Below are 70,152 nucleotides of genomic sequence, written 5' to 3' on the forward strand. Positions count from 1 at the left end.
AACCTTTCATCTCTTCTAGGATTGCTGCTGAGGGCTCAGGGGATTGAATGCAATGGGAACGGGATTTAAGCACTTAGCACTGAGGAGGTGCCCAACTGGCACCTAATTCAATCAAATGCACTTGGGAGAGCCTGCAGTGAGCGCTAGGCATTGTCCCAAAAGCGGGGTGCAACAGCGAACAAAGCAAAGCCTGGCCCTTGTGGAGTCAGTACTCCTAGTCAGGCAGTGAAGCAAACCTGATTTCCAGATGATGCAGGGGAGGCCCAAGAACGTGGAGTGGCTTTGTCCAAGGGCTCTCTGCTAGCCTGAAGGGAAACTGGGATTTGAACGCAGGACTAGTCTAATTTCCGAGGCTTGCGTCATTGTAAGGGGGGGTCCCTCCTTGCCATGGATCACTGAGGACATTCCGCGTTCTCTGATCTATGAATTTTCTTCTCCCCGCGTATTCTTGGTCTCCAAGGATTCTTTCCTCCCGAGGTCAGCCAGAGGCAAGATTAGGCTCAGAGGGGGCTGCAGGAGGGTAACTGTGGCAGCTGGGGGCCCCTCCCTCTGCCCCATCCCACTCCCTGCCCCTCCCTTGCCATGCTGAGCTCCCAGGTCCCCAGGATGGGGGTGGGGTTAGCAGATGGCCTGGGGTGGGTGGGTGGCTGCCCATCTGTCCCCTCCCCCCCATTGTCCCTGGAGCCAAGGGGGATGGGAGGGGGCCGTGGTCCACTGAAGCCTGGATCCTCCCCCTCCCTCTTCCTGGAGGGAGCCTTGGAGCTGGTTGCCATGGAGACAGAGAAGAGGCGAGAGGGATGCAGGGAGACACGGGGGTCAGGCCTTATCCACACCTTAGACTCTCTGAGTCACATGCACTCGAACCACACAGGTCCAGACCTCAGCATCCGTGGAGCTGGGTGTGCAGTCCTTCCTGGCCCCAAACCCAGAGTCACAGGGGTGACTCCTGCAGACACTGTGCCGGGACACACCAGTGCACGGACTCACACAGTTTCCCACTTGCACACTCGGATGTCCAAAGGCTCACAGGGGCCAGGCACACACACACACACACACACCAGTAATGCGTCTTCAGTCCTGCAGGCGCGAAGCTACAACCCAGGCTTGCAAAAAAGTAGACGAAGAGCCAGGTAGGCACGGCTGATATCTGACATGGACATAGTTCTACGAACCCAGGCGAACATATTCGGAGCCACAACAACTCCACACTTTGCCGCACACAGTCTGAGGTGTTCCAAACACTGGATCACGGCCACAAGACACGCATGGCCTATGTCACGTGGGACATATATGTCAGGGATGCCTGATGTGTAGGCTGCCACACAGACTCCTCGTGCCTTGCACACGCATGGGATAAACACACACATTTAGAGTCATGGCCACATGTAGTCCGTCACACACTGCACTGAGACCTCACAGGCTACTCACAGTGGCACACACAACACGCGTGGGGTGCCCTGGGCTGCTCAGCGCCCCCCATCATGCCTGCCTGCGGCACAGCTCCACCCCACCCAAGCCCTCCCCTTTGGACACACACAACAGCACGATCGGTCATGCACTCACACTCACACACAAACACAAACCTCCTCCTAGATATTTTTAAACCCAGGCTAGTTCTGCTGCCATGGCAACCGCCCCAAACCCATCGCCATAGCAACCCAACGTCAGCTTTCCAAGCACCAGATCCTGGGGGATTGCAAGGCCCCAATCAGAGGCCGGTGGAGGGGGCTGCTGCACCCGCTGCCATCATCTGTGCCACCCCAGTAACCCCATCTCCGAGCTTCCAGGGAGAGGTCGCCCTGGGCTGGGCAGGGGCCCGAGCCAGGGACGGCAGAGACCCAGACCAAGCTGGCGCAAGGGCAGCCCCGATCCTGCTCTTTCCTCCCGCCTCCGGCGCAGCTATTAGTTTACCGGAGAGGTTCATGGGCACAAAGGTCAGCCTGGACACTCATGGGCCCGGGTTTGAATCCTGCTCTGCTAGCTACATGCTGTGTGACTTGGGCTGGTCCTTACCTCCCTGAGTCTCGCTTTCCTCATTTGGAAAATACTGCTGGCTGTTGCTGTTGACACTAAACTAGCACTCCAAGCGGCTGCGGTGACTTGGTGGTTAAGAGCCCAAGCTGATGTGCATCCAAATTCTGGCACTCCCGCTTTCCCGCTGTGTGAGCTCAGTCAAGGGCCTGGCCCTCTCTGTGCCAAGTTGGGGGGTGGGGAAATAATAGTCCAATTTCATAGATTCTCCATCTAAGGGGTGGGGCTGCTCGCTAAGCACTTTGCATATATTCTAAATTTAAGTCTGAAAATGACCTGATGGGTAGGTAGCACCGTTATCCCCATTTTGTAGGAAAGGAAACTGTGCTGAGGCCGGAGAGGTTGAGCTCACACAGCCACGAGGTTCTGAAGCATGGGATTTGAACCCAGGCGCCAAAGACACGCTGTGAGCGGAGGTTGGAGAAGGGTGATAGAACCATGGATTCTTGGGAAGGCTTTCCAGTGCTTGTTGTCTAGGATGAAAAGCCTCGGTTTTCTAGACTGCGAAATGGGTGGGTGGGGTGAAACAGTACTGCGACGGGGGTGCTGGGAGGCTCCGCGAGGCCGCTCGCTCCTGCGGGGCTCTGAGGACCGGCTGGCCCACCTGAGCGCATGCGGACAGCAGGTCGGGAGGGGCAGGGCAGGTGGGCAGGCGCTCTGTGCGCGGCCCCGGAGGCAGGCTGGCTGGGGTGTGAGGCCGCCTCCCCGCCGCAGCCTCATGACCTCGGGCCTGGGCTCTCTCCAGGCTGAGCCTCAGTCTCTCCACCCATCAAATGGGGATCACAGCGGGGCTGAGGGTGTGGTGGTGGGGGGGGCCACGAGCCAAAGCAGGCAAAGACACTAGGTATGGGTCCCAGCACAGGCAGAAAGCTGGGCTGATAGCGGTGTCATCTGCGCAGTCTGCCCTTGGGACCAGCAGAGACAGGACTGTGCAGTACAGGGGTTTGCAAACTTCTCTTGATGCACAATAAGAAGTACACTTTTATCATGATTCAGTGACATATAAAACTGAAACAAAAGTTTCATGAAACAATACTTAACATATATCTTGGCCTATATTATGTGCATAGATTCTGATCTCTCCTCCCCTCTCCTGTGGGAAAATGCTGGTTGAGAGCCTCAAACTGGATTGCACAGCCCACTAATAGGCTGGGATCCACAGCTTGAAACACTCTAGGGAAGTAGACTTGGCTCAACTGATAGGGCGTCCGCCTACCACATGGGAGGTCCAGGGTTCAAACCCCGGGCCTCCTGACCCATGTGGAGCTGGCCCACGTGCAGTGCGGATGTGTGCAAGGAGTGCCCTGCCTCACAGGGGTGTCTCACACATAGGGGAGCCCCACGCACAAGGAGTGTGCCCTGTAAGGAGAGTTGCCCTACATGAAAAAAGCGCAGCCTGGCCAGGGGTGGCACTGCACACACGGAGGGCTGACGCAGCAAGATGACACAACAAAAAGATTCCCAGTTAAAAAAAAGATTCCCAGTGCAGCTAACAAGAATGCAAGCGAACACAGAAGAAGACACAATGAATGGACACAGAGCAGACAACTGGGGTGGGGGGAGAAGGGGAGAGAAATGAATAAAAAATAAATCTTTGACAAAAAAAAGAAACACTCTAGTATGGAGATTATGAGCTGGAGTCTGGGAGTGACTGGAGGATTTTAAGCAGGGAGTGACACGGGCATTGGAGGGGTGGTGATGGAAGGGGCCACCTTTCATCCACCTGGGATGGAGGGCGGAGCAGACGCCAGGGAGACGGAGGAGCAGGGGAGACGGAGAGAAGTGGCCAGATGCCCAGGCACAAAGCACTCAGCGCCGTGGATCGCACGCAGAGTGCTCAAGAGCGCCATCCCCAAGGGCAGATACTCTTTCATCCATTCAACAAACGTTTATTGAGCACTTACTATGTGCTGGGCACTGTTCTAGGCTCTGGAGATAAAGCAGTGAACAAAGTCAACTACAGTCCCTGACCTCGTGAGCCCATCTTTTAGGGAGACAGACAATAAACAAGAAAAAAACGACGACACAGAGAATGTTACAGGTTGCGAAGTGCCATGGAGAAAAATGCATCAGGGAGGGGGATGAGGGACCAGGCTGTGGTCAGGAAAGGGCTCACTGAACAGGTGACATTTGAGCAGAGATCTGGAGGAGGTGAGGAAGCCAGCTGCGTGGGTATCTGGGGGAAGGGTAGTCCAGGCAGCAGGAGCAGCAGGTGCAAAGGTCCTGAGGCGGGATGCACCTGGTGTGTTGGAGGAACAACGGAGGAGCCCAGGAAAGCCTGTGAAGAGTGGGGGAGGGATGAAGCCAGGGAGCAGATTGTGCAGGGACTTGAGGGCCACAATTACAGTGGCTTGACTCTGAGAGACACGGGAGCCATGAGAGGTCTTTGAGCAGAGGAGAGACGTGATCTGACTTGGGTTTCATCACAAGCTCCTTCTGGCTGTGCATGAAGCACACACCATCAGGGGCAGGGATATAGAAGTAGGGAGACCAACGAGGAGGTGAGTACAGCCATCCGGGGTGAGAGGTGCTGGTGGCTGGGCCAGGGGGGATAGCAGTGGAGGCAGGGAGAAGCCAGTGGATCCTGGTTCTCCCAAGGATTAGCTGTGACTTTAGACAAGTCACTTCACCTCGTTGGAGCCCCATTTATAAACGGGGATGGTAACAAAGCACCCACCCCTCGGGGCTGCAGTGTGGACGGTCCAATCACACGGGAATAGTCCTTGTCACAGAATGTGCTCTTAAGGAATATTACCTGCCACTACCATTGCCACTAATATTATCCTCCAGGCTCCTAGACCAGGGCCAATTCTGCTTCCTGTCCAGTGGCCCAAGGATGGGCTTTGGGGAAGACGACGCAGACAGGAGGACAGGATCCTGCGTGCAAAATGTTTGTGTGTTTATATGATTTTGGGAATATGTGAGTCAAAATTTGAGGAGCTCGAGGTCCAGAGAGGGACTTTATCAAGCCAGGGGGTCCACTGGGAGCTGGAGGTGGAGCCAGGGCTAGAGCCAGGGCTCCGTTCCCTGTCTGCCTGGTCTGTGTTCCTGGTCCTGGCTGCCTGTGTGGCAGTTACTGCACCTGACCCTGTCCCCTCTTCACCTGCACAGTCTCCAAATCCTCCTATGACTCCCTCCTGCCAAATTGTCCCTGTAGCTCGGGCCACAAGCCTTGCTGTCAGCATTACAACCTCTCTTTTCTCCACGCCCATATCCAATTCAAATGCTTTCTGCTGCACCTTTAAGCCAGATTCCAAGTCTGACCCCATCTCACCACCTGCACCACCACCAGGGTTCCCCCACTCCCAGCTCCTTCTGCCTGCGCTCTTACGGAAGCCTCCTCCCCAAGCCTCCTGCTCCCACCCCTGCCTGCCCTTTCCATCCAGCAGCGAAATAAAAATGCATTTCTCAAAGAACACTGAGGTGCAATATTGACTCCTTGGGAGGAGGCTTTCTGGAGGAGAAGGGAGCTCTCCGTGCAGCTCTCCACAGGGTGTGACTTTACAAATATTGTGGACAGGGAAACCGGGCACAGAGAATGTCCCTTGTCAACCAGTGGTTCGCCGTCAGAGCTGGGATTCGAAACCAGGTGCCCTGGCTGCGGGAGCTACCCTCTTAACCCACCTCATCCCGCTGCCTCTGTTTCGCATTCGCCCCTCTCCTCCCTGTGAAGTTTCTCCAAGCCCCTACCCCCCAGGGCTCCCTGCTCCCCAGGGATCTCAATGCTTCCCTGCCTTAGAACCACAAGTGTGTAACTTGAATCAATTCTCTGCAATCATCTTTGCTTGAATTTAATTTTAGTCATTTCCTGCCTTTGTCCACCCCGGTTAGGCAACAAGTCGAGTGTGCTTAATTTTTGTCTTTCCTATGTTTCTTCTACCCTTTTATTAAGATACATGAGTAGGGAAGTGGATGTGGCTCAAGTGATAGAGCTTCTGCCTACCATATGGGAGGACCTGGGTTCGATCCCTGGGGCCTCCTGGTGAAAAAGGAGAGAAAGCATACCCGCGCAGCAAGTGAGGGCCTGCGTGGCGAGCCAGTGTCCGCGTAGCAAGCCAGTGCCTGTGTGAGGGCCCGTGCAAGTGCCCACGTGGTGAGCCAGTGCCCCATGCAAGTGAATCACACAGCAAGATGATGACGCATCAAAAGAGAGACAAAGGGAGAGTCAAGGTGAAGCGCAGCAGAAACCAGGAACTGAGGTGGCGCAGGGGACAGGGAACCTCTTTCCGCATCAGAGGTCCCCAGGATCGAATCCTGGTGAATCTTAGAGGAGAAGGATGAGAAGAAAAGACAACACAGACAACAAAAACAGCAGGGCGGGAGGAGGAGAAGGAGAGAAAATAAAGGGGAGGAAGGAAGGAAGGAAGGAAGGAAGGAAGGAAGGAAGGAAGGAGAAAGAAAGAAAAGGAAAGAAAGAAAAGAAAGAAAGAAAGAAAGATGTGTATCGTTAAAGGGAGTTTTGTCATAATGGGTGTTTTAAATTTGCAAAACTGTCATTGAGCTAAGAACCTCGACCTATCTTTTTCTTTCTTTCTTTTTTTTTAAGATTTAAAAAAATTTATTCCACCCCCCCCCCCCCGCCCCCCAGTTGTCTGCTCTCTGTGTCCGTTCACTGTGTGTTCTTCTGTGTCTGCTTATATTCTTGTCAGCAGCCCTGGGAATCTGTGTCTCGTTTTGTGGCGTCATCTTGCTGCGTCAGCTGTCTATGTGTGCAGCACCATTCCTAGGTAGGCTACACTTTTTTCACGCTGGGCGGCTCTCCTTACGGGCGCACTCCTTGTGCGTGGGGCTCCCCTATGCGGGGGACACCCCCACGTGGCACAGCACCCCTTGCGCGCATCAGCACTGCGCGTGGGCCAGCTCATCACACGGGTCAGGAGGTCCTGGGTTTGAATCTTGGACCTCCCATGTAGTAGGCAGATGCCCTATCCATTGCGTCAAATCCACTTCCCCTATCTCTTTCTTTGTGCTTTTTTTTTTTAAGATTTATCTTATTTATTTATCCTCCTCCCCCTCATTGTTTGAGGTCAATGTCTGCTCTCTGTGTCCATTTGCTGTGTGTTTTGTGTCTGCTCATCTTCTCTTTGGAGACACCAGGGACTGAACCTGGGACCTCCCATGTGGAAGAGAGGCGCTCAATCACATGAGCCACCTCGGCTCCCTGGTTTGTTGTGTCTCTCATTGTCTTTCCTCTTTGTGTCTCCTGTTGCATCATCTTGTTGCATTGGTTTGCTACATCTGCCCACCGCGCCAGCTCGCCTTCTCCAGGAGGCACTGGGAACTGAATCCGGGACCTCCCATGTTGTAGGCAGAAGCCCAATCGCTTGAGCCACATCTGCTTCCCTTTCTTTGTGCTTTTTGAGAGCTCTCTGTGTTTCTGTATTTATTTCTAGATCACGGTAAGTGAGTCTAAACAGATTCTGGAGCAGGCTGCCTGGGTTCAAGTCCCAACCCTGCTGCTTCTAGTTGAATGAACTTGGGGAAGGTACTTGACCTTTCTGGACCTCAGTTTCTCCATTTGTGAAATGACAGCTGTTAAAAAGTGGCACCAGGTACACTTTTAACTGATGTTAAAACTGCACTTCAGTGTGTATCCTCATACATAGCTCATTTACAGGCCTGGATGGATCGTCAGGAATCAAAGTACTACCAAGTAGCTCTCCAGAAACGATGCAACTATTAACACTCCCACCGTCAGTGCCAAGAGACTCCTTCTGTCACATACTTCTCCAGAACTGCGTGTGATCAGTCTTTTAACTCTCGCCCATCTGTGGAATGTGAATGTATTGCTTTATGTACCTTCTTCTGTCAATCAGTTTAGTGCCTCTGGGCTTCGTTAGTCTTCTCTCCACCCAGAATTACCACAACCTAATAGATGTTTGTGGGTAAGGCTGTGACTACTAGCACTTTAATGTTTTAGCCCCTGTCCCAGTAAAAAAAGGGACTATAACCAATACACTAGACTCCTAGGCTGCAATGAGGATTTATCAGGGTCCCCACAGCCGCTGTTTATTAAGTGTTTACTACATGGAAAGCACTGCGCTAAGCACTTTACATGTGTAACTCATTTCTTCCGCACAAAAACACTATAAGGCATATGCTATTATTGTCTCCATTTTACAGAGAAGAAAACGGAGGCACAGAGAAACTGACTCTAAGAGGCAGGGCTGGGATTCAAGCCCAGACTGAGCGCAGCCACCTCGCTGCCTCTCAGTGAGACGATGCAGGGAAAGCGGCTGGAGCTCCATGAGTGCCACAGATGACCAGAGCTTTCTAGTCAGGACAGAGGGCTCAGGGAAGGTTTGCTGGTGGCCTCAGTGAACTCAGTAATGGTTTAACTACTGGGACATTTTATGCATATAATAAAAAAACTCCTCAATTTCTTTTTTCTAAGGAAAAGCTTATAAAATATTCAGCTCAAAATTTCCCAAGTTAATTACTTTTGACGGTACAAATTCAATGGTATTATTCACATCCACAATGTTGTGCTACCATCACCATCATTCATTACTGAAACTTTTTCATGACCCCTGATGAAAACTCTGCATCCATTAAGCAATAACTTCCCCATCCCGCCTAACATCAGTTTTAAAAAATGTTCTGTTTGATCATGTAAGAGTGTGTGAGATCTGGACGGGTCCTCACCTGGACCTCTGATTCTCCATCTGCAAAGGGACAGGGTTGGACAAAATTCCTGGGCCCTATCCTTCCCATGGCCCCGGCGTTTTCCAAATCAAAGCACTTATAACCACCAAAGCCACCCTCCTGACCTGTGCTGGCCAGGGGCCAGACCCTGTTCCCAGCGAGCACAGTGGCTCCCACCAGCAGCGCTTCTGAGGGCCAACAATTCTACCCGGATTCTCCACCTGCTCTGCACCTGCACAGCCAAACCTGGCTGAGAAAAACACACATCACAGCGAGACTGAGCGCCCCCTAAAACCTCTCCTGATCACTCCTCCTGGGGGCCTGCCTCGCAAATCTACTCAAGTCCATTCACTTTCCCACACTCCTGGAAGATCACTGCATACCTTCTCATCCAACCTCTACCACCTCCTCCACCTGGTTAACTGGGTGAAGAGTCCCCATCGGAAGAGAACTTCGGCCGTTCTCTACCGACACAGCTTCCTGTAACTTTACCCATATTCTCTGCCCTCCTGTTGACTCCGGAACATTCTAGGCCAACTTCTACACTTGTGCACTAGATCCCCCATCCTCTCTTGCCTACTCAGAGACATCAGTCAAGCAACTCTCCCCTTTCTCTCCTGTATCAAGTTTCCCTTCTCTCCTTGATCATTCTCATTGAAGTAAAAACAACACCATAATACAAATGTGCTTTTTTGACCCTCCCCATCTACAGCGCCAAAGAGCACTTGCTCTTTACAATGAAACTCTCAGAAAAGGCTATTGGTATTCATGTCTCCAAATCCTTTCCTCCAGGCCTTCTTGAAGTACTGCAGTCAGGTTTTGGAACCACTGCTCGGCCTCATCAGCTCTTGACGAGGTTCTCAATGACATTGTGTTGCCCCATTCAGTGGTCCAATGAGCCACCCTAAAGGTACTCCAATACTCTTCCAATCCCTCCTTCTTCATGTACTTTCTTGCCTTTTCCTCCAAGACATCCTGCTCTCATGATTTTTCTCCTTTTTCAGGGGCCACCCCTTCCTAGTCTCCTCTGCTATTTCCTCCCCATCCATGCGTCTTCATATGACCAGAGCTTCCTGTACTCAGCTCTTGATCCTCTTCTCTTTCCTCCCTTCGCTCCTGCCTTTGGTGAGGGGCTCCCACGCTTATGTCTTCTGGCTGAACCTCAGCCTTGAATCCTCACTTGTATATTCAACTGTCTACTCAACATTTCCTCTTGGATGTTTATTAGGTACCTCAACCCCAAATGCCCAAAACCAAACTCCCCCACCCACCCCATACACATCTGCTGTTCCTCTAATCTCAGTAAAGGAAAGCTCCATCTTGGCAGCTTCTCAAATCAGAAACTTTGGAGTCATTTTTGACTCTTCTCTTCCTTTCTCTCCCAACACCCAATCCATCAGCAAATTCCATCAGTCCTACCTTCAGAATATATGCAGATTATAACCACTTCTCACCACCTCCACTGCTACCACCCTCGTAAAAGCCACCGTCATCTCTACCTGAATTGTTTTTCTAATCTTTGCTTTTTAAAATATAATGAACTTTATTTTTAAAGAAGTTTTAGATTACAGAAAAGTTACATTGAAAGTATAAGGGGGGAAGCAGACTTGGCCCAGTGGTTAGGGCGTCTGTCTACCACACGGAAGGTCCGTAGTTCAAACTCCAGGCCTCCTCGACATCCGTGTGGAGTTGGCCCACACGCAGTGCTGATGCGTGCAGAGTGCCCTGCCACGCAGGGGTGTCCCCGCGTAGGGGAGCCCCACGCACAAGGAGTGCGCACGGTAAGGAGAGCCACCCAGCACGAAAGAAAGTTCAGCCTGCCCAGGAATGGCGCCACATACGTGGAGAGCTGACACAACAAGATGACACAACATAAAGAAACACAGATTCCCGTGCCGCTGACAACAATAGAAGCAGACAAAGAGCACTCAGCAGATAGACACAGAGAACAGACAACTGGGGCGGGGGGGGTGGGGGGAAGGGGAGACAAATAAATAAATAAATAAATCTTAAAAAAAAAAATAGGAAACGGACTTTGGCCCAGTGGTTAGGGCGTCCATCTACCATATGGGAGGTCCGCGGTTCAAACCCCGGGCCTCCTTGACCGGTGTGGAGCTGGCCATGCGCAGTGCTGATGCGCGCAAGGAGTGCCGTGCCACGCAAGGGTGTCCCCCGCGTGGGGGAGCCCCACGCGCAAGGAGTGCGCCCGTGAGGAAAAGCCGCCCAGCGTGAAAAGAAAGAGCAGCCTGCCCAGGAATGGCGCCGCCCACACTTCCTGTGCCGCTGACGACAACAGAAGCGGACAAAGAAACAAAAAGCAAAGAAACAAGACGCAACAAATAGACACCAAGAACAGACAACCAGGGGAGGGGGGGAAATTAAATAAATAAATAAATCTTTAAAAAAAAATAAATAAATAAAGTATAAGGGATTCCCATATACCCCACCTCCTTCCCTTCTCACACCTTTCCCTATTAATAACATCTTACAATTGTGTGGTACATTTGTTACAATTGATGAATAAATTTTGAAGCATTGCTACTAACCAAGGTTCCTAGTTTACATTGTGGTTTACACTTAATTCCAATGCCCTAAAAATGCCATGTGTTCTTCCAATATTCCCTCCCCCTCCCCTCAGAACTTCTGGCAACAACTATCTTTATATCAGTGATGTATTTTTTTCTGTTACTACAATATTAATAACTTTACTTTGTCCATGGTTGCATTCCCTCCTTATTTTTGTTCATTTCTCAACCTTGAGGATTTTGGGATGGCGATGCCTGTTCTGTCTCAGATTGAGAGGGTGCTTAGATCTTATGGGGCAGATGGAAGAAACTGTTTTGCTTACAGTTGTAGATACTCTTTGCTTTTTGGGAAAGGCATTGTCTATCATCATAATTTTGTTGTCTTGGGTAAGTCCAATGAACTGAAGAGTAGATGTTGGCTACAACTCTGCTGAGATTCAGGGCTCAATCAGTATATGAACAGATGGAAGATTTAAGTCTCTGAGACACATATTTAACAAGGATAGTGCTAACTATAGGTTCAAACAAAAGGGTAGAAGAATCATGTGTAGGGAAATTATAAAAATGTCTGTTATATTGTGGAAATAGGTTGTTATATGTTCCAAGGTAAGGCCCATTGACAGGGTGCTGATTTCAAGGGGTTGTCTGCCTTGCCTATAGTGTTACAGTGTGCAGACGGCTCTAGAGCCCTCAGAAGTGCCCCTAATTGAGGCTTTGTTCACAGAGGCAGTTAGTGAGATCTACTTGACACATGCATAAGTATAACCTCTGGAATGACCTCCTGACTCATTTTGAAATCTCTTAGCTGTGAAAACTCTTTTGTATTTGATTTTTCTTCATTTGGTCAAAGTCTTTTTCCTAAAGCATCAATGGTTGGTTCTTGGTATTAATCCCTCTGTGCCAGGGAGGCTCATTCCCGAGAGTCATGTCCCATGCCAGGGAGAAGGCAGTATGTTTCTTTACTGAGTTTGGCTTGGAGAAAGACCATATTTAAGTAACAAGGAGGTTTTTTCAGGAGGTAACAATTAGGCAATAGTTATTATTAGGCTAAGTTTCAATTTTACAAGAATAAGGTTCATAGTTACATGCATTAATATTGAGTTCTTGACGTATTGGTCTTCTTTGCTTTTTTAATTTATTTTTTTATTCAGGCTCACATAGTATGAAATTAACCATTTTAAAGTGTACAATGCAGTGGTATTTAGCACATCACAATGTTGGTCAACCATCATCTTTATTTAATTCCAAAGCACTTTCATCACCCTGAAAGGAGACTCATATGCATTAAGCAGTCACTCTCTGTAGCAGTTTGGTATTATTAATGAATTCCAAAAATAGATATTTGATTGTATTTGTAAACTGATCTATTCATCTGGGCATATTAGATTGTATTAAATTCAGAGGTTTCACTTTTACTTGAGTAAATTATGATTAGGCATTGATGTGGAGGCAGTGGCCACCAGAGGTTCTGAGGGGAGGGAGAGGGAAAAAATAGGTATAATATGGGGGCATTTTTGGGACATTGGAATTGCACTGAATGACATTGAAATGACAGATATTAGCCATTATATATCTTGTCATAACTTACAAAACTGTGCAGGAGAGAGTTTAAAGTATAAAGTAAACTATAATCCACACTTAGTGGCAATGCTCCTAAATGTCTTCATCAATTGTAACAAATGTATCACTCTAATGAAGGATGTTGTTAATGTGGAAAAGTGTGGGAGGGGTAGGGAGTGGGGCATATGGGACTCCCCTACATATTTTGGTAAAATTTATCTCATCTAGGTATCTTTAAAAAAAAAACAAAAAAAAAATTATGACTAGGGTTTTGATTCATGCACATCAGAAGAGAAAATGACATGGCAGAGAAGAGAGTTGGAGTTTTGATGCTGGAGCTCCAGGAAGTAAACACACAGTTAAAGAACTCGGAGCAACAGCGAGGACTCCATAGACATGGCAGAGGCCCTGGGAAGAGAGAGAGCCTGAGAGTTTACAGCTGACCTTGTGGAGTGACCAGAGCAGCTGAGCCTGGAAAAAAACGAGCCCTGGGGCGAGAGACGTTTAAGGAGGAAGAGGAAGGCTGAACCCTCGAAGAGACCAGAAGGTATCTTGCTCCAATATGTGGCAACAGACTTTGGTGAAGGAAATAACTTACACTTTATGGCCTTGTGACTGTAAGTTTTTATGCTTTATAAATGCCAACAGATTTCTGGTACTTTGCATCAGCACCGCTTTGGCTGACTAATACACTGTCCATTCCCCACTCCCCCCAAAACCCAGGTAACATTTTTTTTTTTTTTAAGATTTATTTTCATTTATTTCTCTCCTCTTCCCCCGCTCCCCCCAAGTTGTCTGCTCTCTGTCCATTTGCTGCGTGTTCTTTTTTTTTTATGTCTGCTTCTGTTGTTGTCAGCGGCACAGGAATCTGTGTTTCTTTCTTTCTTTTTATTTTTTTTTTAAGATTTATTTATTTATCCATTTCTCTCCCCTTCCCCCCACCCTGGTTGTCTGTTCTCTGTGTCTATTCGCTGCGTCATCTTCTTTGTCTGCTTCTGTTGTTGTCAGCGGCATGGGAATCTGTGTTTCTTTTTGTTGCATCATCTTGTTGTGTCAGTTCTCTGTGTGTGCGGGGCCATTCTTGGGCAGGCTGCACTTTCTTTCGGGCTGGGCGGCTCTCCTTACGGGGCGCAATCCTTGCGTGTGGGGCCCCCCTACGCGGGGGACTCCCCTGCATGGTACGGCACTCCTTGCGCGCATCAGCACTGTGCATGGGCCAGCTCCATACGGGTCAAGGAGGCCCGGGGTTTGAACCACGGACCTCCCATGTGGTAGATGGACACTCTAACCACTGGGCCAAGTCTGCCGCCCTGTGTTTCTTTTTGTTGCATCATCTTGCTGCGTCAACTCTCTGTGTATGTGATGCCATTCCTGGGCAGGCTGCACTTTCTTTTGCACTGGGCGGCTCTCCTTACGGGGCGCACTCCTTGCGTGTGGGGCCCCCTATGCGGGGGACGCCCCTGTGTGGCAGGGCACTCCTTGAGCGCATCAGCACTGCGCATGGGCCAGCTCCACAGGGGTCAAGGAGGCCCGGGGCTTGAACCTTGGACCTCCCATGTGGTAGACGGTGCCCTATCCACTGGGCCAAGTCCGCTTCCCCCTGGTAAATTTTATTTTACTTTCTGCCTCTATGAATTTGCCTATTCTAGATACCTCATATAAGAAGAATCATAGAGTATTTGTCCTTTAGTATTTCTGATTTCTTTCACTCAATATATTGTTTTCAAGTTTCTCCTGGGTTGTAGCATGTCAAGGAACTTCAGTCCTTTTTATGGCCAAATAACATTCTGTTGTATGGGTGTGCCACATTTTGTTCATCTGTTCATCCATGATGGACACTTGGGTTGTTTCTATCTTGGCTATTGTGAATGGTGCTGCTATGAACGTTTGTGTATCAGCATTTATTTAAACTGTTTTTAACTCTTCGGGGTATATACCTATGTATTAGTCTGCCAAGAGTTCAGGTTTCCTGGGTTCCTCTCTTCCCGTGGCTCTGTTTCTCTCTTGGCTCAGCTGCTGTGTTCTCGCCACAAGGCCAACTGTAGACTATCAGGTGAATGACTCTGTCTCTCTCCCTGGGCTCAGCTGCTCTGTTCTTCTGTGTGCTTACTTCCTGAGCTCCAGCTCAAAACTCATACTCTTCTCTGCCCTATAGTTTTCTCTGCAAGTCCCCACCCACCAAAGGGACAGGGACTCAATGTCCTATTGACATGGTCCAATCAAAGCCCTAATCATAATTTAATCATGCTCAGGTACAGACCAGTTTACAAACATAATCCAATATCTATTTTTGGAATTCATAAATAATGCCAAACTGTCACAACCTAGGAGTAGAATTGCTGGGTCATGTGGTAATTCCAGCCCAACTGTTTTCTATAGCAATGTCACCATTTTATCTCACTTGAATTATTTTAGCAGACTATTCTTAATTCAGCCATCAGTGTGATCATTTAAGACATGAATAAAACTATGTCCCTGATGCCTACAATCTTCAGTAGCTCCCACCTCACTCAGAGAAACCCAAAGACCTCACAATGGCCTACAAGGCTCTACATGATCTGGCCTCTGGCTATCTCCCAGCCTTCAACTTCTACCACTCTCCCATTCACTCAACAGTGACCTCCTTGCTGTTGTATGGATGCATCAGGCACATGGCCAGCGCAGGGCCTTTGCACTCACCATTTCCTCTCTCTGGAATGCTCTCCTCCTGTGCCCAAAAGCCTGGCTCTCTCTCTTCCTCTGGTCTCTGCTCTCAGTCAGCTTCTCTGTGACACCTTCCCTGACTTTCCTGTCCCCTTCACTCTGCTTCATTTTCTCCACAGCACTTGCCATCGTATGACATTTATTTATTATCTCCCTCGTCTCCCCTTCATGGGCTTTTTTGGTTGTTCATTGATATATCTACCTCCAGCATCCAGAACAGTGCCTGGAATGCAGCAGATGCTTAATAAATACTTGACAAATGAATGACTAGAATTCCATTTAAAGATGTCAAGAAAGTGGAGGTCACAGAAGAGGCCTGACTAGTGGGAGTTTCCACAGCTAGCAAGAGACAGCCTCGGGCTTTTAATCTATGGCTCTCTGACAGCAAAACCCAAGTTCTTAACTAGCCTGCAAACTTCTAATTGGGCCTCCGAACAACCCCCAATGTCATATTTTTAGTTATACCCAATTTACAAGTGGGGAAACTCATACCTGGAGAGGGAAGGGGGCCCCACAGTTAGTTGATGCCAACATCAGGACTGCATGTTTTACTTCAGGGCTTGAGTTTTGTCCCTGGTTCCTTGTATATAGTGGGTGCTCAATAAATTCATTATTGACTGATACCGAGGTGTGGGTTTATCATAAAGCTCATGTAGGGAAACGGACTTTGGCCCAGTGGTTAGGGCGGCCGTCTACCACTTGGGAGGCCCGCGGTTCAAGCCCCGGGCCTCCTTGACCCGTGTGGAGCTGGCCCATGCGCAGTGCTGACGCGCGCAAGGAGTGCTGTGCCACACAGGGGTGTCCCCTGTGTAGGGGAGCCCCACGCAAGGAGTGCACCCATAAGGAGAGCCGCCCAGCGCGAAGGAGGGAGCAGCCTGCCCAGGAATGGCGCCGCCCACACTTCCCGTGCCGCTGATGACAACAGACAAAGGACAAAGAAACAAGACACAGCAAAAAGACACAGAAGACAGACAGACAACCGGGGTAGGGGAGGGGAATTAAATAAATAAAAATAAATCTTTAAAAAAAAAAAAAGCTCATGTAAGCTTCAGGGCCCCTCATTTACACAGGCCTTTAAAAGGACTTTTGATCAACCACATCAACACTCAGCGTTGAGTCCCCACCCCCTTGGTGAGCTGACACACAGAAAAAGACACAGCAGAGGAAGAGAGGCAGCTCATTACGCCTGGCAGAGGCCTGGGAAGAGAGATGAGCTTGATTGTCTATAGCTGACCTTGTGAAGAGACCAGAGCACCTGAGCCTGGAAAGAAACAAGCCCTGGGAAGAGAGATGAGCCTTAGGCCAGCCTACAGTTGAGATCAGAAGAAGCTGGGCCCACGGAGCCTTAAGAAGAGGTAGTCTGAACCCTTGCAGATATTGCCCACCATCTTTCTTACAACGTGGCAACAGACTTGGGGTGAGGAAATACCTCTTATGGTACCTTGAGTTGGACTCTTTAGGCCTTATGGCTGTAAACTTCTACCCCAAATAAATACCCTTTATTAAAAAAAAAAAAAAAAAAAAAAAAAAGGACTTTTGAGAGGCTTCAGCTATACATTCCCATGGGCCGATGTTTTCATAAAACTTGCAAAAGGAAGACATTCGAAATGCAATTGGTTGAGACCACAGTCTTTTTCCAGTCCTACTTCCTCTATCATCACACTTCCCTTTTCCTTGGGTGGCCTTGGAGTGGCCTCAGGCATTTGTGGGATCTAGCCAAAGAGAAGGTGAGTTGGGTGTAGTAGAAGTCATAGACACTTCTACGTATTCTTTTTTTTTTTTTTTAAAGATTTATTTTTATTTATTTAATTCCCCTCCCCTCCCCCGGTTGTCTGTTTTCTGTGTCTTTTTGCTGCGTCTTGTTTCTTTGTCCGCTTCTGTTGTCATCAGCGGCACGGGAAGTGTGGGCGGCGCCATTCCTGGGCAGGCTGCTCCCTCCTTCGCGCTGGGCGGCTCTCCTTATGGGTGCACTCCTTGCGCGTAGGGCTCGCGGGGGACACCCCTGTGTAGCACGGCACTCCTTGCGCGCATCAGCGCTGCGCATGGGCCAGCTCCACACTGGTCAAGGAGGCCCGGGGCTTGAACCGTGGACCTCCCATGTGGTAGACGGACGCCCTAACCACTGGGCCAAAGTCCGTTTCCCTCTACGTCTTCTTAAGTGACCTAACTAGTTGTCCTGGTATAGGAACGGCTTTCAGGAATACTCCTACGACGCCAGGCCAGGGTCATATGGCAGTACTAACTGGTCTCTAGTGGTCAGGTGCCAGAAGCACATGCGTAATGGGGTGGGCAAGAAATGAAAGGTTCAGAGCCTGAAGCTAGTCTGTGGAAACATCTTCCAAAACGTACAGCTAACATATGAGTGAAATTTCATGAAGGCTTCTCAAACTTCCTAAAAATTTAGGTGATATCACTAATACTGATTTATGAAGGTAAAGTAAAAAAAAAAGTCTCATAAATCATACTAGAGGAAAGATAATTTACTTTTGTATTTGCTCTGTAAATATGGATATTGTAAAATAAGTGCATGCAGCCAAAAAAGTAGGTAACATATCCCAAAGGTGTGTCAAGCAGTAAATTAATAAAAACAGTACGCTATCTTTCGGGATTTTGCAGCGTTTGTCAGGTCTTTTAAATATGTAGTTTATTTCATCTTCCAAGCAAATTTTCATGTTTATACCCAACTTGGTGTTTGTTAGTTTGTATTAATTCCATATGTTTCCGGACCACAAAACCTGTACGCTCTTGACGACTCTGCTCAAAATAGGGGTCATCTGAAGCTGTGTGATCCCAGCCTAAGGCTGTACCTCTCAGAGCCTGTTTCCTTAGCTGCAAAATGAGGATCATAATAGTGCCTGTTTTGCCGGGTTGTTGTTTACTTTAAATAACCCAAGGTCTGCAAATTGCTAAGCGCAGGCCTGTCAAGGAGCGATGACAAATCTCAACCCCGTCATAACGCTGAGAACATTTCCTGCAACTTCCGGACCGGCGACCAAGACCTTCCTGTGCACATGCGCGCCTGACCGGCTTCAAGCCTCACCTCCACGTGGGTGCGGACCACCAAGCCGCAAGGAGGTTGGGCTGGTTAAGGGGCTACTTCCGCGGTTCTCCGCCCGCCCCCTCGCTGGGAAATAGTGTGACTGGCAGCATTATTAGCCAGTAGTGCCTGCAGAGGAGACAGCTGATGGAGGGGTTCCCCCTCAAGCCATTTTGGAACGCCTCTTCCGAGTTGGCCAATTGCAAACTTCCGAGGGCGGGTTCGCCGCTGGGCGGGACAGAGTGACCGGCGTCTGCTTTAACCAATGGGACTTGACTGCCAGGAAGCTACGGCCAATCAGAAGCGAGAAGGCCCGATCCTGGGGCGGGGCTGGGGCTTCGGCAGTTGAACCGCTCGCGAGGAGGGGTGTCTGAGGAGAAGGTGAGAGGCGGTGAGGGTGGCGGGTGCGCAGGCTGGGGCGGCAGTCCCGAGGGCAGGGGGTGCTCTGTGGAGGGCGGGCAGCTGACTGGGCAGGCTTTAATGTAATGAGGGCTTGGGAGGTGGGGGGCTGTGTGGGAGGCTGGGGTGGTCTGTCTTTCGTAGGAGGGGGAACCTGTGAAGCAGGAAGGAGACCGCAGATGGTGGAATTCAGAGATGTCCTTGTCTCTAGGGTTGCGATTTAATGGGAGGTTCCAAGGGGGGGGGGATTAGAGTGCAATATGGAGGGGCGGGGCTCCCTGAGGAGTCATGCTTTGATTTGGGGGCGGCTGTTGGGTGGAGGGCGTGCGAGAGGCCTCTGCGCTCTGCGCTCGGGGGGAGGGCTGACGTGAGGCCGCCCGGGAGCAGGAGGTGACGGCCTGTGACACATGTCGCGTTTCCTGGGGGCTTACCGTGTCCCGGGCTCCTCACCCTGCGGAGGCTGAGTGTGGGCCCTGGCGCGGGCTGGCTTGCGTTGGAGTCGTGGTTCTCTTTCCGGCCCTGCCACGGGACAGCACAGTGGCTTTAGGCGAGTTTAACCCTTCTGTGCCTCAGTGTCATCCTCCGTACGATGACCTCAACTCTTCCTGTCTTTGCCACTCACCTGGTGGCACCAGCCAGTTTCTTGGCTTCAAATGCTCTTTACATGATGACAACACTCAAGCATGTGTCTCAAGCTCTGATCTTGCCCCTGAACTCCAGATTTGTGTAACCAACTTTTCTCTGCTTGGAAGTCCAGAGGTGTCCAGACTTAACCATGACCCAAATCAAACTTGTGATTTACTCCCCTTCCCCCCATCAACCTCCAAATCCAAGTCTTCCTCATCACAGTTGCTTGGCATTTCCATCCTTACAGTCCTCCAGGACCATAGCCTTGGGGTTGTCCGTCACTCTGACCCTTGACCCCCCTCACATCCAGTCCAGTCCAGCAGCACATCCTAGCAGGTTTACCTTCAGAACGCCTCCCCACGCCCTTGCTACGAATCCATTCATCCCAAGCCATCACCTCCTCCCTCTTGGACTTGGCAGTGGCTGCTTCATGTTGCTCCCTACCTCTGCTGACCTTGCCTCCCAGGGTCAGGAGGATCCTGTTAAAACAAAAGTCAGGCCGTGCTGCTCCTCTGCTCAGACCCTCTAAGGACCCCCACTCACCCAGCCCACCAGGCCCCCCACGGTTCAGATGGCCCCTCCCCCTGATCTCAGCTCCTGCCATGCCCCCTGGCCTGCCCCTTAAACAAAGCCGATTCATTCCCATCTCAGGACCTTTTTACCTGCTGTTTGCTCTGCTTGGATTACATTCCCCCCACCTCCTTCAGGGCTCTCTTCAGACTTCAACTCAACCGAGAACCTTGCTGAGCACCCAAGCCCTAGCTCCTCTCCCGGTCACTCTTACCCAGCTTTGTTTTTCTTTGTAACACTGCCACCTGACATAAATATTGTTGGTGTATTTCTACTGGACTTCTCAGCCCTTCCCTAGAGTGTTGGCTCCATGTGAACAGAGAACTCAGCACCCAGAGGAGTGCCTGGCACACAGGTGCCCCAAAGTGTCACTTCCAGTACTGCCACCATTGCCTCCATTTCTCAGGGGTTTCCCTGTGGGATGGGACAGGGTTGTTGAGTTGGGAGGGACTTGTGTCAGGTGATGGGGTCAGGATGGGGTCATCATAAACGGAGCAGATTGTGGTGTCCAGAAGGTCTTAGCTCTAGTCAATATGTGTGGGGGCTTCTATAAAATGCAAGATTCCTGGGTCCACACCTGGAGATTCTGATTCAGTAGGTTTGGAACCCTACCCAGGAGACTGCATTTCCTCAAGTGCCTCTGGTGATGCTGGTGAGCTGTGGCCCTCATTGTGAAAAACACTGTGAGACCAGTTCAGAGCTTGGACTGGAGGGAAACAGCTCTCGTCACCAAGCTCCTGTGTGCCTGGCCCTCTGCTGGGCAGGGCTGGAGACACTCGTGGTGACTGCAACAGTTCCTCACTCAGTTTGGGGTTCAAGGAGGGCTTCCTGCAGGAGGGGACTTAAGAGCTGAGCTAGCCCCAGTGTCTAGAATTCCCTTTCCCGCCATCCTCCATTGATTCACAAGCAGCCCTGATCTCTGCCAGGTCCAAGGTATTGACAGTACAAGAATGATTGAAATGGCTCGGTCTTCATAGACTCCTGGTCTGGGGGGTGGCTGACAATCATTAATTGCATGGATGGAAACAGCCGACTCAGTGCCAGGGAATGTACTAATTTAATTTCCACAACAATCCTGGGAGGGGCCAGAGAGACAAATGGTAGGTGGGAGAGCCAGGATCTGAACCCAGGAGTTCCCACCCTGCAGCGTGTGCCATGCTGAAGGCATGAAGCCAGGTTTGGGTTGGTACTGGGAATTCTGAGAGAGAGCAGGGGCAGGGGGTAGTCAAAGAAGGGCATATGGGTAATGAGTAGGGGACAAGCGTTGCAGGCCCTTGGTGCAGGATCCTAGACGTACCCCCTTTTCAGCTTCCAAAATGGGGATAGTTATGCCTACCGGAGAGCAGAATTAGGGTGGAGGGTCACTGGGATAAGAGGCATGCATGGGGGTGTCTAAGGGCAAAAGTGGGGGACAGTGAGGGATGGGGGACTGGGTTCTCCAGGGGACAATAAGGCTGTGCTGGGGACTATGGAGGTCTGGATTTTGGGGCATCCTAAAGGGCTTTTTTATGTCTGTACATTCCAAGGGGATATTGTATGTGTTGGGGGGGGAGGGGTTCTTTAAAATATTGTGGGCTGAAAGGGGAGGGGATTCTATCAAGCTCAAATTCATGCACATAGTGGGGAGGTAAGCTCGGCGTGGGGCTGAGAGGGGTCACCCGGGCCAGGTTGTGGGTGTGTGCGCACACGCACGTGCGCGCGGCAGGCACGCTGCGCTGGGGAGTCCAGCCAGGGCAAGGCCAGGCTGGAATAGGTGGTGAGGGGTGGGCTGCAGAGGGGTGGGGGCTGCCAGAGACGGTGATTGACCTGTGTCCGGTGGTGATGCGGATTTGTTTTTGGGGATCTGCGTGGAGGGTTCTCACTTCCCGCCCTGGGGTGAGGACTGGGAACGCAATTTGGTGGGAGGAGCCGGTGGCGGTGATGTAGCACTGAAAATGGGGACGGGGTCCCCGCAGTGAAAGGCCGAGAGGGCTGGCGGCTGGAAAATTGAGTGTGTGTGCGCGCGCGCGTGCTCGGTTCATGATATAATGAGATCTGAGAACTGGGCTCAGGCATGTGGGCCAAAATGGGGCGCCTGGACGTCCTCGCAGCAGGCCCGGGGTTGAGGTGGTGACGTCAGGGGTGGGCGGGGGCGGGGCCTCGGAGGCAGCCCTGGGATGGGGGCGGGGGTCGGGAGGCTGAGGCTGAGATAAGGAGCTGGGAGACACTTGGGACTGCAGGGAAGCCAGAGACCAAGATGAGCCCTTGGTCACAAAGCGTGGACAGAGGATGCAGGTAGAGGGACGCGGGCGGCCGAGGGGGGCGGTGTGCAGGGCCTGGGAAGTCCCAGATTGGCGGGAGGGGAGGTTGTGCACCGAGGAGTCTCCGCAGGGAAGAGGGGTGGAAATGTGTGTGCCGGGTTTACGGAGAATTGGGGCGGGAGCAGATTCCAGGTGAAAAATGGGGGTGGTGGAGTACAGACTGAAAGTGGGTTGTGTGTGGAGAAGAACCCTGAACAGCAAAGGGAAGAAAATAATGCGGGGAGACAGAATCCAGGTAGAATATGGGGGAGCCCGGGAGAAATGGGGGACTGGTGCAGGGAGAAGGGGAAGGCGGCCGCACCCTTCAATATGGAAATAAGGGACCTTGGGCGGGGGAGGGGAGCTGGTCTGAGCTGGTCTCGGGGAACGTAGCACAAGGGGACCAGACTGGACTATGAAGGGAAGGAGGTTCTGCACGAGGGAGGGGCGGGGCGGGGCCATCCCGAATGCCGGGGCAGCTGCGGAGCGAGTGCGGGGGAGCTGCGGCCCGGGCGCGCGGGCTGAGCGCAGGGCTGCGCGGTGTATGCCGTCAGCCATTGCCCGGCGCTCACGACTTGCCGGGAGAGGGGAGGTGGGGGGGGGGGGGGGGAGGCGGGCGAAATTTGTGGAGGGAAAGGAGCTGTGTGTGTAAGCAGCGGGCTGGCTTCGGTAGCCTACCGAGGGCCTTAAATCTGGGGGCTGAGAGGGCGGGGTGGGGCTAATGACGGCAGGCGGTGGTCTCTACTTGCGGGGTGAGAGGCGCCTGTGGGGGCGTGGCTAAGGGGAAGGGCAGGGCCCGGTGGGGGTGGGGCGGGGCGCGCCTCTTACCCCTTCGGTCTCTCACCCAGAGTTGGGTACCAGGAGTGGGGGCGGTGATGCTGCTCGGCTCTTAGGTGTTCCGCGGGGCGCGCCTGTCGCTTTGGTAACCGGGACTGCGCGATCGCCGATTGGCTGGCTCTCGGGGCCTGATTGGCGGGGCCTGCGCTGCCAGGCACGGCGTTGGGGGCGGAAGGATGAGGGATGTGAGGAAATGTGGGACGATTCATTGGTTTCTAGATCAGAAATTATTAATCCGGATCCCTGAAGGCCCTGAGAATGAAAGCACAATTGCATGAGTTTGTATTTTTGAGGAAAGGGTTCCCCAGTTTTCATCAGATCTTTTATTTTTATTTTTATTTTTTAGGAGGTACCAGGGATCGAACCTGGGACCTCGGAAATGGGAAGCAGGCACTCAAGCAGTGGGCACATCTGCTCCCTCATCAGATCTTTTAACCACTAGAGATCCCTCTCTAGTGCTTTAAAAGCTCGGGGCTAGAGATGGAAAGGTGCCTGTCAGGATGCCTTGGGAGCTCAGATGGTTGTCCCTGGCCTCTGAGAAAGTTCATCCCTGGATGGGTCCGGGGGCTATTCTGAGAGCCCCTGAAATTACTTGCAAATGTTGCAGGCCTATTCATATATTTGGGGAGGGTTCAAAGATTTCATTAAATTCTCAAAGCCTCAAGACTCCAAAAAGGTTAAAAATCACTGATCTAGTGTCAGGGCTTGTTTCCTTCCTCACAGTATTATGTTTTCCAAAATTAGACTTTAGGAAGGACTTCCAGGTGCACGTTGTTAGAACTTGGAGTTGAGGCCACTGGCTGGCTGATGAACTCTCAGGTGTAGGTAGTGTGCTACATGTGGGCAACTTTTTCCTTAACACCACAAGGGTCTCTGACCCAGTGAGTGGAATTTGATAGTGATCCTTGCTGCAAGTAAAATTTTAATGTAACAACATAATGATAATGATGAATACTTACCGTGCATCAGGCCTTGCTCAGTTCCTCCAAGATTTGTAACAGTATTAACTTGTTTAATTTTCACAACAGGCCAGGGAGGTGGGTGCTGTTACAGAGGCCTCCATTCACATCTCTGATCTCATTGCTAACCCCTCTCCCTTGCTCATTCTCTTCCCGCTGAATTCTTTGCTATTATTAACATGAACCAGGAATATGGCGGCTTTGAGCCTTTTCCTGACTGTCCCCTCTGCCTGGCCACTCTTCTCCCAGCTCTTCACATGTCACCCTCCCTCCATTCCTCCAGGCCTCTGCTCAGGGAGGCCTTCCCTGGCCACCCTAGCTAAAAGAACAAACCTCCCCCACCCTCTCAACACCCCTCTTCCCAAACACTTGACATTGTTATACACCTGTCTGTCTGCCCCAGCCGCAGGGCAGGGCCATAATCTGGCTTCTAATTGTATCTCCAGCACCCAGGACAGCATGTACTTTGCAGATGATGAATCTGGAACACAGAGAGGCTAAGGTACTTGCCCATGTGCACACAGCAGAACCTTGGATGTGAGCATTAGCAGCCTGGGGCTCCCGCTCTGAACCATCCCAGAATCCTGGGATGAGGCCTGAGGCCTGACTCTCTCTTTCAGTTCCTTGTAGAACTCACAGTGTGTACTAGCTCTGTTGGCTGAGGGAATGCACTTATCCTCAACAGTGGCCTAATTACTAAAATCATGCATTAATTCAGTGTAAAGGATTTCAGCATATCCTAGATAATATATGATGTAGCCCTGGCTGTTTCCTTGACTTGGAGCTCTTTCCCCAGATAGCCATGTGGTTCACTCCCTCACTTCCTTCAGGGAGGTCTCTGCCCAAATGTCCCCTCCTCAGAGAGGCTGCGCTGACCTACTTATTTAAAATTTCTGCCTTGTGCCACCCCAACACTCCCTGCCCCTCTTTTCAGCTTTACTTTTCTCCCTAAATGTTTGCTGAGTGAATAATAGTGAATATAAAATGGGTATAAAGATTAATAAAAGCTAATCATCAGTAGTATTCATTATTATTCCCTTGTTGATAATCAGTTATTCTATCAGCCAGCATGTATTATGCATAGGAGTGTGCTAGACAGAATTCTAAGTGTCTTTACGTGTATTATCCACCTTAATCCTCATGACAATTCTGAGGTGGTTACCTTGATTATACCCATTTTTTAGATGAGGAAACTGAGACACAGAGAGGCAAAGTCACTTCCCAAGGTGCACAGCTGATAAATGGTGACACCAGGAGATGAGACCTGGCCTCCCAGCTTCGGAGCTGGGCTCTCAGCCCTCCTGGTTCTTGGTCTCCTCCCCTTCTCAGCAACCCTGACCATGGACCAGCCGGCTGGCCTGCAGGTGGACTACGTCTTCCGGGGTGTGGAGCACGCCGTCCGGGTGGTGGTTTCTGGGCAAGTGCTAGAGCTGGAGGTGGAGGACCGGATGACGGCCGACCAGTGGCGGGGCGAGTTCGATGCCAGCTGTGAGTGTGCCTGCCTGGGGTGGGCTCCCCACTCTGCTCCCAGGGTTTGTTTCTCCCAGATGCCCTCCAAGGTGGGAAGGGGGTGCAGGGCTCCTCCCTCAGGCCCGAGGCCCCGGGGTCCGGGAGCATTGGTAAGCTTGGATCATTGCCCTTGGGGCTGGGCAAGTGATCAGCCCTCAGGAGGGACTTTTCTCCCCATCCAGTCATCGAAGATTTGACTCACAAGACAGGGAACTTCAAACAGTTCAGCATCTTCTGTAACATGCTGGAATCGGCCCTCACCCAGGTAGGGGCCAGGGCTGGGACCTGGGGGGTTCTGCCCCTGGATTCCTGGGGGGTAGATCCCCATCTGATGAATGCAAGGCCCTCTGCCCTCTCTTTCATTGAAAGGACAGGGCTATCTTTTTCATTTCTTCTTTCAGCATCTTATTTTAATTCTAATGATAGTTACTTTTATATAGAAAATCCAGCTCACAGAGAAGTTTAAAGAAGAAAGTTGAAACCACTCTGCTCCCTTTACTCACTCCTGTTAGCACTTTGGTGAAAATCACTTTAGACATTTTTCTATATATTTTCCTATTCATATACACACAATCATGGGTGTGTGTATTTGCAGATCTGCATTATATATGGTTGATAGCATATTTTCCAAGATATGCAACACATTTTTAAAAAATTAAGCAATATTTCATAAACATTTACTTACATCAGTGATTGTAGTTCTTCATTCTTTTCCCTTATTTATTTGATATTTGAGAAATATTTACTGAACACACAATGTACCACGTACTTTTGTAGGCACTGGGGATACAACAGTGAATAAAGAGACAAATCTCTGTCCTTGTGGAGCTGATGTACTAGTGGGGAGACAGGCAATTTAAAAAATGTAGGATTGACTGTCAGGTAGTTAAAAATATAAACAGGAAAAAAAGGAGTTCAAACAGGGTGGTGACAGGGATGCTATTTAGATAGCTGTGTATCATCTTTTAACTTTTTAAAAAATTTTAAATTTTGAAATGCTTTCAAACTTACAGGACAGTAACAAAAATAATATAAACCCCATCCAGAGAATTCCAGCATACCCCTAATCCCAGATTCACCAATTTTACCATTTTGCCACATTTGCTGTTTCTCTCTCCGTCCATCCATCCATCTAGCTGCCTATTTATTGGTCCATTTTCTGAACATTTGAGTGAGAAGGTGGTATACATCATGCTCCTTGAACACTTAATATTGCCATGTGCATTTCCTAAGAACAAGGATATCCACTTATGTAACCACTTTAAGCACAGTTATCAAGTTCAAGGCATTTAACAGACATAAAGCTTTTAGTCTATGTTCCAATTTTTCCATATCTTTCAATAATGTCCTTTTGAGCCTTTTCTCCTCCTTTATTAGATCTTATCCAAGATCATGTACTGCTTTTAATTATCATTGTCTCTTTTATTGCTCTGTTTTGTTTTTTTTTTTAATTTTGGGAAAATTTTTACAATATGAACTTTCCTACCTCAGCTTCTCCCAGGCATACCATTCAGTGGGATTAATCATATTCATAATGTTGGGGTGCCCTCACTAGCCTCCATTACCAAAACTTTCCCATCTCCCTCACAGAAACCCTATCCCCATTATGCATTAACTCCCCATTGCCCCTGTTCTCTGCCCCTGGCAACCTGTTCTCTGCCCCTGGCAACTTGTCTCCATGAGCTTGCACATCCTCTGATATTTTCTTTGTAGTTACCATGGGGCTTATATTTAACATCCTAAATTTATAACAATCTTGTTTGTTTTGATACCAACTCAACTTCAATAATATACACAAACTTTGTTCCTGCGGCCCTCTGTCCTCCCACCTTTATGTAGTTCTTGGCACAGATTACATGTTTATATGTTACGAGACCCAAACCACTGATTTGTCGTTTCATTTTATGCATTCGCCTTTTAGATCCTGTAGGAAGAAAAAAGTAGTTACAAACCAAAAATAAAATAGTACTTGTATTTATATTTACTAATGTCGTTACCCTCATTGGAGATCTTTATTTCTTGGTGTGGCTTTGGTCAGTTGTCTAGTGTCCTTTCTTTCCAACCTGCAGAACTCCCTTTAGCATCTTGTAGGACTGGTCTAGTCGTGATGAACTCCCATAGCTTTTGTTTATTTGAGGATCCCTTAATCCCTCCCTCATTTTTGAAAGACAGTTTTGTCAGATACTGAATTGGTTGGCAATTTTTTTCCTGTCAGCACTGTAACCATGTCATCCCTTTTTCTTCTTGCCCCCATGGTTTCCAATGAGAAATGGGCATTTAATCTTATTGAGGCTTCCTTGTACCTGACACATTGGTTCTCTCTTGTGGCTTTCAGAATTCCCTACTTTGGCATTTGACAGTTTGATTATAATATGCTGTGTTGTGGGTCTAGTTGGGTTTATCCTGTTTTGAGTTTGTTGAGCATCTTGGATGTGTGTATTCCTGTCTTTCAGGGACCAGGGGTCTGCAGATAACATCTGGAGAACTGCAGTCCTAAGCTGTCCCTCATGGTTGCTCATTTCGGTTCTTTCCAGTCTCACCCTCTGATGATGTTCTTGTGCCAGCCCCTAAGTCAGGGCCATCCTGATCCTCTCCCAGCATCAGTGTAGGCGAGAAGGCAGCTGGGGGCCTGGGCTGTGTGCCCTGGGTGCTCCGTTTCAGGGCCTGTGGCAGCCCCTCCCCTCCTCTCCTGACAGAGCAGCGAGTCAGTCACCCTGGACCTGCTGACCTACACGGACCTGGAGTCCCTGCGGAACCGCAAGATGGGGGGCCGCCCGGGCCCCTTGGCCCCCAGATCAGCCCAGCTCAACTCGAAGCGCTACCTCATCCTCATCTACTCTGTGGAGTTTGACAGGTGAGGCAAGGGGCTGGCTGTGGGCCCAGACTAGGGGGCAGGGTGGAAGGGTGGAGAGGATGAGCTTAGACCTCGGAACGCCGGTACCCCAGACCAGGTGGGGATGTTGGTGAAGCCTTTGGCACCAGGGTTTCAGAGTTTGTAGCATTTAATATTGTGTTTGGCTCCAAGTAGCAGAATAGCCTGTTATTAGTGCCCTAAACAACAGTTTCTCTGTCTCACATAACCAGACGTCTAGCTCAGCAATTCCGTCGGGCACTCAGGCCCTCTCTGTTTTCCCTGCCTCTTCTGCCACCCTTAGTGTGTTGGCTTTTGGGCCTCTTCTCCTCATGGTCACAAAATGGCTGCATCTGTATCAAGGCAGGAGGAAGGGGAACAGGGTGGCGCTTGCCAATTGCATCTGCCCTTTTTATCAGGAAAACAAAAGCTTTCCCAAAAGCTCCTCAGTCCATTTCCCATAGCACTGATTGGTCAAAGTGGTCACATGGCCTTTCCTGGCTGTGAGGAAAGCTGGGAAAATGAATATCTGGCTTTACAGGCAGCGAAGGAGGAAGAGGTTGGGCATGGCTGTTGGGTAGGAGGGGGACAGTGCCTGCCACGTCTGTTACTAGCTCCTGGATTTTCTGGTGGGAAACTGCCAGTCCTCTATGAACATGACCTGCTGGGACATTAACCAAGCTGCCCTACCTTTCCCAGCCAAAGGGTGATCCCAGTTAGGCTGACCGGGGTCTCCCACAGCAGAACCTGAATTAGGATTGGGCTGCAAGTGACACGACACCACTGTTAAGTCCCACCAGCATGTGGGAAAGGGAGGCTAGTCCAGACTACATCAGAGCCTTCAGTCTTGGGGGTCAGAATTGTTGTATAAGAGGGTCTTGGGGGTGACCGGCCGGTGACAGCGTACGGGGGCAGGGAGGGGGTTGAAGCTGCTTTTAGAATTGAAGCACCTGGGTGTGCGAGGTCCTGGGGATTGTGTATTTTCACACACCAAGGCTCTCAGGGTCTGGTGGTTGCCGTCGGGTGGATTCTTGGCCTCTGAGATGCCGTGGTTCTAATCCCCCTCCTCAGGATTCACTACCCGCTGCCCCTCCCGTACCAGGGCAAGCCGGACCCCGTGGTCCTCCAGGGCATCATCCGCTCGCTGAAGGAGGAGCTGGGCCGCCTCCGAGGGCCGGACGGCCCCGACGCTCGGGACAGCAGCAGTGAGATCTGGCATCTGCGGGAGCAGTGAGTCCAGAAGGGGCAGGCGGCCAGGGGCGGGGGCCTGTGCGCAGCGCTGCCGGGAGGACGGCTGCCCCTCACCCACCACGCATCTATTCTGAGCCCTTGCTCTGTGCCTGGCCTGGTGCTAGGTCGTGCTGGGGATGCAGCGGTCACCGAGGCAGCCCTGGCTCTGTCTTCCTGGGACTCCCAGTTCAGAGGAGGAGACAGATGTGTCAGAGTGGCTCCGAGTGACGCCTCAGTGGACAGGGTTGGGGAGCCCAGAGCGGGGCGCCTGACCTGCCTGGTAAGGGAGGGGTGCTCTAGCATGAGCAAAGACAGCGTGGGAGGTTGAGCTCTGTCCCGCTACCCCTCCTTCCCGCGGGCCCCTTGTGAGCTGGCCGCCTCCCTGCCCGCCCAGCCCAGGGGGCAGATGGAGGGGAGTCGCCTGACCTCCCGAGCACCTCAGTGCCCACGGAGACAGGGTGAGGCAGGAAAGGGAGCCTGTGCTGCAGGGGCCGTAGCAGGAGCTCCAGGGGGGTGTCTTGGGGTGGGTCAGACGAAGGGGGTGGGGAAGAGTATCCTAGGCAGTGGGTACAGCATGTGCAGAGGCAGGAGTGGTGAGGACAAGGGAGCTGAAAGTGAAGTGAAGAAAGTGAAGGTGGCCGACTCTTGTTCTTTTTTTTTTTTTTTTTTTTTTTAAAGATTTATTTATTTATTTAATTCCCCCCCCCTCCCCTGGTTGTCTGTTCTTGGTGTCTATTTACTGCGTCTTGTTTCTTTGTCCGCTTCTGTTGTCGTCAGCGGCACGGGAAGTGTGGGCGGCGCCATTCCTGGGCAGGCTGCTCTTTCTTTTCACGCTGGGCGGCTTTCCTCACGGGCGCACTCCTTGCGCGTGGGGCTCCCCCACGCGGGGGACACCCTTGCGTGGCGTGGCACTCCTTGCGCGCATCAGCGCTGCGCATGGCCAGCTCCACACGGGTCAAGGAGGCCCGGGGTTTGAACCGCGGACCTCCCATATGGTAGACGGACGCCCTAACCACTGGGCCAAAGTCCGTTTCCCGACTCTTGTTCTTTTAGCACATTTATTGAGTGCCTGATGTATGCTTCAGGCTGTGGGGGAGCAGAATAAGGACTCATTCTTTACCTGGAAGAGTCTCGGCTCATCGAGGAGGACTAAAGATATTTTTAGAAATAATAATAATGCCATGTTATCCAACTTTTCCTGAGCTTTTAACTGTGCTAGGGACTCTGCTCGGTGCTTTATGATATAATTCATTTAATCCTCACGACCACCCATTTTATAGAGGAGGGAACTGAGGCCCAGAGAGGTTAAGGGACTTGCCCCAGGTCACACAGGCATCTTGAATCCAGACAGGCATCTTGCCCTGAGCCCCTGTTGTTTCCCTGCTGCCTACCCAGGGCTGAGCATGCAGTGCCGACACGGAGGACCAACCCTCTCCCCTCGGGAGTGGGAGCGTGTGGGGCTGGGGAGGCCTGCAGGTCTTCCGGGAGGACCTTGGCTGGGCCCTGCTGGCCAGGGGCCGGAAGGCAGGGGTGGGAAGGCCGCGATTGGGAAATCAGGGTTGGGTGGCCGGCATTGGGAGGCAGGACCAGCTTCACCTGCAGGGGTGTGGTTCCGAGGCTGGCCACAAGGGGACGCCCTCTGCCCTTCGGAAACAACTGCAGACTCCAGAGGGTGACTTGAGATGTCACAGCTGGTGGCGGCTCCTCACCCTCCTCCTTCCAACCCGGAGTTAGGGGGTTTGGGAAGACTCCAGCATCTTCATTCATTCATCCAGCATTTATCAAATTCATACTGTGTGACAGGCATACCACCTAGCACTAGTTTATGTTTACTGAATGCCTACTGTGTGCTACACATGGCCTAAGCCCTCTTTGTAGATTCCTACAACCTTCTCAGGCAGGTATTTTCATTTTTATCATCCCTATTCAAAAATAAGGTATCAGAGATGTTAAGTGAAAGCACCCAAGGTCACCCAGCTTGTAATAAGTGGAATAAAGAGTTGAATGCAGGCAGCCTGGCTGCAGAGACAGATGGAGACTCCGTCCTCAGGGGTAGGGGTCCAGACGGAAAACCCATCAGCACACCAATAAATGCCAGTTCCAGGTGGCTGGTGCCTGGAAGGAAAATGTAGGGAGCTAAGAGAGCAGAGAACATAGGGACATGACCTAGCCTGGCTTGGGGACAGGAAGACTTCCCCAAGAGGTGACATTTGAAGGATGAGTGCATCATTCCTGCCAGGAGGGAGGAGGGAGAGAGTGTGTTCCAGAAGGAGGGGGTTGCATTGGCAAAGGGTCCATTGCCAGGGCAGCCTGGCTGGGGCAACATGGGAAAGGGAGATGGGAGGGAGGAGGGGAGGAGTTGGCTAGGGGCTCAATGGGAAGCACCCTGGGGAGTGTGGGGAAACCATGGATTTTCTTTAATTAAAAAAACATATATATTATTTTTACAAACAAAATGCTTTATTAGGAAAAATTCCACATAAAAGTAGACTTTAGTATAATGCACAAGTTCTGGCTCCCAACACTCAGCTTCAATGGCTAGTCACTTTGCCCAACTGGTTTTATCTGCCCTCCTCTCATCCTCTGAGAAATAAATCCCAGACATTATATCTCACCTGTAAACACTTCAGTATGTATCTTTCACATATAATGAGATTTCAAAAACATAAGCACGATACTGTTATCATACCCAATAAAATTAACAAAAACTTAATGTCACAGTGCTTACATCCTTTTTTTTTTTAAGATTTATTTATTTCTCCCCACGCCCTTGTTGTTTCCACTTGCTGTATCTGTCTGTCTTCCTTGTTTCTTTAGGAGGCACCAGGAACTGAACCCAGGGCCTCCGATATGGGAGGGAGGCACCTAATCACTTGAGCCACCTCCATCCCCTGCTTTGTTGTGTCTCTCATTGTGTTTTTCTTTTTGCATCTCTTGTTGCGTCAGCTTGTTGCATCTGCTTGCTGTGCCTGTCCGTCGTGTCAGCTAGCTGTCTTGTTCATCCTTTTTTAGGAGGCACTGGGAACTTCTGCTTCCTACTTTGTTGTGTCTCTCATTATATTTTTCCTCTTGTTTCTCTTGTTGCATCAGCTTTCGTGCCTGCCTGTTGTGCCAGCTCGTTGTCTTCTTTAGGAGGCACCGGGAACTGAACCTGGGACCTCCCATGTGGTAGGTGGGAGCTCAATTGCTTGAGCCACATCTGTTCCCCAGTGCTTACATCTTTACACTTCTCTGATTATATCATGAATGTCTTTTTGTAATTAAGTTTTTTGAGTATTCAAACATGGCTACCTATTATATTGAATTGTTTCTTAAACCTTTTTTCATCTTTTACAGTCTCCCACTCCCCCCTGCTTTTTTTTTATTTAAAGATTTATTTCTCACCACCCCCTTTTTGTTTGCATTTGCTATGTCTATTTGTTGTGAGCTTGTCTTCTTTTCAGGAGGCACCGGGAACTGAACCCTGGACCTCCCATGTGGGAGGGAGGCACCTAATTGCTTGAGCCACCTCCCCTCCCTGCTTTGTTGTATCTCTCATTATGTTTTCCTCTGTGTCTCTTTTTACATCATCTTGTTGCATCAGCTTGCCACACCAGCCTGACAGGCCAGTTTGCTGTCTTGCTTGGCTTCTTTAGGAGGCACTGGGAACCGAACCTGGGACTTCCCATGTGGTAGGTGAGAGCTCAATTGCTTGAGCCACATCTGCTTCCCTCCCCCTGCTTTTTTATAACTCTACTAATTTCTGGAAGAAACCAGGTTGTTTGTCTTGTAGAGTTTCCCACAGCTTGGGTTTTGCCAAGTTTATTACTGTGATGTTTCCTGTGTCCCTTTGTCCCTGTATGTCCTGTGAAGTGCTCATTAAACCTGTAGGTTTAATTAAATCCCACTGCTCAGGCCGATCCTCAAACCCTACCCCATCTCTCCAGTGTCACTATTTTTTCAGTTTTTATCTTTCTTATTGTGAAATGCAGTACACATACAATGAAGACTGTAACATATAAATGCGTAGCTTAACAAATCACCATAAAGCCAACATCTGTGTAACAACCACCCAAACTAAGAACTCAAAAGCAGCCTTTTCCCAACAGCCTCCTCATGCCTTTCCTAGAAGAAACCCCTCCTTCCTCTTCTGTCTTTTATTTTGCCAGAGCTGGTGCCAAATACCACCCAATGATTGGCTTAAACAACAAGAATCTGTTGGCTCACAGTTTAGAGCAGGGGTTCTTGACAAGGGGTCAATGCGCTTGAATTGAAACTCAGACATTCTTGTGGGGATGTGATGGTGTGGGTGTGATACATTTATTAAATAATACACAGTATAGGGTGGGCTTAGTAAGGGGTCCATGGTTTTCACCTGACTGGCAAAGGGGTCCGTGGAACAAAAAAATTTTTAAGAACTGCTGGTTTAGAGACTTGAAGTCCAAAATCACGAAGTCCAAAATCAAGATGTCCGCAAGGCCCTGCTTTCTCCCGGCGTCGAGAGCGTTCTGGCACTCACCGTCCTCTGTTGCTCGGCCAACTCTCTCTCCTTGTATGTGCTCTTCTGGTTTCCGCTGACTTCTGGCTTCTGACTGTCCGAGTTGCCTCTTTTATAAGGTCTTCAGGCATGTGGATTAAGACCCACCCTGATTCGATTTGCTCACCTTAACTAACAATAACATCTTCCAAAAGTCCTGTTTACAAATGGTTTCACACCTACATGGACACAGATTACAAGCTCAACACCAAGATAACCAAGATAATTCTGCCAAATGCTCTGGTTCTCATTTTCTTGCCTTGTTTATGGGTTTACCACCAAACTATGCATCCTTAAACAATATAATTTAATTTGATCTCTTTTTATACTTAACATACATGGAATTATGTTGCACATACTTTTTTGTGTCTGGGTTAGTTTCCCAACAATTTTTTTTTTTTTAGGAGGTACCAGGTATTGAACCTGGGCCATCATACATGCAAAGCAGGTGCTTAACCACTGAGCTAACCCACTCCCCTTTGCCTAACATTTTTAAGGTTCATTTGTGCTGTCGAGCAGAGCTGTATGTAGTTGATTCATTTTCATTGCTGTGTATTATTCCATGGAAGGACTATTTACTCACCATTTACTTAAATACTATACTGTTGGTAATTTCCAGTTTTGGGTTATTACACGAAAGAAAAAGCTGCTTTGAACATGTATCTTTTTTTTAAAGGAGGTACTGGGGATTGAGCCCAGGATTTTGTACATGTGAAGCATGTGCTGAACCACTGAGCTACACCCGCTCTATGTGAACATGCTTCTTGATGTAAATGCTGATGCTTTTCTATGGTAGATACTCAGGAGTGAGAGTTGCTTTCCACAGGGTATCCTGTCTTTAAGCTCTCCCAGATAAAGTTAAAATTAGTGAGTGTAACACTTTGTGACATCTCTTGGAGGTCTTAATTCACATTTCCCTTATTACTAATGAGGTTGAACACCTTTTCTCCTGTAGAGTAGTCATTTGGATTTCCTCATTTGTGAGTTGCCTGTTCACATATTTTGTCTATTTTTCTTCCAGGTGTTCTTTATATAGTCTAGATGTGAACCTTTTGTCAATTTTATGTGTTTCAGGAAACTTCTCCCACTCTGTTACTGGCATTTTCACTGGCATTTGAGGAACAGAGGTTCTTCATTTTTAGGTGACCACGTTATAAATATCTTATCTTCAAAATCCTTTCCTCCCCATTGTCCTGAAGATATTTTCTTATGTTATATCTACAGTTCTTTTTGTTTTCCTTTTCACATTTAAGTCTACAAGCCAGCTGGAGTTCACTATTGTGTGAAGTAGGGGTCACTTCCTATTATTTCTCATCTGACTAGTCAATCATTCTAGTGCCGAAAGACTGTCCTTTCCCCACTGCTTAGCAGTTGCTGTTGATCATAAATTGGGTCCATGTGTAGGTGAGGTTCTGGCTTCTCTGTTCCTTTGGTTTATTTGTCTATTCTTGTGCTAGTACCACATTGTTTTAATTACTATAACTTTATAGTCTGATATTGAATAGAGCAATTCCTCCCAATTTTGTTTTGACCCTTTAAGAATGTCTTGGTTACTCCTGGTGATTTAAATTTCCATATACATTTTAGAATCAACAGGTGTTTCAATACTAGCGCACAAAACCTGTTGGAATTTTATTGGTATCGCACTGAATCTATAGACCACTTTAGGAAGAACTGACATCTTTATAAATAGTATTGCAATCTGTGAACACCGTATATCTCTGTATTTATTTAGGTCTTATTTCACATCTTAACAATATTGTTCCATCACCCTTTTTGTTATCTCCATCTTGGGATGCTTTTGTTAATGGTTCTTTTTTTCACTATAAAAATAAGTCATATAACAAGCAAACAAAGACAAAAAAATCATATTGGTATTTGCTTGATTGGTTTTGTATCTAGGAACTTCGGTCCGTCTTCTTATTATTTCTCCTAACTTCTCCTAATTCTTTTTGATTTTCAATGTTTAAATCATTCCAAATGATTATTTTGAAACAGCAAATGACTGTTTTGTTAATTCCTTCTCAATCCTTTTCCTTTATTTTTCTTGCCTTATTGAACTGGCTAGGACCTCAGTATATATATTTTCATTTTTTTTAAAGATTGATTTTTTATTCATTTCTCTTCCCTTCTTCCCCCAGTTGTCTGTTTTCTGTGTCCATTCACTGTGTGTTCTTCTGTGTCCTCTTGTATTGTCAGCGGCATGGGGAATCTGTGTCTCTTTTTGTTGCGTCACCTTGCTGTGTCAGCTCTCTGTGGTGTGGCGCTACTCCTGGGCAGGCTGCACTTTTTTCGCGCTGGGCAGCTCTCCTTATGGGGCGCACTCCTTGTGTGTGGGGCTCCTCTGTGTGGCAGGGCACTCCTTGCGCGCGGTAGCACTGCAAGTGGGCCAGCTTACCACACAGGCCAGGAAGCCCTGGGTATCGAACCCTGGACCTCCCATGTGGTAGGCGGATGCTCTATCCATTGAGCCAAATCTGCTTCCCAAGGACCGCAGTATAATTTTGAGAAGTTGTGGTAGTTGGCCTCCTTGTCTTGGTTTTGATTGCAGAGGGCAAATTTGCCAAAATGCAGGCATCTATTTTTTTTTAGATTTATTTTATTTATTTCTCTCCACCCCCTTGTTATTTTTCACTTGCTGTGTCTGTTCATTTTCCTTGTTTCTTTAGGAGGCACTGGGAGCTGAACCCGGGACCTCCGATGTGGGAGGGAAGTGCCTAATCATTTGAGCCACCTCCATTACTTGCTTTTGTTGTGTCTCATTATGTTTTTCCTCCCCATGTCTCTTGTTGCATCATCTTGTTGCATCAGCTCATCGTCCTCTTTAGGAGGCACTGGGAACTTCTGTTCCCTGCTTTGTTGTGGCTCTCATTATGTTTTTCTTCTTGTGTTTCTTGTTGTGTCAGGTTGCTGCACTTGCCTGTCATGCCAGCTTGCTGTCTTCTTTAGGAAGGAACACAGGATCGAAACTAGTGACCTCCCATGTGGTAGGTGGGAGCCCAGTCACCTGAGCCATATCTGCTTCCCTAGATTGTTTTTTCATTAGAGGTTAGTAAGTGGTAATGATGTTATTCTGTAATTTTTCCTCTTTTTGTTAGCTAGAATTTTTCAATAAAGAAAATTGTTCTCTTATCAACTGTTCATTTTCTCTGTGGTACATTTCCTACCAGAAAGCCATGATCAGTGTTTGATTCTTTCCTTTAACTTTTATCAGAATAATGAATTGGTCCCCTCACCATGTAGACCAGTGAGCTTTGTTTTGTTTTTTGTAGCATTATGAACCTGTGACTTTCAGCCTATTTGATGTTTCCAGTGGCTGCCATCATAAATCGCCACACCCTTGGTAGCTTAAAGCAATAGAAATTTATTCTCTCCCAGTTCTGGAGGCCAGAAGATTGAACTCAGTATCACTGTACTGGAATCAAGGTGTTGGCGGGGGTGACACTCCCTTCCGTGCGTCTTCCAGATTCTAGTGGCTACCAGCATTCCTTGGCATGCAGCCGTAGCGCTCCAGTCTCTACCTCTGGTCACATCATCTGCTCCTCCTCTGTGTCAACTCTCTCTGCTTCCCTCTTGCAAGGATTATAGTTAATCTCCCAATCTCAAGATTCTTAACTTAGTCATATCTACAAAGTACTTTTTTTGCCATGTGAGGAAGCATTCACAGGTTCCAAAGATTTAGGATGTAGATATCTCTTGGCGTGGGGCCAGGGGCATGATTCAGCCTACCACAGATATGTTTGATCCATCATTCATTGAAGTTACTATTCCTTTTGATGCTCTTTTCTCTGGCAAGTAGGAGCTGCCTCATGGTGGCTCCTATGTCCTTTCGACATGGCCTCAGTCATCTTTTATGGTTTCCTTACTTCTGGCCTGTCATATGCCTTAGACTTTTGTGTGTTTTTCCTGCCTCAGAACTGGTATAAGACATTTTTCTAGGGAGCTCTGGTTTCTTTTAGTGGGAAATGGTATTTAGAGACCTCAGTCTGGTCATTAGGGGTACTATTTGCCATTGAGTTGACATTGCTTTTAGGTCTTTTTAGTGGAAAGAGCCAAGAAGTAGATTCATTTTCAGAAAGAGAATAGTAAGCATGTACTTACTTGACCTCATTTTTGATTTTGTATGTCTTTTCACATGTTGAAAATCTTAGTTTCTAATGATAGTTAACATAATTACTTATTTTCTCTATCTTAAACCAATATACCAATACCAACATAATTACTACTAATAAGAGTACTGAATGAAGTTTAAGTTTTCTTTGCAGTTCTTTTTGTCTTTAGGCTGTATCTCACTTGCTAAAATAATCTTTTAGTTGCTTGACACTTTTTCTTCATTATGCCACCAACTCTGATAGAAGTAGGTCTGAGTCAGTTTCTTCTAAATTTTTAGGAATTGCTTTTGTTAAAATTTAATTTTTATTTTTATAAATTATTTTCATAACATTCAGAGAGGTCTGGTTTCTATCTGTTCCCTCTGCTTGGTTCCTCATTCCCCTCCAGGGAACCCATTTTCATGTTTTTGACATCCACCTACTATATATTTTTGATAATATGAACACATATGTAATGTGTAATTCCCCTTTTGTTTTACAAAAAGGGACATACTAAGCATACTGTTCATACTATTTCTGGTGCTATTATGTGACAAGATAGAGATTTTCCTCATTCCTTTTACAATTAGGTATATTCAATTGAGTGGATATGCCAGTGAGATTCAGCCAGTTCTCTATTGATGTGCATTGTGGTTATCTCCAGTCTTGCACTAGTCCAAATATGCTGCAGCGAATAGCCTAATATACACCATCTTGTCAAGGAAGAGTTTGGGGGGAGGGATGGGGCGGAGTGAGCTGATCGGATTTGCGTTTTGGAAAGAGCCCTCGGGTGAATGGAAGAGGGTGAGACTAGGCGGGGAGACCAGGTGGGGAGGCTGAGGCCGTACCTCAGGGCTGGGCTTTCTGGGTGTAGAGAAAGCAACAGACTGAAGACATATTTTGGAGTTAGAACAGACAGCTGTGTCCCCCTCTCCCACACCCCTTCCCCTTGGGGGAGGCTGGTGCGTGTGTGGTGGGGTCGTGTCCTCCCCGTGGGATGGCTGGGGCCACGTGGCCATAGACCTCCTGGGGTAGGCGGAGGAGGGAAAATGACACCGACTGTCTACCCCCGAGGCGCGGGGTTGATGGCACCGTGCCCCCGCCCCCCATTGCGGGGGTGATTGGGAATGATGGGGCCGTGCTCCTCCTTCGCGGGCGAGGCTAGGGGGGTAATGGGCCCGTGCCTCCCACCCCAGCTGGCTCTCCCGCCCCATTCCCCCCAGGGTGTCGCGCTTGACGTCTGAGAAGCGCGAGCTGGAAGTGCAGCTGGGCCGGGCGCGCGAGGAGGCGCTGGCCGGGCGGGCGGCGCGCCAGGAGGCCGAGGCGCTGCGCGGGCTCGTGCGCGACCTGGAGCTGGAGCTGCGGCAGGAGCGCGGCCTCGGGCACCGGGCGGCCGGCCGCCGCAGCCAGGAGTGCCGCCGCCTGGCCACGGAGGTGAGGGCCGGGCGCGCGCGGGGCGGCGCGGGGCGGCGCGCGGCCTGGGTCTCGACCTCTGCGCCCCTCTCGCCTCCCGGCAGCTCGAGGAGGTGAAGGCGTCGGAGCGGAGCCTGCGCGGCCGGCTGAAGGCGCTGCACTGCGAGCTGGCCCTGTACCGGCGGGGGTGAGGGCGCGCCGGGGGCAGGGGGGCGGGGCCTGGCGACTGCGGGGGCAGGGGGCGGGGCCTGAGCGGCTGGGCGGGGCCTGAGCGGCTGGGCGGGGACTCCGAAAGCCTGGGGCCAGCGGGCGGGGCCGGCAGGCGGGGGCGGGGCTTGTGCCCCTGGAAAGGCGGGGCTTGGGGTAGAGACCCCGCGGAAGGGCGCGCGGCGCGGAGCGGCAGGTGGGCTCAGGGTGGGGTCTGCTGGTATTGAGGACACCGGTGCCGGGAAATTGGAGGTTTCCGGGACGTAGAGGGAGACCTCACGAAGAAGGGCCAGTATAGGGTGTTAGGCTTAGAGGAGGTGACAGGCGGGTTTTTAGGGAGGGGTCTGTGGGCTCCAAGCGGCGCGGGGCCTCCCGGGAGGGCCCTGGGAGGTGGTGGGCTTCTCAGAGGATGGGGGACGCGCCTGGCGGTTGGCCGAACTGCCGGGAGGCTGATGGTTCTTAGTCCCCAGGAGGCGGGCTCCACCGGCGGTGCCACCCCCAGCCCGGGAGGACCGGGCTTCGTCGTCCCGGGAGCGCTCCACGTCGCGGGGCCGCGGCGCCACCCGCTCCTCGTCTCGGGAGAGCGTCCGGGGAGGCCGGGGCCGTGGCCGCCCTGCCCGCCCCTCGCCCTCGCCCACAGGTCTGCGCCCTGCCCGAGGAGGGGGCGGGCCGGGCCGGCGTGGCAGGGCGGCAATCCTGTGACTCGGGCCGCTCCCATCCCCCCGTCCTAGGTGGTCGCGCCCCCCGTTTCGACCCCACGGCCTTTGTGAAGGCCAAGGAGAAGAAGCAAAAAGAGATCAAGATGAAGTTAGTGCCCTTCTCCGTCCTGATCCCTGGACGGATCCCTCGTCCACACCTGTCCCCTGACCACCGCCTGCCCCTTCCTCGCTCTCGGGCCTGCCCCGCTTCTCGCCTGCCCTCGCTCCACTCCTGCCCTGCGCGCTTGCCCCTGCTTGCCCCTCCGTCCGCGCTGTGACTCCCGCCTCAGCCGGGCGCACGGCGGTGTACCTCCTCTTCCGCAGGCAGCAGCAGCAGCGGAACCGGCTGGGTAGCGGAGGCAGCGGGGACGGCCCGTCCGTCTCCTGGTCATGCCAGACCCGGCCCCCCGCCGCCGTGACTGGCCGAGGCGACGCAGCCAACCGCTCCCGAAACCGCAGCTCCTCGGGTAACTGGGCGGGAGCCCGGGCGGGCGGGCGCGGTGAGTGCGGGGAGCTCACGCCCTTCTCCTCCCTGCAGTGGACAGTTTCCGCAGCCGCTGCTCCTCTGCCAGCTCCTGCAGCGAGTGTGAAGATTTCTCGGAGTCGCTCGCCAGAGGGTAAAACTTGAGCAGGGGGAAAACAACCTCCAGTCTGTTTTGGGGGAGATTGGATGATGCGGGCGGGGGCCCTGGAAACCACAGAGGAGGGCGAGGTGGAGGTGCCAAAGACCCCTCCCCACTGGGCCTTGATGATCCCTCCTCCCAGCGTTCGCCGCCACCGGAAGGCGCCCAGCCCCAGCGCCTGGAGTGGGTCCAAGACGGTGAGAGTTTTTCCCCAGGCTTTGGAGGGGGTAGGGGCAGTCTGAAACCCGAGAAGCTGGAGCAGAGGCAGCTCTGAAATGCCTCTGGGAATAGAGTGTTTTGAGGCTTCCTGCATTGGAGGTGGGAATAGTGGGGGGCAGAAGATACTGGTTAACAATGTCTTAAAACAAGGCTCCCCTCCCAGTCACCTGTGTGACTCCAGGCAGTTACTTAGCCTCCCTGTGCTAAGTTTCTTTGTCAGGTAAATGGGGATGCTAATAGTAACCATCTTAGAGGGCTGTTGGGAAGATACAAGGAGGGTTTTGTGCATATGACAAGTGCCCAGTAGGTGTCAGCCTCTATTTTTTTCCTGAGGTCCATAGATTCGGAATTTCCAATGGGATTGGGTGGAGGTGGGCAGGAAAGAGGGAGGGTGCTTGACCTCCCCTGCCTCCCCCAGCAGCAGAAGTCCACCCCCCGGGAGCGCAGCCACCATCAGAGACACCTGGCCACTTCAGGGACCTGGGTCCCCATGAAAGGTGAGCCTGGGACCGCTCCCCTCAGTCCCAGAGCCTCCTGGGATGGCACTGCGCGCACTGGGCCCCGGGAGTCCTGGTAGTACCAGGTCCCTCAGAGCGTTCCACCCCACCCCCACACCCACAGAATACAGCTCGGACCACCAGGGGGCCGACATGGCCGAAATAGACGCGCGCCTGAAGGCCTTGCAGGAATACATGAACCGACTGGACACGCGGTCCTGACCGTGGAGGGGGCTTCTGCCCGTCCGTTGCCCGCCCCCCAGCCCAGGCCCCACATTCCTGGTGGTCCTGGGGTCTTGGGTCTGTGAGGCCCTGACCTGCCCCTCCCAGGCAATGCACGCTGGGAGGGAGGGTGTGTGCATTTTGTAAATAAACGTATTTACTCTTGGGACCCCTCAGCTTGTGCCTGAAGGGGAGGGGTGGGGTGGAGAAAAATGAGAATCTGGGGTTGGGGTGTAATTGGTACCAATCTCTACTTCTGAGTGTGTCTGTGACTGGGAGGCAGATTGGGGTTCAGGCTCATGGAAACTTATACACTCGAAAGCAGTGGTGTGATAATGAGCGGCCCGTCCCCAAAGGGGACCAAGCAGGCTGCACGAGGACGAGTTAGGCCAGAGAGTGGGGAAGTGGTGTCTTGCAGCACGGTGCACTGCACGGGAGGACCCCTGCTGCCACCCGTGACGTTTGGCTGCCTTGGTGCTGATTCCTGGGCTCTGACCGGAGGCCTCTGGGTTCTGAGCTGTGATGCTCTTTCTGAGCTGGGATCTCTGGGGTCTTGGTTCAGGGTTGGGGCCTCTGGGTTCTGAGCACCAGTGAGGACAGAATGCCCGGGGCTCTTGTGGGAGGGAGAGGAGAGGGGAGGCGTGTGGCAGCACCCAGTGGGGAACCCAGTTTGAGTTGCACCTTTATTGGAGGAGGAGACAGTGGGGTTTCAGGCTGTGGGGAGAGAGGAGAGAGGAGCTGATAAGCAGGGCCTCAGGCGCGGTAGTGCGGCCACTTCTGGATGATTTCGTAGAGCCGATCGCCAGGGGAGAGGGTCTGCTGCACGTCCCGGTGTCCTTTGACCTCGTAGTTGGGGCTCAGGGCGCCCTGAGCCACACCACAGGCCAGCAGGCTCTGGGCCGCCTGGATGGCCTGGGCTGGGGGCACCCGCTCTGGGGGAGACAGAGGCCAGCGTTAGGCTGCTGCATAGCAGTCATTGGGGGTGTGGTTACAATTGTGCGCCCCCTAGCGGTGACTGAACCTCTCTGGGCCTCAGTTTCCTCATCCGTGAAAGTAGAGGGTGATAGCCCTTACTCCCAGGGCTGGGGGAGGATAAAATCATTTACAGGCTCTGGCCCTGTAATTACTGCTTCTCCTTCCTCTGCCCCCAGGCCTGTGGGCCCCCCCAGAACTGAGTTTATCAAGCTCTGCTTAGGTGCTGTGGACTGGCCGCCGAACCTTTGCAGAGCTGAACTGATCCTCTCCCAGCCCTGCGTTGCATGTGGAGCCCGTTATCCCGAGGAGGAAATGAGGCCCCGCCAGCCCCTGCCCAGCCGGGCCGCCCGGTCACTCACCCATGTAGTTGCCCATGAAGGAGATGCCGATGGAGATGGGGTTCCAGGTGCGGCCTGTGTGGGCGCCCTTGGTGTTCCAGCCCCGGCCCTCATACACAAACCCGTCTTCTCCGATCAGGAAGCTTCCGGGGAGAGGGAGTTTGATGAGTCAGGGAGGACTTCCTGGGGGAGGCCCTCTCCCCCTCCTCCACCGCTCCTGCCACTCAAATGCAAGTTTTTTAACACCTTCTTGTCTCCTGGCCTTCCATAGCAGTGACGGGGCTGGAGCTCCCCGGGCATTTGTTGAATGGATGCGTCTAATTTAAACCTTGACCCCCACCACCAGGTGGGTGGGTATAGTTCAGAGTCCCATTTTACAGGTGAAGGAACTGAGGCTTGGAGAGCACGGGGTGTGACGACGTGACAAGGAAGGGGGATTCGGAACCTTAGACTCAGACTCTGAAGCCTCAACTCTGAGGACCAGACTCCAGGCTGCTAGTCTGCAGGTGGTTAGACCAGAAGCTGCAGCCCTCGGCTCCTCCTGGGAACACTCGGGATCAGAGCATCCACTCTTGGAAACAGAACCTTGAAGGAGGATCCTTGGACTTGAAATCTTGAGCCAGAAGAGCCGGGGACACCCTTGGTGGTCTCTGGACTTCTCCGAGAGGGGCCCTCAGATTCCCGGAATCCCCCCAGCCTGCTGAAGCAGTGCCTGGGGGCGGGTGCTTTGTAGTACGCTTTGCAGGTGGGCCGTCTGGGCCTTTCCCTCCCGCTGAGGGCACCCGTATGCTGGACCCCAGAGGCGGATCGAATCACCCTGTCCCTGCTTCTGCCCTCACCCCCTCCGGCTGGTCTCCCTCCAGCTACCAGCGGGGGCATCGTAAACCTCAGCCAGCTCCTGTCCCTCTGCTTAGAGCCTTCCCTGGCTCTCTTCACTCAGAGTCAGAGCCAGAGTCCCCCCTCCCCCCCTCCTCATTTCATATCACGTGCCCCTCTGTCCCTCAGCTGCGACTCGCTCACCCCAGCCGCGGAGCCTCCGCTCCTGCTGTACCCCCTGCTTCCTCCACTCTTTCCGCAGCTCCCCCACCCAGAGCCAACCCCCCAAACTCTCAGGGAGGCCTTCCCTCGATCCACCCTTAAAGAGGAGCCCGTGTGGGTCGGGCTCCAGCTTCTGAGGCCACCCTCGCACCCCACCTTGTTCCCTCCCAAATTCATCTAGTTGACTTTGCCCCTTTCTTCCTGCTGGTCTTTGAGCCCCCCTAGGGCTGGGTTCATACTGTTCATGGTTCTGTCCCCGTCCTAGGGTCTAGCATGGGACCTGGTCCATAGTAGGTGCCTAATAGCAACCCCCCATGCATTTTGGAGCTCCTATTGTATGCCAGGAAGTGCCCTAAGTGCTTTTTATGTATTGGCTCATGACTTTGCAGAGGAGGAAGATATAGCTGAGAGAGGGCGAGTGAGTGGCCCCAGGGCTCACAGCCAGCATAAGCCCGCTGGGCTCCCCACTGGGCTCCCCACGTCCAAGCAGCCTGCTTCTGCGCCTTCAGAGGCGGCAGGCGTTCTGAAAGGAGCCCAGTGCAGGGCACGGCTTCCTGCAGGTTAGGCAAAGCCTGCCCTTTCCTCCCGGGAGCAGAATCTGGATTTCAGCCCCCTTCCCTCCCTGCCCCCAACATGGCATTTTATGTTGCCTGCACCAGCCCAGCCCCACGTGGTGATCCCAGGAGAAACCAAGGCTGAGGGACCTGCCCAGGGTGTCACTAGGTGGCTCCAGAGCCAGTTCCAGCTGGAGCCTCCTGCGTGACCACCTTCCCCTCCGCCAGCCCTGCCGGGCGCCCCGAGCCCCTCCGCACTCACTTGTAGCCCACGTCGCACCAGCCCAGTGTCCGAGCGTGGTAGTGCTGCACGTTCCGGGCCTGCTGCTGGCACAGGGCCGGGGTGTTGCACGTTGCACCCGCCGTGTGGGACACCACCACGTAGCGCACGGGCAGCTTCAGCGACTGGGTGCACTTGGATGGCTGGGCCTTCCACTCGGTCCGGGACACGATGGGGGTGGAGCATTTCTCCACTGTGGCCGCCCCGAGCCCGAGGAGGGCGAGGAGGACCGAGGCGAGCAACACGCGGCGGCGGGCCATGGCGGGCAGGGCGCGCAGGGACGGCCAGGAGTGCGCAGCGGGCGGGCCGGCCTCCTTTATCTGCCAGGCAGGGCGGCCAGAAAGGGCTTGCCTCACGTCCCAGCGGAACTTCCTGGCTGGTTACACGGGACCCCAGACGCCCCTTCCTCCCCCGGGGGCGGGGGCGGGAACTGGATGTGGTTAGCCCAGCGGGGAGTGGGGGTGTGGAGGGGGCACAGGCCCCTGGGCACTTCGCCCTGTGGTTTCTGGAAGACCCAGGGCCTGGCTCCTGGCCCGCCATTGTCTGCCCTCAGTGGAGCCCTGGACCCCTCACCAGGAACTTACACGCGGAAGGGGAGAGGCCCGCGGCATGGGGACATCCCCTTCCTCCAGCCTTGACTGAGGTAACAAAGGTTCCCATTTTTAAAATATTTCTGCCAGGTCCAAGCTCGATGCCATTTAACCCTTGCAGCAAACTGGAGGGGCGAGAATGGGGAAGCCCGTTTCTCAACTGAACACACCGAGGCTGGGAGAGGGGAAGTCACATGCAGTGAAGGGGGAGACAGTAGCACCCGGCATTCCAGAGCCGGCCTCGGAGCCAGGCAGCCTTTGTGGAATTCTGCTCACTTTCTGGTGTGTGAGCTTGGGCAAGGGATGTAACCTTTCTGGGCCTCAGTTTCCCCACCTGCAAAATGGGGATGATGATATAAAGTACCCACTCATAGTATGGTCAATGTGCGACGACAAGGGCAGGGCCCCGGGGACATGTCTGGCACACAGTGACATGGCGCTGGTGGGACGCGAGCTGCCTGCCCTTAGCATTAAGCAACGTGTGTTTACGGGTGCCAGCAGCAGCTGCATTCCGCCCAGGAGGAAAACTGAGGTCTGGAGCGGGCCAGCCATTTGCCGGGGCCCCTGAGGGCTGTCCTGGGCCTCTGCCCTGCCCTGCCCCCTTCCCCACCCCCGCCTAGAGCATGGAGGTGGGGGGACTCCTGCTCAGGGGACACCGCGGGCTTCGTTCCTCCTCTATTTCCTTCTACTTTATTAGAGTTTAATAATTTTTACTAGAGTTTTATTAGCTGTAAAATGTTGAATGTTCCAAAACATTAGTCACCTGGGCCCATCCCCCTCTGTTCCCGCCTGCGAAAGGTAAAGGATGAGAACAGCGTGTTCTGCTTTCTTCCACCACGTTCTCCATGCACCCCGCTAATGCTCGCAACAAGCCTATGAGTAGATGCCGATATGAACCCCCCTTTACAGTCGAGGGGTGGAGGTGGAGGGGCTGGGGCTTTTGGCTCCAGAGATTAAATTCCCAACTATATCCTGCTTCCTACAGTTTAGAGAAGGACCTTTATTTTATTTATTTATTTTTAAGAATTACTTTTTGTTTCTCTCCCTCCCTCCTGCCCCAGTTGTCTGTTCTGTGTTCATTTGCTGTGTGTTGTTCTTTTTTGTCTGCTTCTCTTGTTGTCAGCGGCACGGGAATCTGTGTTTCTTTTTGTTGTGTCATCTTGCCGTGTCAGCTCTCCGTGTGTGTGGCACCACTCCTGGGCAGGCTGCACTTTCTTTCGCGCTGGGCGGCTCTCCTTACGGGGCGCACTCCTTGCGCGTGGGGCTCCCCTATGCGGGGGACACCCCTGCGTGGCACGGCACTCTTTGCGCACATCAGCACTGTGCATGGCCAGCTCCACACGGGTCAGGAGGCCCGGGATTTGAACCATGGACCTCCCATGTTTAGGTGGACGCTCTATCCACTGGGCCAAGTCTGCTTCCCAATTTTATTTGTTTTAAACAAAATTAAAAGTGTGGAAATATGGCTGGAGGGTAAAATGTTTCCACAATGCAAATAAGGATACAGACCTGAGAACCTCAGGTCTTTTCAGGATGGAACACTGTCCTGAGCCACCCGTGACTGTTTGCAGAAAGAAACATTTGAGCCCTGCACAACATGGGAAGAAGGTGGACCTGATTGCTCTGGCAAAATGTCATCTAAAGAATAAAAAAGTAACTATACTCCCATCCCTGAGATAGTCAATAATTATGATGTGGAAGCTTGGGTCGAGGCTCTTGGTCCTGGAGATTCTGAGTCTCCTGTTCCCATCTTTTCCTACTTCTTGCATCTCTTAAGTTCTGCGGCGCCTCCTGTTCAAACTGTTCCTTTGTTGAGCTGGTCTCAACAAAAAAGACTGCACTGGCTTCTCTCCAAGGTCAGTACATCTAATTCGAATTTGTTCTTCTTAATAGTTACACAATATTTCACGGTGCTTTAGCTTCCTAGGCTGCTCCTGCCAATACCATGAAATGGGTTGGGTTAAATAATGGGGATTTGTTCACTTGCGCTTTGAGGCTGGGAAAAAGTCCAAATCAAGGCATCGTCGAGGTGATGCTTTCTTCCTGAAGACCGTGGTGTTTTGGGGCTGGCTGCCGGTGACTCTTGTTCCTTAGCTCGTGGACACGACAAGGCACATGGTGGCATCTCCTGGCCACGCTCTTCTTTTTTGGGTTCTCTTGGTGCTCACTCCTGGCTGCCCCCTCTGTGGCTTTCTCTCCCTCTGTCTGAATTCCTTCCTGCTTATAAAGCACTCCAGTAATAGGTGGGCCACGCCTTAACTGAAGTGACCTCACACGAAGGTCCTCCTTCCAGTGGGGTCACACGCACAGGAAGGGATTAGGTCTAAGACCATGTTCTGGGGTACCTACAGCTCCCAACCGCCTCGGCGGTCTAGGTGCACTAGACTTGATGAAATCTTTTCCCTTTTGAGGGCTGTCCAGGTTTCTCCCCCCGATGCTGCACGAAATATTCTTGGGCATCCACACTTGCACACTAGAGCATTTGTTAGAGACTTGCTGGGTCAAAGAGCGTTCCTGTTTAAAATGCCCCAAAGGCTGTTAACAATTCACATGTCCATCAGTCCTGGAGGGCCCTCATCCCACCCCCACCCCCCAAGAAGTGGGTGTTAGCACTTCTTAAATTTACTGGTATGGAGCGGTATCTCATTGGAACTTTAATTGGCACATTTATGCCCTCTCAGGATATTGCGTATTTTTCTTTGTGCTGCCTATTTGGATTTACTCTTCAATCAATTGCCTGTTTCTATTCATTGTCTCTCCCGCCCCCCTTTTTTTTTCCTTTCCTATCTGGTTGTTTGTCTTTTTATTATCAATTTGTGAAACGAAGTAAAGAATTCCTAACTAGGGCTGTTAAGTTGTTAGGTATGTATATGAAAATATCATGTTTTTCAGTTTTTTAAAAAAACTACTAAAGAATAACGTACTTACAGAAAAGAGTGGAAATCTTAAGTGTACAGCGCTTTCCGTGCTTATAATGCAAACACATGTGCATGCAGTATCGAGATCATGAAATAGAGCTACACTTTTAACAGAGATTGCCAAATACTGCTCCAAAAAGGTGTTAGCATTCCTGATTCCCTCCTCCAGTTTTAATATGCTTTACCAGTCCAAGGGTTCTCATTATTTTACTTCCATTGCCTTGAACATTAGAGAGGTGACTGTCTTTTTATGCATTTTTCAGCTGTTGGCATCCTCCTGTGAACTATCAATCTCTTGAAATAATTTACCAGTGGGTTGTTGTCTGTTTGGGATATTAACCATTTGTCTTGTCAAATGTGCCTCAAACTTTTTCCTCCAGTATATTTTAAAAAGTCCTTTTATTTTATTTTTATGGCTTCTGTGTTTTCTCTTGTGCCTTAAGTTCTTTCCTACCCTGAGGTTATAAAATTTTTTCTATGTTTAAAAGTATTATTATTTTATGTTTTCCTTTTAGGCCTTTTAACTTGGCTAGAATTTATAGTTGCATATGGTGTGAGGTAGGGGTCTAACTTTTCTTTGTGTTCACATGGCTAGCTCTTTGTCCTGGCACCATTTATATCAAACAGTTAGACCGGGTTTTAAATTTTAGTTCCATCACTTATTAGCTGGATGACCTTGGGCAACTCAGCAGCATTCGACAGAATCGACTCCTTCCTACTCAAAATGGTCACTTCCTGTAGCTTCCGTGATGGCTATTCCTTCTTTCCTTTTCAGACTCATTCCTTTCTCCCTGGCTATTACACTTCTTCTCCCAGGTGATCTTTTCCACCTAATGGCTTTAGCAGCCACCCAAATGCAGATGACTCCCAGATGTCTATGTCCAGCCTGGAGTCTCGCCTGGACTCTGGGTCTACGTCACAGCTGCCTGCCTGACATCTCCACAGGCACCTCCAGCTCAAGATTTCCAGGGTGATTTAGGATTCTTCTCCTCCAAAACCAGCCCTTTTACAGGAGTCCCTGTCTAAGGAAATGGTATCACCATCTTCCATTTATGAAAACCATAAATCTAAGCACCATCCTTGCCGGAACCCTGCCTCCTTTCCTCTCAGATCTCAAAATGATGCCCAGCACACAGCAGTAACTCCATAAGTAGTTATCAGAAGACTGAGTACATATCCAGCCCACCCCCAAGGCGTAATTAGCTTCTGAATGAGGTCACTTCCGTCCATCTCTGTCCTCCAACCTGCTCCCGACACCGTCTCCTCCCCCTGCATCTTGCTCCCACCTCCTCAGGGACCTCCCAGCATGCATTCTGGCCCCTATGAGGTTAAAGCTCAGATCAGTTCTTTCCTGAAGGTCACCTTCAAGGTAAGTCAAATTCTTCGGTGGCTTCTCAAGACTCTTCCGTTGAAGCCCACCCTCCTTACCACGGCTGCCACCACAGCCAAAGCCCACACGGCCTCCACACCAGCCTCGCCTTCACCCTGAGACCCTCTCTCCAGCTACCCTGCCCTTCTCGCTGGCTTTGAGAATGCCCTGACCACCTCCCCACTGGGCCTTTGTACAAACTGTGGACAAGTGTTTAAACAGAGGGATCATGAGAAGTTAGGAACTCTGAACCTTGGCTTAAGATGACAGAACACAGAGCCAGCCTCTTGTAAAAGGAGTGAGAAAGATTTCTATAGCAGATTCCTTGAAGATACTAAGACTATAAACATTAGCCAGGGTGGCGTGAAGTCTTCCTTTATTAGAGTTTTATTTATCTTGTCAGCAAATGCTGTGTGCATTTACTGCAGCTTCAATGCGTAATTGTTACATTACCTTTCATCTTGGACTGTATTACTGTGTACTTTTTTGATAAGAGGAAACTATACTTATTCCCTGTATGTTTTTTTGGAAATAGAATTGCATAATATTTAGCTCACTAACTTCCTTTATTGATCTTGTAATTTATTTGGCCGTATAAAAACTCCTCAGATTCTCTTGGAGTTACCACAAAAGCACTTGCTTGCTTTGTTGTTTCAAAATCAATAGCAATTAAATCAAATGGTGGTTATAGCAGGGACATATTTAAAACACAACTCAGAATCTTGATTTTTTTCTTTGTTTATAATTCATTTAGTATTTTGTTTATTTTTTCTCTCTTTATTTTTTTTCTTGATTTTTTTTTTTTCCCTAGACTTTCTCAAGTCTAGAATGCTCATCCCCCTTCCCTTGCCCGTCTTGCCATTTGCTGTTCCTTCCATACCACCGCCTCAGGAAAGCCTTCTCTGATATCGCCAATAAGGAGAAATTCCTGTCTTCGCTCCCCTACACCCTTTCCTTTTCTGCTTCACATTTACCACAGGTGTGGCTATTATCTATCTGTGTAATTCTTAATTAACTTTTCTCCTACTGTATGGCAAGGTCTGTGAGTTGAGACATTGTAGAATTTATTGTGACAATCAGGACACTTGAGAGTGAAAGGGGGAGCTATTCCTAATTAGGCTGGGACTGACATACATGGGACTGTCCCAAGTGATCTGGGGGTGCAGGAGGCCCCTGTCTAAAGGCCAGGAAGGGGCTGTCATTTTTCCTCTTGCTCAAATTATGTCCACAATTACTAACAGGTAGTTGGCAGTAAACGCATGTGGTAACACACTGCACAACCCTCACTTACTCCACCTGGGAAACAGACTCCTGGCAATGCCTCTACCCCTCCGCGGATGTGAAATCCCGGCTGCCCCGCATTTGTGGGCTCCTGGGCGAGAGTCCAGATGGAGGCCCACATACCAGATTGCTAAATATTTAAAGGTTACACGTCCGGCTAATGGTTGCTAAACAAAGATACCCTCTTCCTGAAAACACCTTCGAAAAAGACAAAACAGAAAAAGGTAGATAAAGGAACAGTTCACACCACATGATGGATAGCACATTTTCAGAACTGATGTCCTTTTTCTGCCAGAAAAAGGTTCACCCAGGGAGGTAGGCAGCAGGAGGGGGGTGACGGCTGTCTCCCACATTCGTTGGCTGGGCACCCTGTCAGCCTTCTCTTCGGGTAACTCGGAAAACCCCACATGATGAGCACCTGCTTTCTCGGCCCCGCCAACCCCGGCCCTTCCTGCAGTGCCTCCCCTTGCCTAGTCTAACCTCAGCTCCCGAGGTGCTCGGGCCGCCTCACCTGCTCTCAGTCCCTCTGTGGAAACGGAGTGTGGAAGAACTCCCCCACACCTGGGAGGCTCTGGGAGGGGTGTCCCTGCCTCCCAACCCCGCGGCCCAGGCGTCTTATTTTCTCGATCCCCTCCCCCTGCCCCGCCATGGGGCCTCCTGGACCCCTCCCCGGTTGCCCTGGCTCCGTCCACAGCCCCCCAGACAGCTGCGCCTCGCAGGGCACCTGGCCCCTCCCGGCCCCGGCTCGGGGGAGAGGCCCACGCGGGCCCAGGAAGGAGGCCAGGGGCTGCTGTGCAGGGAATTCTGGGGTTCCAGGGCGTGGCCCAGAAGGAATCTTGCTCTTGGGGTCTGCTTGCTCCTGTGAGAGGGGTGAGGTCAGAGGAGGGGCAGATCGGGCCATTTTAAGCCCAGGCTTAGGTCTAAAGACAGCATTGACTCAGATTCTATCTTACACTCATTTGAGCACCTGCTGTGTACTCCACCTACCCCTTGTAGTCGCTAGCAGTGACCGAAACAGAAAAAGTTCTTGTACTCACTTAGTAGGAAAGTCAGATAGTGAATAAAGAAAGAATAGCTATTGGAAAACTTCAATACGCCGTATTTCACGTAGGTGACGCACTTAGCGTACGTATTCACCTTGAGGTTGAACTCGGCTCAGGAAAAAGGGTGCAGCCTCCCTCCCCGCAGTTCCCGGCGTCAGCCGCCAGAGGGCGCGCCGCCCCCGTTTGTCCTTATCCCGCCCCAGCGCTTTCTCCCCAACCTGCGAGTCCCAGGGCGGCCTTAGCCTCGCAAAGGACCTGCTCTGTGATTCCCTTGGGTGCGTGGTTTGCTCCTGAAAACTGTAATAGCAACCTTCCAAAACTAAGAGCCCAGGGTTACTGAGCTGTATGCCGATGCCAGGCTGTGTCAGTGCTGAACATGCATGACCTCAAGCGGCCGAGAGCGAGCCTGCGCGGCAGGTGCCCACTGTTGAGATGAAAAAACTGAGGCCAGGAGAAGTGAGGTTAAACGTCCAAGGTCACAGCCTGTCAGTGCCACAGGCTGCCGCACCCTAAAGGCATAATTAGGCAGAAGGAAGAGAGGGAGGTTGTTCCAGGCCAAGGCGTGGCGAAGGTAAGAGGCAGTGGAGTGCCCGGGACTCCGAGAAGGCCGATGTTTCTGGGCGCGACGGAGCAGGACGAGCGGGAAGAGAGAGGCTGCGAGGTCGGCGGGAGCCGGACCCGCCGGGACTCGTCGGGCGGGGGGCGCTCTACGCTGCAGGCCGGGCGGTGGGCGCCACGGAAGGGCGTGTGACCGTGGGGCGCCTCCTTGCATTTCGGAGCGCCACCTGGCGGCCATATGGAGAATGTCTCACCGCGGAGTTGCCATGTTTCCTTGACAGCGCCGGAAACTCGACGCGAGTTCACTTCCAAAGGGTGTAGAAATACAGGTCACGAGAGCTCTCCAAATCAGATGAGCTTCTGTTTGATTTTACAGGCTGCTAAGTACTTCCATAAGCTGAAGATAGAAGCATGGCCTACCAGGGAAATGTAAAGGATCAAGTTCAAGTATGTAGATTAAAAATTTTAAAAAAGCTAGACTTCTAACAATCTCCTCGTATATTCAATGCGCACGTGTAAAAAATCTATATCAAAAACAGAAGATAGCCTTATCTTAGTGGCTGGAAACTCTCACTCACTCCTCCTAACTCCACATCATCACTGTGGTTCTCTGCTAAAATAGAATGGCTACCTTGGGGCAGAGGGCTGCTTTGATGGATAGAAATCTCTTCCTCTTTAAGTAGGTGAAAATTTTAAGAAGCTGAAAATTCAGTCTCAGCAACCCATTAGTACGTCAGAAAAAAAAATTTCAGGTGAGCATGAGGGGCTCCAGATCTGTCATAGACTCTGGGAGTGTCTTTGGACCCCTGCTTTGTGTTTTGTTTTGTTTTTTTTTTTCCTCTTGTTAATCCCTTATTTATTAGTGATAGAGCAGTAAATCCATTTCCCCAGCTTCCAGCCCGATTGCATATTTTATTAGAGTCCCGTGTTGGCATCTTAAAGTAATGAAATAAGTCACACAGTACAGCCAAGTACAATATGCATCAACCTTGATAGCTAACTGATAGCTCTCTTAAAAGCAATACACAGAAGAAAAAAGGGTTTGAAATCAGCAAGAACAGGGCTCTCTAAAAAACATTATTTTGTAAATATATTTTTTATTGAAGTGCATCATTCATACCTGAGCATCCATAAACATTATGTGTATAGTAAAAGTTGTGAACATAGGAAATAAACCTGCATAACATCACACAGGCATCCCATAATCAGCCTCCACCAACTCCTTGCTTTGTGGTGATACATTTATGACAAACTAAAGCCAGAGCATCATGAAAATGTTACTACTACCTACAGTCTGTATCTTACATTTGGTGTATTCCCCCCCAGCCCACCCTATTTTTTTAAACAAATTAGTTTTATTGAGATGTATTAATAAAGCATACCATTTTTGCAAAGTGTACAATCCATGGCATTTGGTGTAATCACAGAGCTGTGCATTCACTTCAGTCATTACTAAAGCATTTTCATTATTTCAGTAATAATAAAAAACAAAACCCAGATACACAAACACACACAGAAATGCCTCCCCTCTCAATCTCTGTTTTCTCTAAAAATCATTTTAAGCATGTGTCAGTTCATGTACAAGAATCATTTGTAGTTGGTTTTGCTTCACATTATTACTATTATTATTATATTGAGGATCTAAAGTTTAAATTACTGATCTGGTGAAATTTTCTGGCCCAGCCTTTTCTTCTTTTTAATTCAGTTTTATTGAGCGATATTCACATACCATACAACCTATCCAAACTGTACAATCAGTGGCTTTTAGTACAGTGTTGTGCATTCATACCATAAAATTTTTTTAACAAATTAATTTTATTGATACATATTAATAAAGCATACAATTTACCCAAAGTGTACAATCAATGGTATTGGATATAATCACATTGTTGTGCATTTATCACTTCAGTCATTATTAGAGCATTTTCCTTATTTCAATGATAATAAAAAAACAAAAAACAGACAAAAAAATTCATCATCACTCAGTCTCAATGTGCTTCCCTTGCTGCACATAGCTACTATATCACCTATTCTTGCACATTTATTTATTTTTTAAAAAGCAGTTTTATTGAGATATATTCCCATATCATACAATCTATCCAAAGTGTATAATCAATGACTTTTAGTATAAAAAGCCATTTTTTTATTAAGTGTTGTGCATTCATCACCACAGAAAATTTTAGAAAAATTTCATTACTCCAAAAAGAAAAACTTCTTAGCAGTCGCCTCTCAATCCCTCTATCCTTCCCGAAACCTACATAACCATAATCATACAATATGTAATACTGTGTATCTGGTTTCTTTCACTTAGCTTAATGTTTTTTGTGTTTTTTTTGCCTATTAGTAACATCTTGTAACATTAACATACATTTGTTCAATGTCAAAGAAAAGCAATCTTATATATGCAATATTACCCATATTCATATTTCATATAAGGTTTTACTATGCTATACAGTCCCATGTTATATATATATATATTTTAAATATTTATTTATTATTATTATTTTTTAATTACATTAAAAAAAATATATGAGGTCCCATTCAACCCCACCGCCCCCGCCCCCCACTCCCCCCACAGCAACACTCTCTCCCATCATCGTGATACATCCATTGCACCTGGTAAGTTCATCTCTGAGCATCACTGCACCCCATAGTCAATGGTCCACATCATAGCCCAGACTCTCTCACGTTCCATCCAGTGGGCCCTGGGGGGATCTACAGTGTCCCGTAATTGTCCGTGAAGCACTATCCAGGACAACTCCACGTCCCGAAAACGCCTCCACATCTCATCTCTTCCTCCCGTTCCCCACACCCAGCAGCCCCCATGGCTACCGTTCCCACACCCATTTCACATTTCCTCTGTGGACATTGGATTGGTTGTGTCCATTGCACACCTATGTCAAGTGAGGGCTTAGATTCCACATGGGTACTGGATGCACTCTTCCCGCTTCTAGTTGTAGACACTCTAGGCTCCATGTTGTGGTGGTTGACCTTCTTCAACTCCATGTTAGCTGAGTGGAGTAAGTCCAATAAGTCAAAGTGTAGGAGCTGAAGTCTGTTGAGGCTCTGGGCCTGGGTGTCATATTATCAGTCCAGAGATTCAAATCCCCTGCATATATCTTAAACTCAGCACCAACTACAATTCCAATAAAGTAGCATGCAAGTCTTGTGAAAAGAGATCCCCTCTGAGTCCATTTCCATCACGCAGAAACACCAGCTCCAAAGAAGGGCCATCTGTTATGGCAGTGAACCCCTTCTGCCATGACCATAGAACCCGTGGGTCTCTTTATCCCTCAAAAGAACCAATACCTGGGGTTGTATCTACCTTATCTGTCTCTTAGACTCTGTTCAGTTGTACATAGGGGTATTCCTTCTGACAACCTCCAGACTCTTTTTTAGAGACTCACAGCCTTATAATCTCATTTCTCCTTTCCATTTCCCCCTTACATTAGGTCAAACCGCTTCCCGAAGTCATGTTATTATATGTAGACAGGTATATTCTGCTGTTCCGCATTGAATCTTTAATTCAAGGTCATTTTCTAGTTGCTTCTTCAGCTGGTATGTGGTAGTGATCCCTCGGTGCCAGGGAGGCTCATCCCCGGGTGTCGTGTCCCACGCTGGGGGGAATGCATCACATCTACACGCTGAGTTTGGCTGTGAGAGTGGCCACATTTGAGTAACATGAAGGCTGTCAGGAGGAAACCCCCAGGCACAATGCTACTCTAGGCCTTGTTCTTATTGCAGGTGCATAGGCTCAAAAGTGTAGCCATTAGTATCAAGAGCCCACTGTTGGGCCCTCCTTCCTTCCTGGTTCTTGCCGTTGCACCTGGAGGATTGCTGCTGCTCTCCCAGGGCCCACAACAGTGACCCCCCGGCCAGGAGCCCAGTACCCCCCCAGCTGTTGTTTTTAATTGTTTCCACTATGAGTATATATAGACATTACCATATACCCTGGGCATATGCCCTGTATAACTCCCTGTCAACCATATATATCCTGTCAATAACATCCCATATCAGTATTCCTCCGCTGCCATTGTTGAACCACTCTGTGATCCAAAACTTCCCGTAAAGTGAATCCCAACATAATGTCAGCTTCAGAAGAGTCTTAGATCACCAAAATTCATATATACAATATACAGTATTTCCCCAGATCCACCATAAAACCTTTTCCCTTCCACAGCAATAATCTTTTAACTTATTCATATCATATTTCCTGAAACTGATGTACAGATTCCGAAACTATAGTTTTCAAACAAGGTAACATTTGTGCTTACTATGTGGTCCATACTTTAGGTTGTACAGTTTTCTAAATTTTTTAGTTATCCTATGTTTTGTCTTATGGTTTTCATTATTAGTCTGTCGTCCCCTATATGTTTTTGGTGTAATATTAGCTGTTTTATATTCATCCTCGTGCACTCTCACATAACTCCTCTTTTGCCCCCTTATTTACCTTTGTTCTATCCATTGCACGTCCATTTTCCCCTCCCCTTAGGGCCCACAACGCCTGCCAATCTAATGCCCTGGGAGCCGTCCTTTCTCACGAGAGATACAGTTCTCTCTATTAGACGGCATTAGTCTTCCCCAGGATATGGGTCCACCCCACCCAATGGTAGAACCCACCTTGGCAAAATGAGCCTTCAGCTATTCCCTCCGGAGTCCGTCCCGCATCAGACCATACCCCCTGAGCGTCCTAACCAGGTGACCCTCCTATTTATACTTTGATACGTTTTACTCAACATTTAGTTCTCAACGAACTTCTGGCACTCTCCCATGTTTGTATGTTGCCCCTCCCTCCCACCTATTTCTTGGACCATATTACCCCTCTTCCCATCCCCAGCCCCCCTCAAACCCAGAAAACCCCACCCGAAGGTAACCCCTTGCCCCCATTTTGTCCCTTCTTTGTGCTCATACTTACCCCCAGCTCATTACAGATTCCACCCCTACAGACATTAACTCACATCCTTCCTCCACCCCCCGATTTCCAGTAAGCCACTTTTCCAGACTCTAGCTCTCTGAGGCAGTTAACTTATTTCATATCATTGAGGTCATATAGTATTTGTCCTTCAATGCCTGGGTTGCTTCACTTAACATAAGATTCTCAAGGTTCATCCATGTTATCACGTGCGATTGTAGTGTATTGGTTCTTACAGCTGAGTAGTATTCCATTGTGTGTATATACCACATTTTATTGATCCACTCATCTGTTGATGGACTTTTGGATTGATTCCAACTTTTGGCGATGGTGAACAATGCTGCTATGAACATTGGTGTACATATATCGGTTTGTGTCCTTGTTTTCAGATCTGATGGGTATATACCCAGCAGTGGTATTGCTGGGTCATATGGCAAATCTATGGATAATTTTTTGAGAAACTGCCAAACTGTCCTCCAGAATGGTTGGATCCTTCTGCATTCCCACCAGCAATGGATGAGTGTTCCCCTTTCTTCACATCCTCTCCAGCATTTGTATTCTACTGTTTTTTTCATGGCTGCCAATCTTATGGGAGTAAGATGGTATCTCATTGTAGTTTTGATTTGCATTTCCCTGATAGCTAGGGATTTGGAGCATTTTTTCATGTGCTTTTTAGCCATTTGTATTTCTTCCTTGGAGAAGTGTCTGTTTAAATCTTTTTCCCATTTTTTAAATGGGTTGTTTATCTTTTTGTTTTCGAGATCTATGAGTTCTTTATATATGCAAGTTATAAGTCTCTTATCAGATATATGGTTGCCAAATATTTTCTCCCATTGTGTGGGTTCCCTTTTTACTTTCTTGACAAACTCCTTTGAGGTGCAGAAGGCTTTAATTTTGAGGTAGTCCCATTTATCTATTTGTTCTTTTGCTGCTCGTGCTTTTGGTGTGATATTCATGAAGCCATTTCCTATTACAAGGTCCTGTAGATGTTTCCCTACACTGCTTTCTAAGGTCTTTATGGTCTTGGCTCTTATATTTAGGTCTTTGATCCATCTTGAGTTGATCTTTGTATAAGGTGTGAGATGGTAATCCTCTTTCATTCTTCTACATATAGCTATCCAGTTCTCCAGGCACCATTTGTTGAATAGGCCATTCTCTCCCAGTTGAGAGGGTTTGGTGGCTTTATCGAATATTATATGGCTATATACATGAGGTTCTATATCTGAACTTTCAATTCGATTCCATTGGTCTGTGTGTCTCTCCTTATGCCAGTACCATGCTGTTTTCACTACTGTAGCTTTGTAGTATGTTTTGAAGTCAGGAAGTGTGATTCCTCCTATTTCGTTTTTCTTTTTCAATATGTCTTTGGCTATTCGGGGCCTCTTTTTATTCCAAATAAATTTCATAGTTAGTTTTTCTAGTTCCTTAAAGAAGGCTGTGTTGATTTTTATTGGGATTGCATTGAATGTGTAGATCAGTTTTGGTAGGATAGACATCTTAATAATATTCAGTCTTCCTATCCATGAACAGGGAATATTCTTCCATTTATTTAGGTCTTCTTTGATTTCCTTGAACAATCTTGTATAGTTCTCGATGTATAAGTTTTTTACCTCTTTAGTTAAATTTATTCCTAAGTATTTGATTTTTTTATTTACTATTGTGAATGGTATTTGTTTCTTGATTTCCTCCTGATCTTGCTCATTATTGGTGTATAGAAATGCTACTGATTTTTGCGCATTGATCTTATAACCTGCGACTTTGCTAAACTCATTTATGAGTTCTAGGAGCTTTGTTGAAGATCTCTCAGGGTTTTCGATATATAGGATCATGTCATCTGCAAATAATGAAATTTTGACTTCTTCCCTTCCAATTTGAATGCCTTTTATATCTGGTTCTTGTCTCAGTGCTCGAGCCAGTACTTCCAAGACAATGTTAAATAGGAGCGGAGACAATGGGCATCCTTGTCTTGTTCCTGATTTTAGAGGGAAGGATTTCAGGACTTCGCCATTGTAAACAATGTTGGCTTTAGGTTTTTCATATATACTCTTTATTATGTTCAAAAAGTTTCCTTGTATTCCGATCTTTTGGAGTGTTTTTATCAGGAAGGGGTGCTGTATTTTGTCAAATGCCTTTTCTGCATCTATAGATATAATCATGTGGTTTTTTTCTCTCAATCTGTTTATATGGTGTATTACATTGATTGATTTTCTTATGTTGAACCATCCTTGCATACCTGGGATAAATCCCACTTGGTCATGGTGTATAATTCGTTTAATGTGTTGTTGAATACGATTAGCAAGTATTTTGTTAAGTATTTTTGCGTCTAGGTTCATTAGAGAAATTGGTCTGTAATTTTCGTTTCTTGTGGTGTCTTTGTTTGGCTTTGGTACTAGGGTAATGTTGGCATCATAGAAGGAATTAGGCAGTGTTCCTTCTGTTTCGATTTTTTGGAATAGTTTCAACAGGATTGGTGTTAGTTCTTTCCGGAATGTTTTGTAGAATTCACCTGTGAAGCCGTCTGGCCCTGGGCTCTTCTTAGTTGGGAGATTTTTAATGACTGATTCTATCTCTTTGCTTGTGATTGGTTTGTTAAGATCATCAATTTCTTCTTTCGTCAGTATGGGCTGCTTATGTATTTCTAGGAATCTGTCCATTTCCTCTAAATTGTCATTTTTGTTGGAATATAGTTTTTCAAAGTATCCTCTTATGATAGTCTTTATTTCTGTGGGGTCAGTGGTGATATCACCTTTCTCATTTCTTATTTTGTGTATTTGCATCTTTTCTCTTTTTTTCTTTGTTAGTCTCGCTAAAGGTTTGTCAATTTTGTTGATCTTCTCAAAAAACCAGCTCTTGGTCTTGTTTATTTTTTCAAGTGCTTTCTTATTTTCTATTTCATTTAGTTCTGCTCTTATCTTTGTTATTTCCTTCCTTCTTCTTCCTGTTGGGTTACTTTGTTGTTGTTTTTCTAATTCCTTCAAATGTGCAGTTAATTCTTCAATTTCTGCTCTTTCTTCTTTTTTGATATATGAATTTATGGCTATAAATTTCCCTCTCAGTACCGCTTTTGCTGCATCCCATAAATTTTGGTATGTTGTGTTATCATTATCATTTGTTTCAAGGTAGTCATTGATTTCTTTTGAGATTTCCTCTTTGACCCACTTTTTTTCTAAGAGTGTGCTGTTTAATTTCCAAATTGTCGTGTGAAGTCTGGGTCTCTGTCCCTTGCAAATTTCCAGCTTGACTCCACTGTGGTCAGAGATATTGTTTTGTATGATTTCGATCTTTCTGAATTCATTAAGCCTTTCTTTGTGGCCTAGCATATGGTCAATCTTGGAGAATGTTCCATGTGCGCTTGAGAAAAATGTATATCCTGCTGTGTTTGGGTTTAATGATCTATATATGTCTATTAGATCCAGCTCTTCTAATATACTGTTCAAATGTTTTGTTTCTTTAGTGATTCTCTTTTGAGATGTTCTGTCCAGAGTTGATAGTGGTGTATTAAAATCCCCCACTATAATTGTAGATGCATCTATTCTTTCACTTAGTTTTTCCAGCGTTTGCCTCACATATTTAGAGGCGCCCTTGTTAGGAGCATAAATATTTATGATTGTTCGATCTTCTTGACAAATTGTCCCTTTCACTAAAATATAGTATCCTTCTTTGTCTCTCACAATTGTTTCGCATTTAAAGTCTATTTTGTCTGATATTAATATAGCTACTCCTGCCTTTTTTTGGTTGTTGTTTGCTTGTATGATTGTTTTCCAGCCATTCACTTTCAACCTTCATGAGTCTCTGGGTCTAAGATGTGTCTCTTGTAGGCAGCATATAGATGGGTCGTATTTCCTTATCCAGTGTCCCAGTCTGAATCTTTTGATAGGTGAGTTTAATCCGTTGACATTCAATGTTATTACGTTTAGAGAGTTATTTATGGTAGCCATATTTTGGTTGGATTTGTGTTTGTTATATTTTGTTTGTATTATTTTATTTTCCCCTTCTATTTTTGTCTTTCTTGTTGCTTTTACACTCTCCTCCATCTCTGACTGTCCTGTTTTTTCCTTTCTTCCTGCAGAATTCCCTTAAGAATTCTTGAAGGGGAGGTTTCTTGTTGATATACTCTTTCAGTTTCTGTTTATCTGTGAATATTTTGAACTCTCCATCATTTTTGAATGCTAGTTTAGCTGGATAGAGTATTCTTGGTTGGAGATTTTTTTCCTTTAGTACCTTGACTATATCATACCACTGCCTTCTTGCCTCCATTGTTTCAGGTGAGAAATCAGCACTTAATCTTATGGAGTTTCCCTTGTATGTGATGGTTTTCTTTTCTCTTGCTGCTTTTAGAATTTTTTCTTTGTCTTGAGCATTGGATAATTTGACAAGTATATGTCTTGGGGTGGGCCTGTTGGGGTTTATGACCAGTGGAGTGCGCTGTGCTTCTTGGATATGTACATCTGTCTCTTTCAGTAGATTTGGGAAGTTTTCATTCATTATTTCCTGCAACACTCCTTCTGACCCCTTTCCCTTCTCTTCTCCTTCTGGAATACCTATAATATGTATGTTTGAGCATTTTGCGTTATCATTCAGGTCCCTAAGTCCTATCTGGATTTTTTCTACCTTTTTATTGACCACTTCTACTATCTGTTTGATTTCCAATGCACTGTCTTCCACATCACTAATTCTCTGCTCTGCCTCTTCTAGTCTGCTGATATTTGCTGCAAGTGTATTTTTGATTTCTTGAATTGTGGTGTTCATTTCCATCATATCTGTTATTTTTTTGCGCATGTCTGCAATTTCCCCTCCAAGTGTTGTCTTCACGCTGTTAACCTCTTTCATTACTTCATCAAATTTGTCGGTGATAAATGTTCTGAGATCTTTCATTGCTTGTGCGAAGTCCTGCCCCCCTTCCTGATTTTCAGTTTGTTGATTGGATTCAGCCATGTTTTCCTGATTACTGGTTTGGTTTGTAGATTTTTGTTGCTGTCTTGTCAACATTTTTTCTTGACGGGTTTAATCAGTTCCTTAGCTTCTTTGTCTAGTCTTGGAGATTAATTAGCTGTTGTTTTTGTGTAAGTGTTATATCTTCTCTTTGTCACTTTGTTCTTCTTATTCCAATTTCTTATTGCTAGTTAAGCTCACTTTAAAGGAAAGTATTAGTGCTGGGGAAAGTCAATTGTGTAAGGAAGGAAAAAGTGTGAAGTAGTATTGGTGATATATGTTTACAAAGCAACAATATGAGTTCTGGGAGGATGGAGGTTAGATCATGTAAATTGTGTAGAGTTATAGTAGTAGGAAAGTACCTATAATGAGGTAGACGACTGAATATGGGAGGAATGTGGTACGTACTAAGAGGCTATTGTTTTCGTGAGAGAGGGAAAGAGAAAAGAAAGTTAATAGTTTCAGGGACGAATACCAGATGGAAAACTAAACAAAGGTATTAGAAATTAAGAGTTAGACACTTTGTGGATCAAAGAAAGGGAGATGGAATATAGGAGAGATAGCAGATGGTGGAGGATATCAAGTTGTAGGGGAAAGGGGATAGTGTAGATAGGCTAAATCTATTCACAGAGAAATGAGGCAGTGGAGGGTGAGGAAACCCAGCAAATGTGAGGTATTTCCTGTAGGACCTATTGTATTGTTAAGGTAAAATAGTATAAGAAGAATATTGGGGACAAGAAAGAGAGGATTGAAAGAAAAAAAAAAAAGAACAACAAGAACAACAACAACAACAAAAAATAAAAAATAAAAAAAAAAACAAAAAACAAAAAAACCCACAAAGAACAGAAACCCCGCCGCCAGGCTCGGCTGGGCTCAGCTGGGCTCCGGTCCCCCGCCCGCCGCCCGCCGTGGCTCGGCTGGGCTCGGCTGAGCTCGGCTTTCCCGCCCTCCGCCCAGCGCGGCGTGGCTGGGCTCGGCCCCCCCGCCCGCTGCGGCTCAGCCGGGCTCGGTCGGACTCGGCTTCCCCGCCCACCGCCCGCTGCCGCGCGGCTCGCCTCTCCCGCCCGCCGCCCGCTGCGGCACGGCTAGGCTCGGCTGGGCTTGTCTCCTTCGCCCGCCGCCCGCCGGGCGTCCCGCCACCTGCCGCGGTGCTAGCTGCCTCGGCTCCGCCTACCCAAGGAGGGAGTCCTCCACACGTAGCTGGGATCTCCGTGTATATTTCACAGATGGATCCTCTCTGTTACCTTCCCTCCAAATCGATGTCCAGACACCTCCGGACCAGGAAAAATCCCGAAACAGCCGGTCCCAAAGAGTCTCCGACGCCTCCCGGCCGATTCCCCCCAGGAGCTAGTAACCGGGAAGTTCACTCAGCCGCCATCTTGCCTCCCCCTCCTGAAAAGTCCCAAATTATATCTTATAGACCAGTCCTTTCCGTTACCTTCCCACCAAATCGATGTCCAGACCCTTCCTGCCCTGAAAAAATCCTGAAAAAGCCTGGTCCCGGAGAACCTCCAGCGGTGCCCAGCTGCCTCTTCCCAGGAGAGACGGCAAGGCAAGCTCACTCAGCCACCATCTTGCCGGAAGTCTCCCATGTTATATTTTTTAAAGAAAGATTTGTTTATTTCTCCCCATCCCCTTATTTTTCACTTGCTGTGTCTATTCATCTTCCTTGTTCTTTAGTAGGCACTGGGAACCGAACCCAGGACCTCTGATGTGGGAGGGAGATGTGTAATCGCTTGAGCCACCTCAGCTCCCAGCTTTGTTGTGTCTCTCTTTCTGTTTTTCCTCCCCATGTCTCCTGTTGTGTCAGCTTGCTGACTTCTTTAGGAGGCACTAGGAACCTCTGCTCCCTGCGTTGTTGTGTCTTTCAATATGTTTTTCCTTCTTGTATCTCTTGTGTCAGCTTGTGGCACCTGCCTGTTGCGTCAGCTCTCTATCTTCTTTAGGAGGCACCAGGATCTGAACCAGCGGCCTCCCATGTGGTAGGCAGGAGCCCATTTGCCTGAGTCACATCTGCTTTCCCCATGTATTTTTTTAGCCTTCTTTTTAGTAATATACATGACCTTAGACTTTCTCTTTTTTTTTTAAGATTTAATTATTTCTCCCTACCCCCTTGTTGTTCAGACTTGCTATGCCTGTTCATTGTGTGCTCACCTTCCTTTTGGGAGGCACCAGGAACTGAACCTGGGACCTCCCATGTGGAAGGGAGCCACCTCCACTCTCTGCTTTATTGGGTCTCTCATTATGTTTCCCTCCTTGTGTCTCTTATTGTGTCATCTTGTGTCAGTTTGCCACACCAGCCTATCACATCAGCTCGCTATCTTGTGTGTCTTCTTTAGAAGGCACCAGGAACTGAACCTGGGACCTCCCATGTGGTAGGTGGGAGCTCAATCGTTTGCACCACATCTGCTTCCCAGGCTTCCCATTTCAACCACCGTCATAGCCATATAATAGCACTGCTAATGACAAACATTATGTTGTTCTTTCACTTTTTCTCTTTATTTCCAAAGATTAACAATCTTTTTATTTTTTATTTTTGTTTTTTACCAATTCTGCACAAGTTAACCTGCAGCTTTCCATTCTCTAATCTCATTCCATTTTCTGGTGACCCATATTCTAGTTATTAACTCCATGAGTTTACACAATATATTTAGTTGATAATAGTGCAATCATACAGTATTTGTCCTTTTGTGTCTGGCTTGCTTCACTCAACATAATGATCTCCAGGTTCATTCATGTTGTCATAGGCTTCACAACTTCATTTCCTCTTATAGCTGCATAATATTCCATTGTGTGTATACAACAGTTTGTTTATCCATTCATCAGTTGATGGACACCTGGGTGGTTCCATCTTTCGGCAATCATGAATAATGCTGCTATGAATATCAGTGTACAGATGTCTGTTCCTGTCACTGCTCTCAGTTCTTCTGGGTATATACCTAGCAGCGGTTTGCAGGGTCATGTGGCAAGTCTATATTCAACTTCTTTAGGAACTGCCAAACAGTCCTCCACAGTGGCTGTACCATTCTGCATTCCCACCAACAGTGAATAAGTGTTCCTATCTCTCCACATCCTCTCCAACCCTTGTAGTTCTCTGTTTTTTAATGAGTGACCATTCTAATAGGTGTGAAATAGCTCATTGTAGCTTTGACTTGCATTTCCCTAATCACTAGTGATGTTGAACATTTTTTTCATGTGTTTTTTTTTTTTTTTCACCTGTTTGTATGTCTTTCAAACATGTGTCTACTGGACAAATATCTATTCAAGTTTTGTGCCCATTTTTAAAATTGGTCATTTGTCTTTTTACTGTTGAGTTGTAGCATCTCTTTATATATCATGGATATTAAACCCTTATTGGATATGTGATTTCAAATTTTTTCTCTCATTGAGTTGGCTGCCTTTTCACCCTTTTGACAAAGTCCTTTGAGGTGCAAAAGTGTTTGCTTTTTTTTTAGGTGGGCCTGGGGATTGAACCCTTGTCCTCATATGTGGGAAGCTGGTGTTCAACCACTAAGCCACGCTGGCTCCCCTGAGTTGGCTCTTTTGTTGTTTGCTTGTTGTTTGTTCTTTAGTTTTTAGGAGGCACCAGGCACCACACCCGGGACCTCCCATGTGGGAACCGGCACTCAACTCCATGAGCCACTTCAGCTCCTCTCTGCCGTGCTGGTTTTGTTTTTTTTTTTTTAAGATTTATTTAGTTTTATTTATTTCTCTCCCCCTCTCGTTGTTCTTGTGCATGCATTCTTCTGTGTCTGCTTGTCTTCTCTTTAGGCGGCACTAGGAACCAAATTTGGGACCTTCCAGAGTGGGAGAGAGGTGCTCAATCTTTGAGCAACCTCTGCTCCCTGGTCTGCTGCATCTCTTATTGTCTCTCCTGTGTCTCTTTTTATTTGTTGTGTCATCTTTTTAAAAAATTTTTTATTTCCAAAGGTCCTTTATAAAAAAACACAATAGTAATATGCTGTAGTACATTTTCAAACTTTCCTGAAGAGTATTTGCATTTCATTTCCTTGTTCCTTCTATCCAATTTTAGATTTGCAGATTTCTTAACGTTCTACACAAAATTTCATAAAAGTTGGACAAACATACTTTAAAAACCCTGAAACCTTTAAATTCCTGTGGTTTTCTCAAAACAAAATCCACAAAGTTTATTGCAAAGTAAAAAACAAACAGTCTGTGATGGGCAGGCTATTGTGTCAACTCGGCCAGGTAATTGTGCCCGGTTGTTTGGTCAAGCAAGCACTGGGCTAACTGTAACACAAGGGCATTTATGGACTTGAGTCACCACTGACTTTACTGCAGTGGTAAATCATAGCTGGTTATAATTATATCAGTCAGGGAGATTGCCATCAGCAGTGAGTGACACTTAACTTAATCAGTCGAATCCCTTAAAAGGGTAAGTGATTCCGGCATTGAGAGAGAATTTCCCAGCTCTTCTTTGGACAGCCAGCATCCCCCAGAACTCTTCAAGAAGCTTCATTGGACTTCCATTGAAGCTCCTGGCTGCAGCCTGCCTGCGGAACCTGGACCTGTGCATCCCCACGGCTGCGTGAGAGACTCTGATAAATCTCTTATTATCGATATCCCTTGTTGATTCTGTTTCCCTAGAAACCCTGACTAATACAAAATCATACACAAAACTTTACATAGAGATACCATTAGTACAAAATGGCACATAGTAGGTGCACGCTCAGGATCACCTCCTAATTTTCACACCTCCCTCACATTCAGATGAGCAGAAGACACGGAGATATCAGGGTGACATCCACATCTCCAAATGGGGCCATCCCACCCTGAGCCTCCTCTGTTGAACCAGCTTAGGCAAGACCCTCTGCTGGCTAGAAGGTCACTTCAAAATTTACCAGACAACTCTTCACTTCCTCAGGCAAGCCCCCCAGGCCACCCCGATTAACTCAGTTACCGTCCTGCCAGGTGTTACACAGTACGACGAGGCTTCCTCACAGGTCACCTCGCTTCCTGCCTGAGGTCTTTGTCTTCCTGCTGTGGCCCACCCCAACCGAACCCCTTCTTAGGCTCCTCTTACCTGTGGCTCCCGGGGTGCTCACTGCCTGTACTTTGCTCTGGTGGTGGCGGTGCACTGTGTGTGGTGCTGTCCTTTTGTGTAGTGGTGTTACTGGGACAACCCACCGGAAAATGTCACCTCCTCTTTTCCTTGTAGCGCAGACTTTCTTCCTAAGTCCAGGTCAGAAGATACAACACTGTACAATATGCGGGTTTGCTGAAGTAGTCTGTTGTGTCATCTTTTTTTTTTTTTTTTTAAAGATTTATTTTTATTTATTTAATTCCCCTCCCCTCCCCCGGTTGTCTGTTCTTGGTGTTTATTTGCTGCGTCTTGTTTCTTTGTCCGCTTCTGTTGTAGTCAGCGGCACGGGAAGTGTGGGCGGCGCCATTCCTCGGCAGGCTGCTCCCTCCTTCGCGCTGGGCGGCTCTCCTTATGGGTGCACTCCTTGCGCGTGGGGCTCCCCTACACGGGGGACACCCCTGTGTGGCATGGCACTCCTTGCGCGCATCAGCACTGCGCATGGGCCAGCTCCACACGGGTCAAGGAGGCCTGGGGGAACCGCGGACCTCCCATGTGGTAGATGGACGCCCTAACCACTGGGCCAAAGTCTGTTTCCCTGGTGTGTCATCTTGCTGTGCCAGCTCTGCACTTGGGCAAGCTTGCCACATGGGCCAGCAGTCCCGCGTGGGTCAGTTCTCCACGTGCGACAGCCTGCCTTCACAACGAGGCCCCAGGAATCGAACCCTGGACTTTCCATATGGTAGACGGAGCCCAATCGCTTAAGCCACATTCGCTTCCCACCATGCTGTCTTTTTTTTTCCTCTTTATTTTTTAAAAAATGTTACATTAAAAAAAAATAGGAGGTCCCCATATACCTCCCACCCCCCTCAACCCACTCCTCCCATGTCAACAACCTCTTTCATCATTGTGGGACATTCATTGCATTTGGTGAATACATTTTGGAGCACTGCTGCTCCACGTGGATAATGGTTTATAGTTTATACTTCCCCCCAGTCCTCCCAGTGGGCCATGCCAGGACATATGATGTCCAGCATCTGTCCCTGCAGCACCACCCAGGACAACTCCAAGTCGTGAAAATGCCTCCACATCATACCTCTTCTTCCCTCTCCCTACCCTCAGCAGCTACTGTGGCCACTTTCTCCACATCAATGCTACATTTTCTTCCATTACTAATCACAATAGTTCCATAATAGAATATCAGTAAGTCCACTCTAACCCATACTCTATTCCTCCATCCTGTGGACCTTGGGATGGTGATGTCCACTCCACCTCTATATCAAGAGGGGGCTTAGATTCCACATGCATGATGGATGCAATTCTGCTTACAGTTGTAGGCACTCCTGGCTCCCTGGTGTGGTGGTTGACCTTCTTCACCTCCCTCTTAGCTGGCTGGGTTAAGTCCAATAAACCAGACGGTAGGAGTTGCAAGTCTGCTGAGGCTCAGGGCCTGGCTGTCACATGGACAGTCCGGAGATTCAGGTCCCCTGAGTATACACCAATCCTAGTGCCAACCACAGGTCCGGTAAAAGTAACAGAAGAGGCATGTGTAGAAAGATCACATCTGAGTCCAACTCCATCACACTCAGGAACACAAACTCCAAAGTAGGGCCAACTGACATGGCACGGAACTCCAGAGCCATCTGCCGTGACCAAAGAACCTGTGGGTCTCTGTAGCCCTCAAAAGAAACAATACCTGGGCTTGTATCTACTTTGGCTGTCTCTGGGACCCTGCTGTCTTGACCACTGTAGCTTTGTAATAGGTTCCAAGCTTTGGTAGTGAAATTTCTCCCACACTGCTCTTTTTAGAATGCTTTTGGCTATTTGCGCGCACTTTCTCTTCCAAATAAATTTGGTAATTGTCTTTTCTAGTTCTGTAAAGTAGGCTGATAGGATTTTGATTGGTATTGCATTGAGTTTATAAATCAGTTTGGGTAGGATTGACATCTTCACAATATTTAGTCTTCCAATCCATGAACACAGAATGTCTTTCCATTTGTGTAGGACTTCATTGATTTCTTTTAGCATTGTTTTGTAGTTTTCTGCATATAGGTCCTGTACTTTTTTAGGGTTAG

At 48.8% G+C, this 70,152-nt stretch overlaps 2 protein-coding genes and 1 non-coding gene across 10 annotated transcripts; 2 read left to right on the forward strand and 1 right to left on the reverse strand.

Annotated features, from left to right (window-relative positions):
* The first annotated feature begins 18,779 nt into the window (after positions 1–18,779).
* On the forward strand, positions 18,780–42,417 carry CCDC61 (coiled-coil domain containing 61). 8 transcript variants are annotated; one of them, XM_023585499.2, is made up of 14 exons: positions 18,781–18,882; positions 25,502–25,660; positions 25,864–25,946; positions 28,378–28,535; positions 29,604–29,762; positions 39,593–39,803; positions 39,887–39,969; positions 40,460–40,629; positions 40,721–40,796; positions 41,012–41,154; positions 41,226–41,304; positions 41,453–41,507; positions 41,948–42,026; positions 42,151–42,417. In XM_023585499.2, exons 2-14 carry the CDS (start codon positions 25,513–25,515, stop codon positions 42,246–42,248), a joined length of 1,542 nt encoding a protein of 513 aa, XP_023441267.2. In that variant the 5' UTR covers positions 18,781–18,882; positions 25,502–25,512; the 3' UTR covers positions 42,249–42,417. The 8 variants fall into 8 exon arrangements, with proteins under 8 accessions (XP_071065448.1, XP_071065449.1, XP_071065450.1 ...); XM_071209346.1 differs by having other exon boundaries at positions 41,951–42,026; XM_058280461.2 differs by lacking the exon at positions 18,781–18,882 and adding an exon at positions 22,241–22,371.
* On the forward strand, positions 23,977–24,129 carry LOC111761393 (small nucleolar RNA SNORA62/SNORA6 family). Its single transcript, XR_002794771.2, has one exon. It is a non-coding gene; the product is annotated as a small nucleolar RNA SNORA62/SNORA6 family (small nucleolar RNA).
* Positions 42,418–42,917: 500 nt separating the features above from the next.
* Positions 42,918–45,783, reverse strand: PGLYRP1 (peptidoglycan recognition protein 1). Its single transcript, XM_004481533.4, has 3 exons — positions 45,416–45,783; positions 43,583–43,704; positions 42,918–43,180 (listed from the first exon to the last, which is right to left on the reverse strand). The coding sequence occupies exons 1-3, from the start codon at positions 45,691–45,693 to the stop codon at positions 43,002–43,004; spliced, it is 579 nt and encodes a 192-aa protein (XP_004481590.1). The 5' UTR covers positions 45,694–45,783; the 3' UTR covers positions 42,918–43,001.
* Positions 45,784–70,152: the final 24,369 nt, after the last annotated feature.

The sequence above is a fragment of the Dasypus novemcinctus genome, chromosome 18, assembly GCF_030445035.2.
Source record: "Dasypus novemcinctus isolate mDasNov1 chromosome 18, mDasNov1.1.hap2, whole genome shotgun sequence".
Taxonomy (NCBI): domain Eukaryota; kingdom Metazoa; phylum Chordata; class Mammalia; order Cingulata; family Dasypodidae; genus Dasypus; species Dasypus novemcinctus.

Excerpts from the sequence above, each read along its gene's own strand:
- PGLYRP1 (XM_004481533.4), bottom strand. The coding sequence starts at position 45,693 with ATGGCCCGCCGCCGCGTGTTGCTCGCCTCGGTCCTCCTCGCCCTCCTC. Across the intron at positions 43,705-45,415 it reads TGGTGCGACGTGGGCTACAA|CTTCCTGATCGGAGAAGACG; the intron begins GTGAGTGCGGAG and ends TCTCCCCGGAAG. Across the intron at positions 43,181-43,582 it reads CTTCATGGGCAACTACATGG|AGCGGGTGCCCCCAGCCCAG; the intron begins GTGAGTGACCGG and ends TGTCTCCCCCAG.
- CCDC61 (XM_023585499.2), top strand. The coding sequence starts at position 25,513 with ATGGACCAGCCGGCTGGCCTGCAGGTGGACTACGTCTTCCGGGGTGTG. Across the intron at positions 25,947-28,377 it reads TGGAATCGGCCCTCACCCAG|AGCAGCGAGTCAGTCACCCT; the intron begins GTAGGGGCCAGG and ends CTCTCCTGACAG. Across the intron at positions 39,804-39,886 it reads GCCGCCGCCTGGCCACGGAG|CTCGAGGAGGTGAAGGCGTC; the intron begins GTGAGGGCCGGG and ends GCCTCCCGGCAG.